This window comes from Nicotiana tabacum, chromosome 14, assembly GCF_000715075.1.
Source record: "Nicotiana tabacum cultivar K326 chromosome 14, ASM71507v2, whole genome shotgun sequence".
Lineage (NCBI taxonomy): Eukaryota > Viridiplantae > Streptophyta > Magnoliopsida > Solanales > Solanaceae > Nicotiana > Nicotiana tabacum.
The window spans coordinates 84,238,048-84,310,136 of NC_134093.1; the positions used below are offsets into that span (position 1 = coordinate 84,238,048).

General features: G+C 36.5%; 3 protein-coding genes, 1 non-coding gene and 1 pseudogene across 5 annotated transcripts; 3 read left to right on the forward strand and 2 right to left on the reverse strand.

Annotated features, from left to right (window-relative positions):
- The first annotated feature begins 5,873 nt into the window (after positions 1-5,873).
- LOC142169233 (small nucleolar RNA R71) lies at positions 5,874-5,980 on the forward strand. Its single transcript, XR_012698945.1, has one exon. It is a non-coding gene; the product is annotated as a small nucleolar RNA R71 (small nucleolar RNA).
- A 10,241-nt stretch (positions 5,981-16,221) lies between these two features.
- On the forward strand, positions 16,222-21,207 carry LOC107816136 (putative methylesterase 11, chloroplastic). Its single transcript, XM_016641821.2, has 5 exons — positions 16,222-16,708; positions 17,648-17,884; positions 18,418-18,561; positions 19,668-19,799; positions 20,643-21,207. The coding sequence occupies exons 1-5, from the start codon at positions 16,364-16,366 to the stop codon at positions 20,919-20,921; spliced, it is 1,137 nt and encodes a 378-aa protein (XP_016497307.2). The 5' UTR covers positions 16,222-16,363; the 3' UTR covers positions 20,922-21,207.
- A 2,725-nt stretch (positions 21,208-23,932) lies between these two features.
- Positions 23,933-28,970, forward strand: LOC107816135 (protein COBRA-like; annotated as a pseudogene).
- A 147-nt stretch (positions 28,971-29,117) lies between these two features.
- On the reverse strand, positions 29,118-33,384 carry LOC107773615 (COBRA-like protein 4). Its single transcript, XM_016593017.2, has 7 exons — positions 33,191-33,384; positions 33,016-33,095; positions 32,108-32,348; positions 31,355-31,570; positions 30,546-30,693; positions 30,039-30,316; positions 29,118-29,615 (listed from the first exon to the last, which is right to left on the reverse strand). The coding sequence occupies exons 1-7, from the start codon at positions 33,246-33,248 to the stop codon at positions 29,332-29,334; spliced, it is 1,305 nt and encodes a 434-aa protein (XP_016448503.2). The 5' UTR covers positions 33,249-33,384; the 3' UTR covers positions 29,118-29,331.
- Positions 33,385-44,884: 11,500 nt separating this feature from the next.
- LOC107797730 (agamous-like MADS-box protein MADS2) lies at positions 44,885-52,167 on the reverse strand. Of its 2 annotated transcripts, XM_016620650.2 has the most exons (8): positions 51,851-52,167; positions 47,776-47,857; positions 47,596-47,660; positions 46,882-46,981; positions 46,350-46,391; positions 46,234-46,275; positions 45,675-45,811; positions 44,885-45,200 (listed from the first exon to the last, which is right to left on the reverse strand). In XM_016620650.2, the coding sequence occupies exons 1-8, from the start codon at positions 52,033-52,035 to the stop codon at positions 45,116-45,118; spliced, it is 738 nt and encodes a 245-aa protein (XP_016476136.1). In that variant the 5' UTR covers positions 52,036-52,167; the 3' UTR covers positions 44,885-45,115. The 2 variants fall into 2 exon arrangements, with proteins under 2 accessions (XP_016476136.1, XP_075085815.1); XM_075229714.1 differs by lacking the exon at positions 46,234-46,275.
- Positions 52,168-72,089: the final 19,922 nt, after the last annotated feature.

The window sequence follows — 72,089 nt, forward strand, 5'->3', positions numbered from 1 at the left end:
CCTCACCATGTAATAATATGAATGAAATGGCACGATATCACCCTTCGTGCTATTACTCTCGTCCTCGCCATGTAATTATAATACGAAAGAAATAGCACGGCATCACCCTTCATGCGTTTACTCTCATTTTCACCATAAATTAATATGAATGAAATAATAAGCAACACGTGGAAATAATTTAACTTCAAAGGTAGTGTCATGATATCAAACTTCAACCTCCAAAATATTCAACATCTTTAAAATAAGCAATAAATACAAAACGAGTAATTAAAGAAGTAATAATATTTCTTAAGCTTGGATAACATAATTAATGAAACATTATAATACAACGAAACAAGTTCCACCCGCATGCTTTAACCCAATGACAATGCATAAGTACTTGTCACCTCACATATACGTTGTCCACACACATAAAATACGTAGAAAATAGACCAACAAGTCCTAATCCCTCAAGTCAAGGTTAACCAGGATACTTACCTCGCTCAGCAATCAAAGAAATCAACCAACCAGGGCTTTTCCTTTTGAACAAGCCTCCAAACTAATCAAATCTAGCAAATTAATGATCAAATAGTTCAAAATAAGCTTTAGAAACTACTCTTCAATGAAAAAGGTCCAATTTTGATTATTTTTGAAAAAGTCAACAAAAGTCAACCCCAAGCTCGCTTGGTCAAAACCCGAGGTTATTCGGACTAAAATCCGATTACCCATTCACCCCCGAGCCCAGTTATGTGATTTGTTTCGAAATCCGACCTCTATTTGAGGTCTAAATCTCAATTTTACAAAATTCTCAATTTCTACCCAAATCTCTAATTTCTACCATGTAAATCCTAGATTTTATGTTGAAATCACATGAAAAGTAATGGGTAATTAAAAAGAAATGGATTAAAGTTGCTTAAATATTTGGAAGAAAATTCTCTTGAAAAATTGCCTCTAGAGTATTTAAGGTTGAGAAATGGTGTAAAATGAGCTACGTCCTATTTTTCCCCTCTTTTAACCAACTGCAGATGTCGCAATTGCGAACATCGCAAATGCGAGACAAGGATCGCAAATGCGAACCCTGCCTCAGAACACCAGAAGTTGCAAATGCGACATTTAGCTCGCAAATGCGAACAACACACCTTCGCAAATGCAGAAAGATTCTTCACAAATGTGAAGATTTCCCCTCAGAGCACTGAGTCGCAAGTGTGACTCTGAGATAGCAAATACGATGTCTGACCGTTCGCAAATGCGAACCTATTACTCGCAATTGCAAGATCACCCAGTCCAGGGCCCTACTCGCAAATGCAATGCCTTGATCGCAAAATATTTCTTCGCAAAAGCGAGGCTCGCAATTGCGAGATCTGCAAGAGAGCACTAGAACTGGTATTGCTCCAGCAGATTTTTCATTAGCTAACCTCATCTAAAACACATCTGAAACTCACCCGAGCCCCTCGGGCTCCAAACCAAACATACACACAAGTGTAATAACATCATACGAACTTGCTCGCGTGATCAAAACATCAAAATAACACTTAGAACTACGAATCGAACATCAAAATGAATGAAATTTTTAAAAAAGTTCAAGAACTTTCAAATTCATAATCGAGCCTCCGAATCCTATCAAATCAACTCCATTTTGCATCAAATTTTGCATAAAAGTGTTAAATAGTAAAATGAACATATGCCAAGTTCCAAAATTGATATTCGAATCTGGTAGCAATAAAGTCAACCTACGGTCAGACTTCGAAAATCTTTAAACCTTCAAATTACTAGTTTTCAACAATTCACGTCAAATCAAGTTAGGAACTTTCGAATTCAATTTCGGGCATACGCCCTATTGTAAAATCACAATACGGACCTACCAGAATCATCAAAATACCGATCCAGTTCTATTTACACAAAATATTGACCGTAGTCAACTCAAATTATTTTTAAAGCTAAAATTCATGTTTTCTTTAATTTTTCATAAAACTCTCCGAAAAAAAAACACGGATTGTGCACACAAATTAGGAATCACTAAATGGAGCTAATTGTGGTCTCATAACACTGAAGTAAGGTCTAGAACTCAAAATGACCTATCGGGTCATCACACCTCCATTCCCTCTTCGAAACGGCGACTACTAGAGGGTTGTTCCCGCGTCGTCAATCTTCCTGAAGTGGCAGCACTGGAGTTCAAAGGAAAACAGGTCGAAAATGGGTGGGTCACATCAGAGCTACTCAAAATTTGTATTAAAGTGATTCCAGTACGTGGAATTGAGGAAGCAACTGAAGCTAAGTAGCCTTATATTTAGGAAGTAGTTATCTCTATTTAAGATAGTGGAGTTAGTTGTAGATATCCACTTAGTTTGTTTGTGTTTCCATTATCACCACGTTTATTCACTTCCTAGAGATTAGGTAGAAGTTATTGAAACTTTATTCTATTTAAACTATCAGTAATATCATTTGTAAGCAGACTTTTAAACTCCAAAAAGTTCTTTGTTTTAGACTTTGCAAGTTTTACTGTTTTAATTTTATCAGCGGTATTAGAGCCAGGTTGACTACCACGATTTGTTTCCTCATCTCAATTCGAGAAATTCCAAAATGGATGACCTACCAACAACCATTCCAGTTCTTAAATGAGACAACTATATTTTTTGGTCTATCAAGATGAAGACAATGCTTGGATCCTACGACTTGTGGGAGGTAGTTAAAAATAGTTACACCACTTACGAAGAGACAGATAGACTAACTGCAGCTCAACGTATAGAGCTGGAGGAGAAGATAAAAAAGGATGCAAAAGCCTTGTCAATGATTCAACAAGGCGTAGATGACAGCGTGTTCCCTCAAATCATGGGTGCAGAGACATCCAAGGAAGCATGGAATGTGTTGCAAAAGGAGTTCCAAGGATCGAACCAAGCCATTGCTGTCAAAGTTCAAGCCTTGAGAAGAGATTTTGAGAATCTCACAATGAAGAACACATAGAAGGTTGTTGATTTTTCCAGTCATGCCCAGACCATTGTGAACCAACTAAGGGCATATGGATAAGAAGTGAAGGAGCAACAAGTTGTCAAAATAATCTTAAGAGGTCTACCGGCAAAATTTGACTCAGTTGTGAATGCAATTGAATAGTCAAAAGATCTAAGTGACTATTTAATTTATGACTTAATGGGATCACTTTTATCCCATGAGCATAGATTGAAAAGGTCTGAAGGCCAAAGCAGTGTGGAGCAAGTATTTCAAATGAGGTTGAAAGCTAATGGACGAGAAAAAGGTGTTGCAAGCAATCGAGGAAGGGGAAGAGGAGCTCGTGCTAGAGGAAGAGGACGTGAATAATTCTATCGGAAGTAAAGTGAACAGAAAGTAGAGTATCTTGAATGCAAATTCTGCAAAAAGAAGAATCACGCAGAAGAAGATTGTTGGTTCAAAGAAAAGCGCCAATGTTACAAATGTCATAAGTATGGACATTTGGCAAAAAATTGCAGAGAGAAGGGAGATGAAGCAAACTTCCAAGAAGAAACAAGTGAAATAAAAGAAGAAAATATCTTTTATTCTTGCTTCATGGGAACTATAGAAGTAGCACAATATGTGTGGTATCTTGACAGTGGATGCAGCAACCACATGACTAGAAACAAGCAGTTGTTTTATGAGCTAGATGAATGAAAGAAGACGGTAATTATGCGGGGAGATAACAGCACAATCACTGTGACTAGAATCAGCAGTATCAAAGTGGAGATTCTTGAAGGAAGAAAAATAATTTCGGGTGTCCTCTATGTACCTAAGATACGACAAAATCTACTAAGCTTGGGAAAAATTATGCAATCTGGTTATAACATACTTTTTGAAGTAGGAGTTTGTCAAATTTTTGACAAATTTGGCAGCAGAATGTTTAGTTGCTCGATGACGGCGAACAAGACATTTCTAGTGAGTTTTATGTCTTCAAGTTCCTGTTTTTATATTTCTGATGCAGAAAAATCAGCATTATGGCATAAGAGATTTTGTCATTTAAACTACGATGAGTTGAAGCATATCAGTGATATCAAAGTTGTTGGAGGATTGCCTAGTCTCACACCAAGAACCAGATTGTGTGAAGCCTGCATTGCTGGAAAGCAACATCGGGAGAAGTTTGAGAAAGGAAAATAATTTAGAGCAACAAGAGCTCTCGCTTTGGTTCACGCAGATTTATGTGGACCAATGCACATAGAGTCTCTTAATGGAAGCAGGTATTTTCTTTTACTCGTTGATGATTTCTCAAGGATGCAATAGGCATATTTTCTTAAGAAAAAGAGTGAAGTGTATGAGATGTTCAGAAAGTTCAAGTTAGAAATAGAAAATCAGATGTGGTTGAACAACAGTTGAGAATTATGTGATTAAAAACTAAAATTAACTAAGACTCTAGATCTAATTGACTAATGACAATTGAAAAAAATTAAGGAAAGAAGATATCAATAGGAGAAAATAAGGGTTGATTGGATAGGTACGAGATAATTATATGGGATTTAACTCTCGTTAATTCACTTCTAATGTTCAAGTGAGTCTCTCGAATTCACTCAATTATTAGTTCAAGAGTTTAGTAGAAACTCCTCTCTCGATTAAGTCTTAACCTCACAATATGAACCAATTTATGCTCGGTGAAGATATGAACGAATTCGTAGTGGACTGGTCTTTAGGAGAACCTCTTTCGATTATCCTCCTAACTAGGTCTAAACAATAGTTCAACTAGCTTCTTTCGATTACTAAGAAGAATCAATGAATTCAACCAACAAGATGATGCAAAAACATCATAAGTTATGCCTCTCTCGATTACATGAACATGTGAATATAGATGAAATAATTAAATCACCCAAAATAATTCAATACATAAAAACTAGAGTTAATATCCACAAACAATCATCAAAACACCAAATCCATCAATCCCTAAAGAGAACTACTCCATACATATGGAGTAATTCATCACAAATATAAAGAAAAGCATTAAACGATCCAAACTCTTGTCTTGACTGAGGATTGAATGATGAATTCCTTATGCTTTGGCTTCTCCACCTTCTCTCTAGCATCCTTCTTTCCTGTCTTCTTTTTATCAACTTCATTTTTCAGCTTCTCCCCAATTTCTTTTTCAGTCACACTCTCTTTTTTGGACCGGAGTGGGCTCTACCAACACTTGCCCGCTTCTCAAAGTTACAACATTTACAGTTTCTTTGGGGTTCCTTTCAGTGTCAGCTGCCAAAGTACCTGGGATCCTCTCAGATAATATGGTGGCAATTTGTCCCACTTGCTTCTCCAAATTTCGCAACCCTGTGCCAAGTTCTTTGATAGCTGAACCATGAGCATCTAATCTCTCATCTATCTTGACAATGAAGGACTTGATTAGATCTTCTAACCCAAACTGAATTGGTTGTTGAGGCTAAAACTGCTGCCTTTGCTGATTTTGGAAAACAGGCGCCCCTTGTCCCTGAGGTCTGGCGTTATTTTGTTTCCATGCATTTGTTGTACCTCCTGGTGAACTCCATGAAAAATCGGGGTGCCTCTGGCCCATTGCATTAAAGTTATAATTTCCAACAGCATTCCTCAGTTGAGGCTTAACACTCATGAGTAGGGTGTCCTCTTCCACAAATATCACATGATGCATGCGTCTCACTCTGTATTGAGGCTAAGGTCAGCTCCTTATCTCTTTCGCCATGGCATCAAGCTGTACCTGCACAGATGTGTTAGCATCAACTGGGTGAACACCATTCGCCCGTCTTCTTTCAGCACTTTCAGAGGGCCACTGATTTGCATCTTTAGATAATTCATCGAGAATAATGACTATCTCCTCCGGTGTCTTCTTCATTAACGGACCTCCAGCTGCATTGCTCAACGTTCTGCGTGAGGTCGGTGTCAACCCATCCCAAAAATCCTGGAGTTGCATCCAGAGTTCAATACCATGGTGTTACCACTTTGTGGCTATCTCCTTAAACCTCTCCCAAGCTTCAAAATCGGTTTCATTATCTTTCTGGCAGAAGTTATGGATCTCTCTTCTAAACTTGCCCGTTTTAGCTGAGGAGAAATATTTGTCAAGAAATTTTCTGGTCGTCTCCTCCCATGTTTGAATGGATCCTTGAGGCAAGCTCCAAAGCCAATGCTTCCGCATCATCTTTCAGTGTGAAGGGGAATGCCCTTAGATAAATTGCATCATGTGAAACACCATTATATTGAAAGGTGTTTATGATCTCCTAGAAGTCCATTAGATGATTGTTTGGATCTTCGTTCATCTTTCCTCTGAAGACACACCAGTTTTGCAGAGTTTGAAGCAACCCTTTCTTCAATTCAAAATTGTTTGCTGCAACTAGAGGTGGTCGAATGCTTGACAAACCTTGGTTGTATACCGGTCTAGAGTAATCACCAAGTGGTCTCCCAGCACCGGGAGCTATGTTTCTAAACTGGCCTTTACCTACGGGTTGATTTTGATTAAGTCTATGACCCCTCTCTTCTTCATAAATACGTTGTGCATCTCTAAAACCTGCTTCTTCAGCATCTCGTGCCACTTTTTCTCTTTGTTGGGCTGCCTCTCTCGCAGCCAGGTCCACATTATCTTCATCATTTCAGGCCATATCTTTTGTTGAGGATTATCCAACCTTTTCTAACGTCTCAGTGAGATTTCTTTCTTTCTTCAACTGTTGTAGTTGTTTATCTATTTCTGGATTGTATGGTAGCAATTCTTTCCCAGAAGATCGAGTCATGCACCAATCTAATCTGTGACCTGTGCACATTCAAAGAACACCAACCGTAAAAAGGGAAAAACAAAATAAAACAAAAAGAAAAAATTCTTGAATTAGCACTACAAACTATTTCAAACACTATTGATTGTCAATCCCCGGCAATGGCGCCAAAATTTGACGAGCGCAAAACCAATGTATAAAACTTAGGCTCGCTAGTCGAATATAGTATAGAAAATATCGTATCCACAGGGATTGGATTTAAATAGTGTTTTTATAGCTTCTAGTTTAATTGCTATCCAAGATAATCAACAGTTGAGAATTATGTGATTAAAAACTAAAATTAATTAAGAATCTAGAGCTAATTGACTATGACAATCGCAACAAAAGTAAGCAAGGAAGATATCAATGGGAAAAAATAGGGGTTGATTGTATAGGTGTAAGATAATTGTCTGGGATTTAACTCTAGTTAATTCACTCCTAATGTTCAAGTGAGTCTCTCGAATTCACTCAATTATTAGTTCAAATATTTCATAGAAACTCCTCTCTCGATTTAAGTCTCAACCTCACAATATGAACCAATTTAAGTTCGGTGAAGATATGTAAGAATTCGTAATGGATTGGTCTTTAGGAGAACCTCTTTTCAGAGACTGGATTTTTGGGGTTTGTCAGGAAAAAACACTAACGCTATGCACCCTGCTACGCACAGTGCGACGCATGAAAAGCAATAAGTTTGCAGTTTTCCTATTTCGGCTAGGAAAGGGTGATTTCGTTTGGGCCGGACCCTACTTGGTATAAATACATGGAGAAACGGTATTTTCTGGACTTTTGACACATATAAGACCTAAGGAGGCTAAGGAGAAGTTGGAGATGCAAAAGCACAAGGAATTCATCATTCAATCCTCACTCAAGACAAGAGTTTGGATCGTTTTATATTTTTATTTATATTTTTGATGAATTACTCCATATCTATGGAGTAGTTCTCTTTAGGGATTGATGGATTTGGTGTATTGATATTTGTTTGTAGATATTAACTCTAGTTTTTATGTATTGAATCATTTTGGGTGATTTAATTATTTCATCTATGTTCACATGTTCATGTAATCGAGAGAGGCATAACTTGTGATATTTTTGCATTATCTTGTTGGTTGAGTTCATTAATTCTTCTTAGTAATCGAAAGAGGCTAGTTGAATCATTGATTAAACCTAGTTAGGAGGATGGTTGTGGAACTTCGGAGCGAGGTAAGTCTCTTACCTAACCTTGTGAGGGCGAAACTACCCCATAGGTGATATTATTGTTATGTGCACTAGTTGTGAGCTCTACTTACGCACGAGGTGACGAGAGTACGTACGTAGCTAAAGCATGTTTATGTCCGGGTAGACTTAGGATTTTATCATGAAATATTTGAACTACTTGAACTTGTTCTGCTGGCTTAATTAATTGAAATTATAATTGAACTTGATTTAGAAATTACATATATCTTAGGCCAAGCCTTGTCACCTTGAGTTATTGGCTAGTTATTTTGAGAAAACGGTAAGATTATATTCATATTAAGTTCATGTGCTATAATGTAAAACACGCATTTCGAAAATCTGGGAGCTTCCTTCCCTTTCTTGTGGAGCGGGCCGAATGCCTCGGCAGTATAGATGCATCTATGTTTCATGCTGCTCGACCCTTGGCAGTGTACACATTATTCTGGATCGGACCGAACGACCTCGGCAGTATCGTGCGTTATACCACTAGTAGCCAAATATTCACGAGCTAGTCTTTCCACTGATGCCCGACATTTTATGGTATTTCTTATTTATTTGGTATTGACACTTGGCATGTTCTGAGATATTAATAAAATAATACAAGACTGAGAAATTATACTCAAAAGGGAATAATTGGAAAAATATTTTGAGATTACAGAATTTCTTCACTACAGTTGTATACTTCATATATGTTACGAATTACCTTATTATTTATTTAGACCTCTAGTAAGTATCGATGTCGACCCCTCGTCAATACTTCTCCGGGGTTAGGCTAGATACTTACTGGGTATACGTTGATTTACGTACTCATGCTGCACTTCTGCACTAAATGTGCAGGAATTGACAGGTCCATTTGGTGATCACCTTGGCGTGTAGGCGCACCAGTTGAGGAAACTTATGTGAGCTGTATTCTAGGATACGCATCGCAGTCCTCCGATTCTCCATTGTACAGTTTACTTTATTCTGTCTTATTACAATTGGGACAGAAGTTGTATTTATTATTGCACTCCTTAGAAATGCTCATGCACTTGTGACACTGGGTTTTGGGGGTTACTACAGGTGGTTCGTCATTGTGGCTCGTGTTCATATTATCATTCACTATGTAAATTATATTTCACTTTAATTGATTAACGAAAAATGTTGATTTCAGATATCTAAATGGGTTGAAAATGATAAATTATTGTTGGCTTGCCTGACGGTGGCATTAGGCGCCATCACGACCTATAGTGGATTTTGGGTCGTGACAACATGGTATCAGAGCACTAGGTTCACGTAGGTCTCACAAGTCATGAACAAGTTTAGTAGAGTCTTGCGGATCGGTACGGAGACGTCAGTACTTATCTTCGTGAGGATATAGTGCTGTTAGGATCATTTCTCTTCTTGATTTCCTCATCGTGTTGTTTAATTCCTTTGAGGCTTATGTCTTTATTTTCTTCCTACTCAATCTTACGTGACACAAAGCGCTCGTGTCAATTGGGCATCGAGGAGTTTCAGTGGTACTACAGACGTGGAGCAGGATGTTTCTCCCTGCACATTCAAACAAGTTATTATCGCCTTCTTGCGGAAGGAGGTTCTGTCATTTCAGCTCAGTATCGATATTTCTTATGGTTTTGAGGCTATGCACAGTGTTGGTCTAATGGTAGGGTTCCTGTCTACGTGTCAAACTAGTGAATGACTCGAAAGAATAATTTCTCAGTGCATGATTTAGAGGTTCAGTATTTAATTCTAGCAAAGAAAAGGCGATTGGACTATGAATGTTTAGGTTTAGGTTGATGGAATAACGAGACTTGTTATTTTCGAGCGTGGTAGAATTTTCATTGTGAAGCGGTGTCATAATCCTTGTTTTAACCCATCACGGTTTGCCGGTGTACGGTCTTCTTTGATTATCTTCGGGGCAGGGTGTGTGAAGTGGTGCCTAAGGGGCGGTTGTCAGAGATAGCAGTGTGTTACGGTTCAGAATCGAATTGGTATTTCGAATGCTTATGGCTCGAGAGAGATGATCTTCGAAGAGGTTTAGGGTTGATAGCAATTCGTTAGCTCAGGTGCTACAGAGATGAAGTTTAATTCGATGCAACAATTGGGTAACGATGAATGAGGAACGACAAGTGGGAGGTGTCTTGCAGTGGTTAATTTACTAGCAGGTCAAGTATGAGAAGTGGAAGTCGAGAAGTTGCTTAAGGCAGATGGTTTGACCAAAGTGGAAGAGGCAGAGTAGCATATGGATTTTTGTGGTAGGATTCCACGTACCTTCAGAAAGTGTAGAACGGTTTGGGAATCATGATGGAAGGTGACTTGGTATATGTATTTTACTTGGAATGGTAGTTACCATACGGAGAAAGAGTAAATATGGCAGAAAGGAGTTTGATTGGAATGAAGAGGGGTGTGAAGACTTGACTATCGTTTCAGATGCGATATGACTTGAGTTTGGATGATATTGTTGAACTCTTAGTTGATGTAAATGAGAAAGGAACAGATTTTTACAACGTCGTGGAAAGAGGTCGGATATGAAATCGTGGCAGGTTAATGGTGCGAGATCATGGTAATTGAGAAGGAGGAATCATTGCGGGCTCTACATTATGTGATAGTAGCTTAAAGCTAAGTGGGGGAGCCCCACCGTCTACGATTTGATCGCGTGGTTGTCTGCTTGTGCGGGTTCTGGCTATCGGTGCATTGGTGAACTATTCATGACCAAGAAAAGAAAACATCAGGAGCAATTCGAGCACAGAACTTAATGAATGTGTGCCAAACTTCGTCTTGTTGATTCGGGTGCAGGTTTTGGGAAGACTGAGAGTTTATGCTTCTTGTGGGTGTAATGTACAAGGAAAAGAATTCAGCCGATTTCTTCTTTGAGAGGGTATTCATGTGCTAGCAGAGCAATGAAGTTTGGTTATATTCGAGACCGGGTCAGAGTGGATGACTCTTAACAATGGTCCAGTGAGTTCAAGAATTTAAGTCTAGTACCTAAGGATTTCGGGTCCGTTGTATGGTTAAGGATCAAGTTTCTATAGGGGATTGTGAACGAGACCTAGAGTGTTTTATGTTATCATCGGGTATGCGGTGCGGTATTGGAGGAAAAGAAGAAATAGCTTCGGACTTGCGGGAGCTCTTGCGGAATATGTATACCAGTTGGAAATGCCATTGTGCGCATGAGGAAAGTATGAGATGAGTTATGAGTATTGAGACGATGTGGTCTCGTGATGCGGGTCACTCGATATGAGCGCAGATTTAGTTTGTTATGTTTGAATAGAGCTACTATTTCTAAGGCAAGTCAAGAGTGAATTTGAAGAAGTTGGGTCGATTAGTTGTGGTTAAATCAGCATGATTGTGGCAGTGATCAGTTCCTTCACTATGAAGTTATACATATGATTTGTGGCTGTACTCGTGGGTTTGACATCCACCATAACTTGATTGATTCGGGAGGTAGTTAATTCAAACGGTTTTGTTGTGTAAACGAATTCCGAAAGAGTCATAGTGGTTTAGATCACGACTTGAGGTTTGTATTTTTCTGCGGTTTGGGAATTCAGTTGCGTGTTGCATTGGTTCTTCTAAAATTAGCTAAGTGAAAGGTATCTAACCAATTAAGTGTTCATTCTACTAGTAGTTCAGGGGTTATGATGAATTCTTGTACTTTCGTATAGCGGCATGATGGGTGCAGTAAGCAGTATGGAATTTGAAGTTGAGGATCAAGGTTGCGGTTCAGTATTGATAAGAATGTCACGAGATCGGATGAGCAGGGAATAATTCAGATGTTTAGAGCAAGCTGGAGTTATCTTAGTGTCGCCTGAAAATGGTGTTTTGTTGAAGAGGCATTGTGTTTGGATTTGCGGATTGCGGTTTACAGAATTAGTACGGTTGGTGGTAGGGATGTGCAGACTTTATCACCTGGACACTGAATTGTTAAAGATTGAAATCAAGTATGGAGATTTTAGGGTACTATCGTTAATGTGGGAGTTTTTTTCGGATCGGGACGACTGCTCATGTGTGTCATGAATAAGGCCATTGTGGATCCTTAAAAGGTTATTATCCCAGTATAGTATGATCCGAATCAGTGTGAGGTCCCATGTAGTTTGTAGTGTTATGTGGGTAGGATGGCTCTCGAGATGTAGGTCATTTATCACACGTTAGTTGTGCTTTCGTTTCACAGCGTGTGGCGCTATTCATCTCCCCAGGATTTGTATTATGCACTGGGTGTGCTTATGGTCGATATTTGGGTATTTTGTAAGTATAAGAGCTACGGCTTGATGGGTGTGTTTTCTTCTTGATTATTATGTGCGAATCGGGTGGCACGTCACCATGGGTATGTTGTTTGGATCGGGTTACATGCCGCAACAGTATCATGTGTGGATCGGGTTGCACGCCGCAACAGCGAGATGTTGGGTACGGTTCCATATATTTGTTTCTGTGTATTTTGTTTCTCATTCACTGAGGAGAGTTCATAGCGTCTGTTCGACCATTTTATTTGTTACGCGGGCTGGGAAGTCCCATTCCAGAGTTCACTTTTCCTTATGTATCGCATTCAAGTTTTTAGTATGTTGGCGCATGGTTGGCGTCATACGAGATCTTAGTCAGTGTTTAAGGTTGCTTATTGCCTGTGTAGCTTATACTGGGTGAGACGAGACTATTGGACCTGAAATCAGTGCAAATAGATTTATATAAGGTATATTAAAGAGAGAATATCGTTATTCGGTTCAGAATGAGGTGACAGACCTTGTTAGGAGGAGAGACTCCATGATTTGATTGATTCAGCAAGTGGTTAGGAGTTTCTATACATCTTCTCTGTCACGGAAATATTGTGAGGATGGAAACCAGGCTTATATGTGTTATGAGGTATATTGCGGACATCAGCTCCGTGATATTTCAGCTATTGTGGTTGGGGGATGTTACTATGGGTAACCGACTTATGTGATGCGTGGTGTGATTTCAGCACAGATGCACAATCATGTTTTAATACAGTGTGTAGTGATTGATACGGTGTTCGTATGTTAGAATAAGGTATTGTAAAGAAAATTCGAAGATTGGAATTTGGTTCTAAGGCTTATTGATTGAATAAAAGGGAGGACCTTCAGTCCGGCTCGAGACGAGGTGCCAAACTGGGATTGTGATGGCACGGGCAGGTGCACGAGGTGTTAAACAATGATTTTGGTCAACTCCAAAGTAGTTCTTAGCATGTTCGAGGAAGAACGTATGTTTAAGTGGGAGAGAATGTAACGACCCGACCGGTCATTTGGAGCTCTAGCACGTCGTTCGGCGGTTTGAGGCCTTGAGTAGCTTCACTTCAGGTGTTATGACTTGTGCGTGTGGTCGGAATCAAATTTCGAGAAGTTCGGAGTTGATTTGGAAAGAAAATTCTAAATTCAGAAGCTTTAAGTTGAAAAAATTGACTAAGGTTTGGATTTTTGATAAATGACCTCGGAATCAGGATTTGAAGGTTCCAATAGGTTTGTATGATGATTTCGGACTTGGGCGTATATCCGAATCGAGTGTCGGGTAGCCCGGGAATATTTCGGCGCTTATTATGGAAGGTTGGAGTTTTAAAGGTTTAAGAATTTCCTAAGTTTGGTTTGCAATGGATTTAGATGTTATCGGTGTCCGTTTGGGATTCCGAACCTGGGAATAGTTCCGTATGGTGATTTTCGTCTTAGGAGCGTGTCCAGATATTGATTTGGAAGTTCGTACGCCGTTTCGGCGTCAATTGGTGAAAGTTGGAAATTTAATGATTTTTGGGAAGTTTGACCGGGAGTGGACTTTTTGATATCGAGTTCGGATTTCGATTCCGGAAGTGGGAGTAGGTCCGTAATGTCAATTAAGACTTGTGTGCAAAATTTGAGATCAATCGAACTTGATTTGATACGTTTCGGCATAAGATATAGAATGTGGAAATTTGAAAGTTTATAAGTTTGATTCGAGCCGCGATTCATGTTTTAATGTTATTTGACGTGATTTGAAGGTTCGACTAAGTTCGTGTGATATTTTGGGACGTATTGGTATATTTGGTTAAGGCCCCGAGTGCCTCGGGTGAGTTTCGGATGGGGTTCAGATCGATTGGAGCCTTGTTGAAGCTGCTGGAATTTCTATTGTTAGTGTAACCGCTTATGCAGAAGATTCATCGCAGAAGCGGCCTCGCAGAAGCGACTAGAGGGGAGCTGGGTTGGAGGCGCAGGTGCGAGGTTTTGGCAGCACCTGCGAGACCGCAGAAGCGGATTTCTGATCGCAGGTGCGAATCCGCAGAAGCGAAGCCTGGTCCGCAGATGCAAAGGCATGAGGCCTTAGTGGGGAAACCACAGAAGCGGAATTTTTGGCCGCACCTATGGAACCACAGAAGCGGCCAAGTGACCGCAGGTGCGGTGATCGCTGGGCAGAAGGTTTGCTTAACTACGGGATTTTGGCCCATTTTCTCTCATTTTTAATTGGTTGGGACGATTTTTGGAGAGCTTCAAGGAGGGATTTTCATAAAGTAATACGAGATAAGTGATTCACACCTATTACAAGTTAAATACATGATTTGTATATGGTTTAGGCATGAAAATTAGTAAAAATTGAGATTTTGAAGAAAAACCTAGAAATTGGTATATTTTGGATTTTGGCCATAAAATTGGACATGAAATTCAGAATAAATGATATATTTGAGTTTGTAGTGTTATGGATAAAGTTCATCTTCGAAATTTTTCGAAATCCGGGCACATGGGCCCGAGGGTGGATTTTATCGATTTTTCAAGCAGAGTTGGAAATTATTTAAATTGATTAATTATGGGTATTAAAATACATTTTGATTGGTTTGCATATTGTATGCATAGTTTTGGATCAACAATCATTGGTTTGAGGTGTTAGAGTGGCGTTGGAGCCGGCTGTGGAACTTCGGAGCGAGGTAAGTCTCTTGCCTAACCCTGTGAGGGGAAAACTACCCCATTGGTGATATTATTATTATGTGCACTAGTTGTGGGCTCTACTTACGCACGAGGTGACGAGAGTACGTACGTAGCTAAAGCATGTTTATGTCCGGGTAGACTTAGGATTTTATCATGAAATATTTGAACTACTTGAACTTGTTCTGCTGGCTTAATTAATTGAAATTATAATTGAACTTGATTTAGAAATTACATATATCTTAGGCCAAGCCTTGTCACCTTGAGTTATTGGCTAGTTATTTTGAGAAAACGGTAAGATTATATTCATATTAAGTTCATGTGCTATAATGTAAAACATGCGTTTCGAAAATCTGGGAGCTTCCTTCCCTTTCTTGTGGAGCGGGCCGAACGCCTCGGCAGTATAGATGCATCTATGTTTCGTGCTGCTCGACCCTTGGCAGTGTACACATTATTCTGGATCGGACCGAACGACCTCGGCAGTATCGTGCGTTATACCACTAGTAGCCAAATATTCACGAGCTAGTCTTTCCACTGATGCCCGACATTTTATGATATTTCTTATTTATTTGGTATTAACACTTGACATGTTCTGAGATATTAATAAAATAATACAAGACTGAGAAATTATACTCAAAGGGGAATAATTGGATAAACATTTTGAGATTACAGAATTTCTTCACTATAGCTGTATACTTTATATATGTTATGAATTACCTTATTATTTATTTAGACCTCCAGTAAATATCGATGTCGATCCCTCGTCACTACTCCTCCGGGGTTAGGCTAGATACTTAATGGATACACGTTGATTTACATACTCATGCTACACTTCTGCACTAAATGTGCAGGAATTAACAGGTCCATTTGGTGATCACCTTGGCGTGTAGGCGCACCTGTTGAGGAAACTTATGTGAGCTGCATTCCAGGCTACGCATCGTAGTCCTCCGATTTTCCATTGTATAGTTTACTTTATTCTGTCTTATTACATTCGGGGCAGATGTTGTATTTATTATTGCACTCATTAGAAATACTCATGCACTTGTGACACCGAGTTTTGGGGTTACTACGGGTGGTTCGTCATTGTAGCTCGTGTTCATATTATCATTCACCATGTAAATTATATTTCACATTAATTGATTAACGAAAAATGTTGATTTCAAATTTCTAAATAGGTTGAAATTGGTAAATTATTATTGGCTTGCCTGACGGCAGCGTTAGACGCCATCATGACCTATATTAGATTTTGGGTCGTGACACAAATACCTGATTCGAGCCAAAACTTCTTGGACCTGCTGAACCCATAGTCGAAGAGAGAGTGCTTGAAAAAATAAATAGTTAAAAGTACGTTTTCACCTATATTGCAAAAATTTGCTATCTTGGTAGAATACACGTGGAAAAACTAGTTTTAGTAATAATGGCAAACAATACGTCCGTTTTCATATCTCCATTACAGTCTGTAACCACCTTCAGTCTCCTTTTAAACTCAGCGCTAACTCCATTTCTCATCATCTACTCGACACATACGTCTTTTTTCTTCGTATGCCGTATAAATACTTTCAGTGAAGCTTTTCCATGTGAAAAAGATCGCCGAGAATGGGGTTATGTTTCTCCAGGAAGTCCGCCGTGAAGAAGCGGCCGTCGAAGCGTTTAACGAATCAATCCACGGCCGTAGGAGGCGGCGGAACCGGAAATAACCGGTGGTCTAGGTTTCGGTCGTCGAAGAAGGACGATTCGTTCGCTCAGGACCGAGCGTTGGCGGCAGCGATTTTGTTACAGCAACAGTTGCAAAATGGCGGCCGTGTACTGTTTGATCGTTCGACGTCGATGCGGTATTCGAACTGTAAGTCTAAGAAGAATCAAGCATTGCCACGTAGCTCGAGTTCTAGGTCTCGCTCTCTTACTGATCCTCTGCTTCAGCCTCACCAGCTTGTTAACAAGGTACTTAATTAACTTAGGAGAATTCAAGTTAATCAAATTATTCAAATTTTAAGTTTGATGTGATGTTTTCTCTATTAAACTAACTATTCAACCATTACATCATCATTTTCATCCTCCACCAATTTTAAAATGAATTTTTACTCTTTACCCAATCAAATCAAACACTGTTATATAAATTGAAAGGGAGAGTACCTTTATTTTTTTGGGGGGGAGGGAGGGGGGAGGTGTGTTAGCTTGCGGCATTTGGTTAATTTGCTTTGTTGTGTTCGTTGTGCTCCATCGATTGATTCGTGGTTTTGTAAGGCTTGCTTGTCTTCATTAACTAATTCAGAATTGAGATACTTGCTCAAAACTGGAAGCTGTAAAGAATATGAGAATTTAACCCAAACCTCAAGATAATAGGTAGAGTACATATATAAACCTCTTTTTGATAAGTCATTTTTTATAAACCTCTTCGGATTCCCTTTTATAGCCAAGATGGAACACTTATAACCTGTCAATCCGCATGTTTTCAATTTTTGATGCACATCTGCCTGATGAACTGCAAATCCTAGTAGAGAAGTTCCATTTGAGGTAAATTGATAGAATTCGATTAATGTATTGAGGGTTTGAAATTGTTGAGACCTTGAGAATTCCACACCAGAAGGCAAGGTGCGGAGAATCAAACCTGCAGAACTGGACAGTGTAGCTAACTTTTCTGCTTGAGTATAGTACAGTAGATTGCCCTCATTTGGCTATTAATGGAACGTATAGACTGATACTTCCTTGGTATTTATGAAATGTAGCTTCTTTTCGTTTGCTTATTCGGAATTTTGACAGATAAGTAAAGAGGTCTCAGTTCTGCTCTAATAGTATTGAAACAATGCGTTTTGCTTGTGGCTGTGTCTATATTTGATCTTCCACTTTCATGCTAAATGGATGGCTGTATATAATGGGCAGGAATTAACCATTGATGATTTAGAGACAAACCATTTTGTCCTTGTCCATGGTGGTGGATTTGGAGCCTGGTGTTGGTATAAAACCATTGCACTTTTAGAGGAGGCTGGATTTAAGGTGACTGCAGTGGATTTAACTGGTTCAGGCATTCATTCTTTTGACACAAATAGCATCACCAGCCTATCGCAATATGCAAAGCCACTCACTGATTTTCTTGAAACTCTCGCCGATGGAGAGACGGTTAGTACTTCGGTATTTCTGGTTCTCTGCTTCTGATGTTTCTATCATATTGTCTTCCATTCTTACGAGAGTATAATACTCGTAAGACTACTCGGCGCTGAAGATCTGAAAAAAGATATTCTTCCAGGTTAAAGTGTTCGTAAGAACTTTAGCATCTTCGATGAGTATCTTCCTCTGCATTTCAAAGTTTTGCCTGTGACACCTGATATGAAGGGTTACATTTTTCTTTATCATTGATCAGTATTGAAATAAAACAATGAAAAACTAATAGTGAACAAAGAATTTTTAAAGAAGACAGAAGAGAATGCTAGTTCTTACATTAGACTAATGGCTTGCTTTATGTGGAATGGCAAAGTTGATAAAAAAAAAGTGGTGCTTGGATCTGTAGATGTGTCATACTTGGAGATTAAATGCTGAAATCTGCCAATTCTTCAGAACCCCAAATTTACTACCAGGACAAATTCCAGAATTTCTGATATCTGTTTTCCTTAACTAGTCTATTACAATATTGTGAATCTTTTTTCACACTGTAGGTGATTTTGGTGGGACATGATTTTGGTGGTGCATGCATATCATTCGCAATGGAGCTCTATCCCTCTAAAGTTTCAAAAGCGATATTTGTTGCTGCCACCATGCTCATTAGTGGACAAAGTGCCCTTGATATTTTCTCAGATAAGGTATATTTTCATACTTTTATTTACTGCTTTCATTTGATTCTTACAAAATCTACATCATCTGTCTTCTTCTTGTAAGGTTATATAAAATCTATTTTGCTTATTTAAGCACATTGTCCGTATATGGTTTAGAAACACTCAGCCCTAATCATAGTTTTTATGCATGGACTGCATATGCAAAGCGACTCTTAAGCCCTGCTCATAGTTTGTTTTGTGCGGAATCCTTGTAAGAAGTTTAGTTTGGTTTTATTTTGTGAATTGGGGCATGTATTTCTAAAGTATATGGGCGTAGATTATCGAAACTACTTTATAGAATACTGATTTCACTAATCCTCTGGATGATAAGTTGCAATCAGTTGAGTGTTGGTGCTCCTACTTATGAAGTAAATTTCACCTTCTCTAGGTTACAACCTTGTTTTGAAATGGTGTTAGATATCAGCAGTTCTCTAGTGATGAAGAAATCGAATTTCGTTTTTTGTCAGGATTTTATGTCATCCATCTGTTTTTAGGCTTTGCAGTTTTTGTCTTGTGAAATCTTTAATGTATTTTCTGTTCATCATGAGAACCCTTGATATACATTATCCGCTTATAGTGAACGCGTGAGGTTCATCTACTTGCAATTCAGTTCCCCAGGAACCAGCTGTAGCTTGTTTAGTAAACTTGTGAGTAACCTTTGTGTTCATCTCTTGGAGAAAAAGTATTTTTGACCTGGGGAGAAGGATTTGGATTAACCACTGAAAGTAAACTGCCTAGGGCTCTTCTTTGGAGAGGGAAGGAATAAGAGAGAGGGTGATATTGAAGGGGTCTCTCCTCCACCAACTTTTCCAGTCTTTCATGAGTTAAAGGGATTGGGTTGAGGATGAGGTGACTCAGCAAATGCCTGAAACTTTGATTATAATCTGGAGGATCTCTTACCTTTCCAATCCTACTTATTGTACCTTCCATGTACCAATAACACTGGATAGCATAATGTCATTCCACCCAATAGGACTACAATTCTCTAGTTCTGTTTCCTCCCTTGAATGTGTGGGTCAGATGCTTTTAGCTAGTTGTTTCATTACAGAATTGAAGTTTATTTATTGTTAATAAGAAGCTCAAAATTATTGCAGACGATATCAAATGATCTTATGAGACAGTCTCAAGTATTTATCTATGCCAGTGGGAATGATAAACCACCAACTGCTATTGATCTGGACAAATCAGTCCTGAGGGACTTACTATTCAACCATAGTCCCGCTAAGGTATGTTGTCCTGTATGAAACTGTTGATCACAAATTAAATGTTACTTCCATAAAGTGGCAAATTTTAATGTTTATTTTGGATGTAGTGAAGAGTAGAGAAAAAAGCAAAAATGGGAAAAAAGAAAAGAAAAAAGAAGAAAAGGAAATGGTGAAATAAGACTCCCTTTATGTACTTTTCCTTTTTACCTTCTTGTTGTATAGTTTTCATTCTTGGATCTTAATCATTTCTAATTATGCACATAAAGTATTTCTCTTATTCAAGTACAATGCTTCTTTCAAACTTTTTTTCCTTTTAATCTCGATTGTGGTCAAGCTAGACTTTTGTACATTGGGATTTGGGAGGATGAGTGTTGACAAAAAGTTTTATATATGGATTAGTAACACATCGATTTTGAGGCGAATTTCGATGGCCTTGAAATGGTGAATCTATAGGCTGCAGACACTGGGGTGTGCCATTGTACTTGAGTAGGTTTCCTAGTCATCCATAGACAATGTAAACATCCTGAGAGGAAATTACATAGACAATGTAAACATCCTGAGAGGAAATTATATATCTCATCTGATTCTTGTATAAATGGTTCTTACATACCTTGATATAAATTGCTAAAAACCCAGCAGATGTTTTCAAGTTATCCGTTAATGTCTAACCTCAGTGCTAATGATACTAGTTTATTAGGAGGAGGATAGAGAAATTCAGTTATTTGTTCCTGGAACTAGCTGATAACATTCATCGTGTTCTAGTAGCTTTGTGTTAAATAACAAAATCAATTTCAGATACCTGTGTGGAATCTTCCTTTTTGTGCATATTCAAAGCTTTTTATACTATCTTCTTGAATTTTTCAGGATGTTGCTTTGGCTTCTGTCTCAATGAGGCCAATTCCATTTTCCCCAGTTCTTGAGAAGCTTCCCCTGTCAAACATCAAGTATGGTTCCATTAGACGGTTTTACGTAGAAACAACAGAAGATAATGCTATACCAATAGCTTTACAACAGAGCATGATTAACCAAAATCCTCCAGAACGAGTTTTTCATCTCAAGGGTGCTGATCACTCACCTTTCTTCTCCAAGCCTCAAGCCCTACACAAGATATTGGTAGAAATTTCAAGGATTCCATCAACCTGAAGTTATTTGTCAGAATCCTTTTATGAAGCCATACTAACATGTTCCAAAACGGATGCTCTCTCACTGATCCAAGGAAAAAGGAAGAAAGATTCAGGTGCTGTCGACACTTCAACTGTATCAGAGATGTGCAGAGTAATCCCTCGTGTATATGTGTAACTTAGCTGTTTAGATTATTTATGATGGAGAGAAATGAGAATTGCCCACTGGAGCGCAAATCAAGAATCGAAGAGTTTTTAAAATTTTAAAGAAGAAGAAATAATAGAAATAAACCGTTTTTGTTTTCACATTTTGACTTCTCATATGGTAAGATATCCATGGCACCATATTTTACTTGATGCTGTAGCCTTTTAGATCAAAACCAATTAGGAATTGGTTGCTAGAGACTCTTTAAGTTTGTTGTGCTGTATGCCATTATTTTGAGTTAGGCTGAATATTGTTAGATTGTCCAACTTGCTTTATTTCGTAAACTGAGTTTTTGGTGTTGATAAAACGTAGTTTCACCAAGTCTTAGGCCTCATTTGTTTTTTTTCAAGATTAAGACGTCTGAACCTCTATGCACGTCTGAATATCAAGATATGTATTAAGATTAACACATCTGAATCTGAATACACATCTGAATGTTAAGATGTGTATTAAGATCTGAATACTAAATGATTAAGACTGTTTGATTTTTAACATTTGAATGTATAAAATTTACGTTTATTTGAAAATTAATAAACATAAAATTCAAATAAAATACGAATTATTCTAATATTCCATCACTAAAATATATAGCTTTTTAAAATATGATAGTTGCCTTGCTGGTGGTGATGACTAACGGTAGTGTTTGTGAATGCCGACTAAAAGCGATGGTTGGTGGTAGATTTGGTTGATGGTGGTAGTTTAGGGTAGTAGCTAATGGTGATTGGTAGTGATAGATATTATGATTGAGGATGGTGGTGGTGGGCGGTGATATTTAATAATGGCGGGTAGTGATGGTGGTAGTTGTGATTGAGGAAGATGGTGGTGGGTGGTAGTAGTTTATAATGATGGACAGTGCCAGCTATGATTGTTGATGGTGATTGGGTGGTTAGTTGTGGTAGTTGAGGTGGATGATGGTTGGTTGTCGTTGATAATGATGGTGGTGGGAGTGGTGGGGATGGTGGGTGATGGTAGTCGACAATGGTGGCGGCTATGATTGAGGATGATGGTGGTGGTAGTGGGTGGCATGGTGGTAATTGATAATGGTAGGCGGTGATGTCAGTTAATAATGAATATGGATGATAACATCTTAATGAAACTAAGTCTCTATTATATATCTTAATGATACAGACCTATTCAGACCCATTAAGTGGTTATGAAGTAAAACTTAACGATTAAGATCTGAATAATTAAGATTCAGATTTTAAAAACAAACGCACTTAATGTATAAGATCTGAATGAATAAGATTCAGACTTGCATTAAGTGCAAACGAACGACGCCTTAGTATACCAAAATTTTCAGAGTAAAACGTAATGGATGTAAGAAAGAATAATGAGCGCAAATGGGTGCTCTGCACATGCTATTTCAATATAACTTTACCACGACGATGACATTATCGCGATGACAACGAAGAAGTACGATGTTAAATTAGTGCTCAAGTAATAAATTAATGAGTAACGCATTATTTGCTAGACATTAAAAGATATGTCCTTTGACTTCTCCCGACCCCATTGTTCACTAACGACACAAGTAATGAGATCCATGAGCTGGGGAAAATCTCTTATTAACAATGCTAATGCTAATACTTAGAACAAGGATAGTTATTTATGGTAGATTCAATCATTGACCATCCTTTTTCATTAGTTCCCTTAAAACCACGTTCGAAACAAAACTTACATTCAAAAAGAAAAACATCGATTACAAGTAAATCTACTTATTAAGCATTGATTAGGTAATTCTACTTGGCAAATATTGATTAATAACCCAGAATAAATGGTAAGTAACGGTCAGCTTTAAATCACGGGAATGGTGTGAAATTCATCATGTAAGTTTTTTTCAGGTCAATCAATGGTGAAAAAATTTATATACCGTTAGCATACACAATTTAAAGTCAAACACCACTACTTAACCTCCGAGTTGGTTCAAATGAGTAACATGGCATGTGCCTATGTCAACTATCTCCTCTTTAATTGATCTCTCCCTCTTCAAATAGCCTACTTTAATTTGAGCAGAGTTTGACTCAGTAAAGCATAAGAAATTCTTCAGCCACAAATCTTCAAGGAATGAAGTTCTTCAGATCTCTTTCAAACTTCAATGCCACTGTACTATTGATTTTCTTGCTGTCATTTCTTTGCTTTTTCTCAACAGGTTTGCACACAAACTCCCAAAATCCGAATCCACTTCGTAATTTTCTAATCAGCGTTTTACTTAGTTCTTGATATACTACTTAATTGTATTCAAACTTAGAAAAATGTGCTTTTTGTACGAAGGAAGTCATTTTTGAAGAAATATTTTGCCACGAGGAAGTAATTTTGTGGTGTTTGGTTTACCAAGAAATGTTTTCGAAGAAAAATCATCAAAAAGGAAGAAAATGACTCACTTAACAAAAGTCATTTTCCTTGTGACTATTTTAACTTTTAACTTTATATTACTTGCTCCAACTAACACTTTCACATTATTATTATTATTATTATTATTACTACTCAAATTGTATGAGAACATTTTCCAACTAATTTTCTTTTATATAACTAGTATATTTTTTGAAAAATATTCTCGACTCACTAACCAAACACCGAAAAGCATATTTCAGCAAAATATATTCCAAGGAAAATGACTTCCCTCATACCAAAAACAAGTAGTTTATGCTGAAAGCTGGCTATTTTGAGAGAGATCAAGGAGTTGACCTATAATTTTGAACATCAAGAAATTGGCTTTCCCTTTTTCTGGAAAATGATTATGTCTCTTTTTTATGGTTAGATGCATATCATGTAACTTGTATTTTTACTATATTTGACTATTTGTGCGTATTATTTGTCATTCTCTTACATTTTTATTTCTGCGTTTCTTCCAGATGCGTATGATGCACTTGATCCGAACGGGAACATCACAATAAATTGGGATGTCATCAGCTGGACACCAGATGGATATGTTGTAAGAAATAATTTATTTCGTTCTGGAGCATTTTCTCATTCTAACATTAGAATAAATTTGATCTATATTGCTATGTGATTAAGAATGGCGTTTGCAGTTAATAGTTCTTTCAAGCATTAGTTATCGCTTGTCCATATTATCCGTTAAGAAAGACATCTAATAGTACAGCCTTTGGACCTCAGTCTTATGTTCAGTCTATCTTATAGTGCATTAACTTGTAGTTCTTTTACTTCTCCTTATTAACATTTGTGGAATGGAAAGTGTCATCTTAGTTGTTTAGCATTTGTACAGGCTGTGGTGACTATGTACAACTTCCAGCAATATAGGCATATCCAACCACCAGGCTGGACTTTGAGATGGACATGGGCTAAGAATGAGGTGATATGGAACATGATCGGAAGTCGGACTACAGAGCAAGGTAATTGCTCAAAATTCAAAGGAGATATTCCTCATTGCTGCAAGAAAAATCCAACAGTTGTTGATTTGCTGCAAGGGAGGAGTGGTCAACTCATGGGGGCAAGATCCTTCAACTGCTGTTACTTCATTCCAACTCAGTGTTGGTTCTGCCGGAACAAACAACAAAACAGTTAGAGTACCTAAGAACTTCACGTTACAAGCGCCAAGGCTTGGTTATACTTGTGGACCTGCTAAAATTGTTAAACCGACTAAATTTATTACTCCAGATGGAAGAAGAGTGACACAGGCTATGAGTAAGTTAATTGCTTTAACTTTATTATCATGCTAGTTAAAATGCATGTAGTTGCAGTTTTATAATAAAGGCTAACTTCTAACACTCTGTACTGTCAATGACAGTGACTTGGAATGTCACATGCACATACTCACAGTTCTTGGCTGAGAAAAATCCTAAATGTTGTGTCTCCCTATCGTCGTTCTACAATGACACAATTGTACCTTGCCCTACATGTGCTTGTGGATGCCAGAATAATGGCAACTAAGCTGGGAACTTGTGTGAAGTATGTCTTACAAAATATTTTCTACAATTTCTCTCTCACGGCTTAAATCTCTGAATTCTTTTGTTATTTACTGTCAGGGTATTTCACCTTTGTTTTCTTGCAGTTCAGAAACGCCGCACCTATCTTCAATTGTTTCGGACCATGGAAAGAAAAACTTTACTCCTTTGGTCCAGTGCACAGATCATATGTGCCCAGTTGGAATTCAGTGGCATGTGAAGCTCAACTACAAGGATTATTGGAGGGTTAAGATCACTATAACAAACTTCAATTACCATATGAATTATACACAATGGAACTTAGTTGTCCAACATCCGAACCTTGATAACATCACTCAGCTTTTCAGCATCAATTACAAGTCATTAACTCCCAATGGAGTGATAAGTAAGTTATCCATCTAATTAAAAATGATATTATTTCATTTGTGCTACCTAAACAGCAGCTACTACTTAGATATTTAAATGGATTTCCACAACTATACGTATTCCGTACTTTAATCTAGAATCTGTGTAATCAAAGGCTCGCTTAAGGCGCTCTTAAGCCCTGAAGATAGTAGCAAAATAGGCCGAGCACTTCTCTTCGCTTAGCCAGCGATTCATAGTAGTCACCGAGGGGCTATGGCATATGTCTCATCATCAATGTGCAATGTCCCGAAAAGACAACACTAAACAATAAATATTTCACTTAATTACAAATTTGTTAAATTCCTTTGTCCATATAATTGTCCTTTATGCTTATAATTTCTTTGAGTTAAGTATGTGTTTTGTTTTCTTTATTTGTTCCTTTTCTTCATAAAACCCGAGCCTTATTTTGCATTTGCGCTTAAAGTGCCAATAGACAAGCTGCACTTATTTGCGCCTTTTGCCTATGATAACATTGTCTAGAATCGCAGTCCATTCTTTTGGTTGAAAATATTACTCTATTGAAGATATTACTACTTAAGTTTCCTTAAATATGATTAATCTTCTGGGCCTTTTCGCAGATGATACTGCTATGTTATGGGGTGTTAAATCCGACAATGATCTGCTCATGCAACCTGGTCCATTTGGAAATGTCCAGTTCGAACTTCTACTCCGAAAAGATACATTAAATTTCACTTTTGATAAGGGGTGGGCTTTTCCAAACAGAGTTTATTTCAATGGTGATAACTGTGTTATGCCACCTCCCAATGCATATACACATTTGTCGAATGATGTTTCTGTCATGCCACCTGCTGATGCAGATCCACAGTTTCCAAATGCTGTTTCCCAGTGGAAGGTCTCTTTGCTTAAATTAGCAGTGACACTTCTGTCCTCTATGGCACTCTTCTTTGCATATATATAGAAGTATATCACTTTCCAATTGGTCAGTAGATTTCATCTAGTTGTTGCATTACATGTTCTGCTTACCTGCTTTTTTGTATATTTCTCAAGCTCACGGTGTTAGTGTTACTTGAGTTTTCCACGAATAAAGAATAGATAGAGCATCAAATTCTTTATATACTCATGTTTTTTCAGTATCACCTTGTAACCTCTTCATACATTGTAAAGAGTTTCTTTGCAAATGAAGTTGAACACCTCTACCATTTTTTTCCTTTTGCATTTTTGACAGTTCAGTGAATTCATCTTGTTTGTTGCATTTTTCTTTGTACTAGTTACTTCGCACATACGTTGCACGTGAATACTGAGTTGTACGATTTTGTAAAAATAAAATAAATAATATTTAAGAAACTCTTTGGATAAATAATTATACATGAACGAATAAATACAAATAATTCGACATCAGTGAGTATTTTAAAATTATATACCTTTGTAACCATTACCTTCTACGGCGTGACTATAACATTGCCTTGATTTTTTAAGATAAAGTATTTCTCACAAATATCATTATCAAAATATTTTACGTATAATTTTTTTAATAAGATGAAATATAGATGATTCAAAAACACAAAAGGCTATATTGGAGAGGAAAGAGTGATAAGGAGTTAATCCGCACATGCGTTCACTTAAGAACAATGCATCAAATTAATAACATAAATTCATAACAAAAAAAGATTAAATTTGACCTTTTATAAAAAAAAAAAGTTACTATATCATTTACATCAAACCGACGACAATAGAAATTATACCCGATCCAGAAGATGAAGGTAAAAATAAATCAAAAAAATCATCCTCAATATATCCATTATCTAAAATATTACCACTTCAAAAGCACCTGAGTAATATCTTCAGTCAATTACAAACAAATAAAGTGCCAACTCAACCAACTGACCTAAGAAACTCAAATGGAAACCTTATTATTTAGAGTTATTCAATCTCCTTTTTCTGAACCCTAACTCTTAATGAAAAGACATGATGACAAATTGACAAAGAATTTGTTATATGATTATTCCTGATATTAATGTCATTTCATCTTGAGGGCATTTCAAGTTATGTTAGAAAATCTTCTTTCTTGGCTATTTTATTGGTAGATTTGTTTAGGTATTATCACAGAAATAAAGAAGGGTTGCTATTGCATTGTATTTGTGAAGTTGTTTACGAATTCAAGGAGGAAGCATAACTTACGTAAGTTTTTGAAATTATACAGATCCATTCAGAATATATATCGACAATTACCATGCGATTTAAGAAGGCAACGGGATATCAAAAATCAATAATGAAAAGAGTAGAATAGAGAAACATATCTTGAGAAATTTACATCAACTTTATTCTAAATGAAAGAGAAAGAACAAGCAATAAAACGAAGAAGAAAAATAGAAAATCGACCTCTTTTTAGTAAGAATTAATCCAAATGATGACAGTTTAAAAAGTAGCAATAATTGATAATAGATGAACAAAAAAAGTGAAGAAGTAAAGTTATTTAAAGGAGAAAGTTTTCTTTCAAGAGTTGGAGATATAAATCCAATATATGAAACTTTTTTGAAAGAGCACATTCCTTTGGTTATTCTCACTTAATACTACTTCGGGAAGAAAAATGTCACACGTTTCTTGGGAAAATTAAAAAAAAATAATACACACTTGAATCCTAATTACTAGTCAGATTCTTCATCCAGTAAGTATTTGCTTATCTTAATATTATTTATTGCATTTCTAACTCCTGCCAGATAATGAAGATATGGACGAAACCTGTATCTATTTTATGGCCTGAATTAGATAAACTCGTAGGAAGGCAAGAAGATGATATGCATTAGTTTCTCATTTAACAATTTTCTTTTTATCGTTTTCAATACATTTTGCTTTCACATTCTGTTTCTAAGCATTATAAATTTTTTCCCCTAAAATAACTAAAACACATTGAATTGAATATATAGTTGTAATATACATTTCATACTATCCCATAAATTGAAAGTAAAGTAACACATGATCTTATTCGTGTAACCGTAAGATATGCCAATTAATTATTTTTGGTTTAGCAATGAAATAATAAAGTTAATTACTTATAACATTACTAATCAATATTATTATAAAAGTATAAAGACCATAAATTAGAAGTTAAATTACATTTATCCTAATATTTATGAAAATAAGTTTCACAAAAATCACAAGGAATAAATATATAAAGATTGTAGATTATAAGTATTGAAGTTATAAGAGAGTAAAACCTGATTTTGTTGCTATTTTCTTTTTGAATTCATTGTGATTTGATGTTGTGTCTGACCATCTTTACAGTGGAAGGTCTTTTGATCTCATAAGAAAAACATTTCACACCTTTTTGTTCTTCAGATTTTCACAAAATTTTAACCAAGAATCCAAGGTTTTGCATGGCCTTTCACTCCACAAGATTGAAGCGGCAGCATCACTTAAAGTTTCACAAAAAAAAAAAGAGCCGTTTTGAATTTAAGTTCCTTTCAGGGAAAAGAGCCGTTTTGAATTCCATCCTTAATTTTCAACGTTGTCTTAAGGCAATATTCTTCAGACTTGTGATTCTAAAAAAAATCAAAGTCTTATTATTTGATGTATGTGTGATTGATTTTTCTAGTGAATGAATAAGTTATTTACTAATCAATGAAACAAAACGGTGGCTTCGAAACAGATGTGTCTCTTGGTAGTTAGTTTCTCTTAAATTAAAAAAAATATTTAGGTTAATTAAAAGGGCATTTAAGTAATTTAACTTTTAAGTTATGCTCTTCTCATAGATTATGAAACGTTTAGTTTAAGAAATTTCAAGCATTCCGGGCACGTTACACTGACATTCACAGAGTTCTCGACATATTAGGACTGCTTGTCATGAACCAACATGCTCAAATTCCCTATGGTGCAGTAACACATGTTCATGACACGCGTTACATCGACATGCAATAGTTGCATGGCTTCAAAAATTTTTAGTTATTCACAAACTAGAGAAATGATTAAAACAGAACAAGTAAAAGCAAAAGCAGAGAAGAAAACAATGTAGAAAAGGCAACCAAGTTCTGGTGGGCAAAGTTGGGTAAGTAGGGATAAGTATCTGGTGGTGGTAACATGCATTCATCACCATTGAAGTATACTTTTCTTGGAAATGCCCATCCTTGCTTAAATGTGAAAGTATCTTTGTCCTTCTGGAGAAGCACTTCTGATTGAACATTTCCAGATGGCCCTGCTTCCATAAGTAGGTCATTATAGAATTTCATACCATAGAACATTCCTGTGTCATCTGCATTGTGAAGTTTTACACAGGATTAATGTACATGTTTCTAATTTCACAACTTTATCCACTACAGTAATGTCACAAATCTATATCTTGTTAGTTACTGAATTCTTATGCAATATAACAGTAAGATTATGAAACTTTACTCACAAAGTCACAAACTTTCTGTGTCACATTAAAGCAACTTAACTTTATCCACTGTATCAGTAAAGTCACTAAATTTTACCTGCTATATCGGCAAAACCTACGGATCAAGGTGTTAAAAGTGGTAAAAGTTTTGTGACTTTAATGTGACAAAATAATATTGTGGTTATACTATTATAGAGGGTGAATTTCATGGCCTTACTGTTATAGCGGGTAAAGTCCAGTGGCCATATGTAATATCAACACTTGCATCTATAGAGTATTTCAGGGAGTTCACGGACTTACTTATCGATTGATATGGAACGAGAGGCTTGTAATCGAAGCTAAAAACTTGTGTTACATTGTTAAGATTTGGATGTTGAGCAACAAGAGTCCACTGTGTGTGATTGACCCTGTAATTGAAGTTGGTAATAGTAATCTTGACTCTCCAGTAGTCCTTGTAGTTGAGCTTTACATGCCAATGCACTCTAACAGGGCACATATGATGTGTGCACTGTAGTAGTGGTGAATTGTCTTTCCTTGGAGTGTTTATTCCCACCACACTCAGTAGTTTAGAGTCACTCCTGTGTGTCACAAGAAGATTAGTAATGTTAGCTTATATACATTATGTATTTTAACATGTTGTATCAGTTTATATGCCTCATTTTTCAGGCTACTAATCTCGCTTATTACGAACAATTACCTATAGTTTAGGTGATCTGATAGTGTAATTAGTGTACATAAGTTAAACTCAATCAAATATAAATGTTCCTTACATGCATGTGCAATTGATGTACAAAAAGATACACTTACTTGATGCATTTGTGTTTGTTCTCACAACCACAAGCACAAGAAGGACAAGGGGTGATGGTTTCATTGTAGAAAGTTGAGAGGGAGACGCAGCAACTTGGGTGTTTTTGGGCTATAAACTGAGAGTATGTGCATGTTACATTCCATGTCACTGCGAAGAATAAGAGTACAAGTTGATTACAAGAACATCATCTTCGACATACTTTCCTCAAAGTCATTATTTCGAATTCAAAATATTTAGTAGTAAAAGAACGGCAGTTCAGTGCATGAAGCATCCCGTGTTCACCAAGGACCGGAAAAGGGCCGTACGTGATAGTGAATTTCAAATTACTTTTTGATAGGGAGTGTTTCATACGACGAAAATCATTTTTCAAAAAATATTTTCAAGAAAAATGACTTATTATCTGAAAAAATATTTTTTTATGTTTGGTTGGAGAGTATAATTTTTTTAAAAATAATTTGATAAAGATTGGTAGTAACAGGATTAACATATAGAATATTGTTTTGAAAATTTTGAGTATTAAATATTGATATAATATCTAAGTAGTGGTTAAAGCAATGATATGAAGTTAAGAGTGGAGATAATTGTGAGAAATTGACTTCTCTCAAAAGTGAGGAAAGTCATTTTTCACTTTTGGTGGAATTCTTTTTTCATGAAAAGTATTCCAGGCGATCAAACAACAGAAAATGACTTACTTTCAAGAAAACATTTTCCTAAATAATATTTTTCATTATATACAAACACACTGACTGTGTAAAAGAACCAGAAAGCAGAATATGATAACCAGGACCAAGTGATGAACCAAACTTACTCAGTGCCTGAGTTTTCCTTCTAAGATCAGGTGTGAAAAATTTGGTAGAAGGGACAATTTTTGCAGGTCCACAAGTGTAGCCAGGTCCAGGGCCCAGCAAAGTGAAATTCTTGGGAAGTTTAACTGTCTTGTTTGAAGTACCAGCTTGGCCAACACTAACTTGAAAAGCTGAGACAGAAGCTTGAGGATCTTGGCCCCAAGAAGCCAAAACTCCACCTAAAAAAAACACAAGAGGAGTATAGTACTGGTTCGTTAAGTCTACATCCAGTTCTCTTGGATTACAAGGGAGTTATACTTGGAGGTTCTTGAATTTCGTATTTAGTACAACATTTGACGATTTTATAGTTTTGAAGAATTACCTTGATTTTATATTTTATATTTTTGAAGAATTACCTTGAGTCGAGGGTATATTGGAAACAACTTCTCTGACTTCACAAGGTAGGGGTAAGGCCTGCATACACATTACCCTCCACAGACCTCACCTGTGGAATTATACTTGGTTTGTTGTTGTTGTTGTTGTTGTTGTTGTTGTTGTTGTATATTTTTGAAAAATTAACTTAAATAACCGTCCATCCAATCGCTTAAACAGAAATAGCCAATGATTGTATAATATATATATATTATGTGTATAATTATGTATATTCAATGTATAATTTATGCATACCTACTAGAAAAAGTAAACAATGAATCAGACTGATATATTTGGTGTTAAATTTCTTGTTGTCAATCATCAAAATCTTGAGGCTAACATACCTTTGCAGCAATTGGTGAATTGTTGGTTGTAAGGCACCCCTGGGAGCATATCTACAATAGTGGGAGTCTTCTTGCAACAATGTGGAACATTTCCTTTGAACTTGGAGCAGTCACCTTGTTCTGTGGCTTGTGCACCAACCATAGTCCAAATCACTTCTTTTTTTGCCCATGTCCATCCCAATGTCCAGCCAGGGGTCATGATGTGCCGGTACATTTGGAAATTGTTCATCGTTACAACAGCCTAGGAACAAAAGACGGATTCAGAATTTAAATTTAATACATCGAATCTTTAAATTCTAATCAGTGAATTCGTTGTACTTTTGTAAAAATATGATTTCAGAATTTATAGTTACCACGGATCTTCCCATGCACATAAACGTGCAGTAATAAAGAACTTAATTTTTATATAGTGGTAGCTAGTATAAAAGGTCAACAGAAAGATAACGATTTTAAGTTATATGCATAGCTATGTAAAACATATTTACAATCAAATCATTTATAAGGTAATTTGCAAGTAAATTTCTATGATAATCAATAATTGGTATTCTCGTAGAAATGATAACTACACTAATAGTTGTGAAAAATGTTTACATAGTCAGAGAATATAATTTAGATCCAAATATAACTATAGGTAACTTCCCAAAAATTGAGATTAGTAACTTGGAAAATGAGCACCGATAATGTAAAAAAATATTTACACTGTCAGTATATGTAAGTTAAATATCATAAGCTAGGCACTCACATGCAAGAATAAATGACCATGAGAATCATAAAAATGTCCTTTTTTTCCAATGCAGAACTTAATATTTAGGGAACATGAATGGGAAGAGATTATAATTTACTATTGTCACAATGTTAATAAGGTGGTGAAAGAAACAAGAGAGAATAAGGGAAGGAAATTAACTTACAACATAGCCATCAGGAGTCCAAGACATTACATCCCATTTAATGGTGATATTCCCATTGGGATCCAATGGATCATAAGCAGCTGCAAGATTACACATGCTAGTTTGAGAATACACAACAACAACAACAACAACAAAAGATGTATACAAATTGAGTATGTGAAAACTGCATCTTTACCTCCATAAGAAAATATCACAAACAAGAAGCCAACTAGAGTGATCAAATAAGTCCCCATATTTTTCTTTAAAGAATTGATCTCAAAGATCTTCAATAAAACTTGGAATTACGAGTCTATGAGAAATTAATATGGAGTTGTTATTTACCAACTGGTTGTTGCTACCAAAAAAAGAAATAATCCTATATAGAGTTTGTTGTTCTTCTTCATATGACTCTCTTTTATATTGCTGTTGGCCTTTCTGAATCTTGAAGCAAGGATTTGGTGAGTTTTCATTGAAACTTGAGTTTAACATTTCAACGGTCTAAAGAAGATGACACTTGACAAATGACATAGCAACGTAAAGCCTGCTTAAGTTTTCAGCTGCAATCAGTAAATTTTAGACTTTCCCATTCCAAGAAAATAATTGGGTTATCATCCTAAGCAATTGTTAAAGTTATTCTTACAACACCTATACTAGGACGTTTGCTTTCTCAATAATTGTTTCTTTTGTTTCTTGTTCTTTTTTAATTACTGTGATGCCTACTTGCCTAGGTCAAGATCTATGTAAGCGATGCCAACTATATTAGTTATGATTATATATTACTTACTTAGTAGTACTTCAAGTTCAGGTTCGATATAATTTACAATAATCTTTTATATAATAGTAATAGAATGGGATGAGCTTAAATGGACCAACACTACTATTGAGAATTCATATAGTCGACGTACCCGCTTTGCTTGGGACCTAGCTGTAGTTTTATTTGTTGTTGTTGGTTATTATTCGGGCTAGTATGCATACACAACAATTATCCTATTTGATACTTGCTAACTTCTATCAATATAAATATTATATAATACTATGATCTAACACTGCCTAGGTAAATAAGAAGAGATCTCCTAATATCTTTTTGTCTCTACTGAAATCTAATTTTCTATAATTTTCACTCACTTCGTTAAGTTTTAGATCACACCCTTTTCTCTTTTGTTAGAGCGAAATTCTTTTGGTTTGTTTGGATATAAATCTATAGGAGTAACTTTCAAGTATACGCATGAAGTTGGTGATGATGAGTGATACTCTTTATATCAACGACAACTACCATGTAAGATTTTCTGTATTTATATGTCCACGTGTTAAATATGAAATAAGAAGTAAGAAATTAAAGTCAGAGAACTTTCACATTAAGGAAAGGAAAGAACGTAATAGTGTATAGGTTTGGTGGGGACAGTGGGGATGTCCTTGTCTAAAACAAAGACACTCCAACTATGTACTTTGTTGAATGCTTCATCAATTAACTATATCCAACCACCCCTCTAAACTCTAAAAGAGAAGCCAAAAACTGGTCTTGAGATGCAATATTTCTCCCTACTAATATTGTCAAATTTTAAAGAACAAAAAATTACAAACGGAGTTCTTTTTATAATTAAAAGTCCTCTATGATCGGGGGAAAACAAATTGGGGAGAAAACCACTTTTATAGTTGCTATTTAAAAGATAATGTCGTATTTAAGAAAAGGCCACTACTTAAAAAGGCAGCAGATAATTTTTCTCTTCTTCTTCTCTATTTCCTCTTTGCACGGACAACAAGCAACTCCAGTTAATTGAGCAGTAAATTAGGGAACAAGGACATAAACTATAATGAGACTTTTGCTCCAGTTGTAAGATTAGAAGCCAATAGACTCTTTATAACCTTTGCTGCTTACATGGAATTTACTCTCCATCAGATGGATGTCAAGTGTACCTTCCTCAATGGCTATCTAAAGGAAGAAGTGTTTGTCAAGCAACTTCCTGGCTTTGAAAGCAAGGAATATCTGGATCATGTGTACAAGCTTGAAAAGACACTTTATGAGCTCAAGTAGGCACCAAGAACATGGTATGAAAGATTGTCTAAATTCTTGCTTGAGCATGGCTAAAAAGAGGTAAAATTGACAATACTTTATTCTTGAAAGAGAAAGGTAAAGATCTCTTGGTAGTTCAGATATATGTTGATAATCTAATCTTTGGAGTAACAACTGATAGGTTAAGTAAAGAATTTGCTAAGCTAATGGGGAGTGAATTTGAAATGAGTATGATGGGTGAGCTTAATTTCTTTTTAGGCTTACAAATTAAACAAAATTCAAATGAAACTATGATCCAACAATAAAAGTATGTGAAAGAGTTTCTTAAAAGGTTTAAGATAGAAGATTCCAAAGAAATTGACACTTCGATAGCAGCAACCACGAAATTGGATTTGGATGAACTTGGTTCATCTGTTGATCACAAAATTTATAGGAAAATGATTGGATCTTTGTTATATCTCACTGCTAGTAGACCTAACATTGGGTTCAGTGTAGGCCTCTACTAGATTTCAGGCAAATCCAAAGGAGTCTCACTTGAAGGCTATCAAAAGGATCTCGAGATACTTAATGGGCGCAACTAATCTTTGCCTATGGTATCCAAAAGGTAGTAATTTTGACTTAATAGGATATACTGATATTGATTATGCAGATTTTCTTGTGGATAGAAAGAGTATTTCAGGTATGTCACACTTTCTTGACTAATGTCTTGTGTCTTGGGCCACTAAAAACCAAAACTCTGTGGCTTTGTCTACTACTGAAGCTGAGTGTCTGAATGCTGCCTCATGTTGCTGAAAATCTTGAAAAAAGATTCATTTTGTTGGTACAATTGCTAGTGTGGAGACTTCCGAGTCTCGCAAAATTGGACGTAAAAAGGAAAAGGAAAAAGAAAAGGAGAGTAAGGGTGTTGAGGTTGTGAGGGGAAAGGGAAAAGAAAGAGTGGCTGAAATTGTCTTACCCACTTCTACTGGTTTAAATAAAGAAACTGGGGCAATGATGTTATGGAGTCAGGAGGTTGTTGAGCAAGAAGAGAGTATTAGAGAATAAGGAGGCAGTGGGTTTGGGGATGTTACTGCAATAGAGGGGTTGGTTAGGCTAAGGAAAAAGTTCCAAAATCATGTTCGATCTAGGAAGGAACCCCTCCATGACCTATTGAAGAAAGTGTCTGATAGTTATAATCAAAAGAAGAAGAAAAGTTCAGGAGTTAAAATCCCTAGAACAAATTTGGGTGGCAAGAAGAGAAATGTTATCTCTTTTATCCCTGTAGAGACTCCTTCCACAAAAGGAAAAACTACAAGGAGTCAGAGGAAGCAGAGTGGGGCCGACCTAGAAAAGGCAGTATCTGAAAGTGCAATGAAAGATGCCGCCAAAGAAAAGAAGAAAGTTGGTGAAACAAGTGAAGCTATTGAAATAGAAGAGATGGACCTAGTATTTTATGATGAGGATGAGGCAAAGGAAATGGAGGTTGTGACTCCTAGTGCTAAAAAGAGAGAGACTTCTAAGAAGAAGAAGTCTCCAGAAAAGTTTGTTGAGACAGAGAGCTCTGCCTTGGCAACAAGAAACAGGCCTGCCAGGAAATCAAGAAAAGTTCAATTGTGGAGGAAGAAAGTGAAGAAGAAGAGACTGGTGAAGAAAAGGATAATGTAGTGAAGTTCCAGAAGAGAACAATCCTAAAATGGAGGTCTTAGTGATTTATAAGAAGAAGGGATGGTTCTGTTGCTGGAAAAATTGGAGATACAAGGCTGGAAGGACATGGTCCTTCAGTTGGAAGGGAGGTTAGACAGGGATGAGATCATTGAGATCTTTGCTAATTGTGAGATTGTAAATGGTAGAGTCAATAGTGAAGTGAAAGGAGTGAAGGTGAGCTTTGATGACAAAGAGCTAGGGGATATTCTGGGGATATCTACTGAGGGCTATAATGACTACAAAAGGTTGATGTGGCCTAGTCTAGAGAATCTACCTACCTCACTGGCCATCACTAGAAAATTTGCTGATAGGGACTTAGAGCAAGAACCCAGGGCTGTTTATAAGAGTGAAATGAAACCTGCGCAGAAAGTGCTCTTTGAATTTGTCAACAGAGTGGTTCTGCCGAGGCAAAAAAGAAGGCACATTGCTACCTTCATGGACCTGGTCTTTATGGATTGCTTGGATAGTAAAAAGTAGATCAATTGGCCGGGGTTCATAATCCAGATCTTTCATAGGGTGGTTTGTGGCACTAGAACTCATGTCATCCCCTATGGATTTATCCTCACTATTGTGCTTGATCACTTTAAGGTTCCCCTTAAGAAATGGGATGTTTGGACGAGTAAAGACTACTTTGGGTCTGCACTTTGACTGGCTATGACTATGAAGTCCATACTGCCCCCAAAGAATCTGGTTCATCCAAGAGGGTGTCCAAGGATAACAAAGTGACAGCATTGGAGCAGGAGAGTGGGACTAAGAATGCTGAGATTGAAAGGCTGAAGAAGAGGCTGACTGAAGTGGAAATTGAGAGGGACTCTCTCAAGAATGAGCTTGCAAAGGAGAAAGAGAAGAATGGGGACATTCTTCAAAACATGTTAAAGCTGCTTCAGGACAGAAACCAAGTACCTGGTCCTTCCCAGTCCTAAACCCTTCCTAAACCTAGTTTGTAACCAGTGACCCAAGTAGGATATTTTTTTTCTTTTTTGCTCATGGTTAGTGATTTTATTTCTTTTTATGCTTTGTGGAATAATCTTATCAATAATATTCACTGCCTTTGCTCTAATTATTTGTTGATATTTCTTAGATGGCTAATATCCTTAGATTGATAAGAGAATATTAAATCTATGATTGCATTTGAAGTAGTCTCAAGGGTCATGAGTAAGATCTGCTAAAATCTGGTTACTTAACTAAATAATGCAACTTTTTGATGATGACAAAAAGGGAAAGATAGGTTGTGCTTTTGCTTTGGACTGTGATATTTATAATCTAATGAACCTGGTCCTTGATGATTTGAGACTTTAAATAGAAAGTGTGCTGACATTGTGTTTGATGTTGAGCTGAGTTGAAACATGTTTCATGTTTCTGAAAAGCACACATTTGTCATCATCAAAAAGGGGAAATTTATTGGCCTGAGTGATTTTGGTTTTGATGATTGACAAAGGAACACATGCATGAACTAGGTCCATGGACAGTGTACACAAGGCACAGTCAAATTCAAGCAAAAGGCATGCACGTGCAAGGGATAAGTATAAGTGGCTATATCTGAGAATCCCTGAACGAAAAGCTTGCATAATTGATAAGGAGAAGGACTCCTTACTTAAAGAGAACTCTATCCTAGATAAGGAAAGAGTTAGAGATTGAAGTTGTCACGACCCCAATTTTCCTCCGTAGGATGTCGTGACGGCACCTAGTCTCTACGACTAGGTAAGCCTAACACTTACTGAAAAAAATTGACAAAAATTAACCAACAAAACTATTAAGCAAAACCCGGATATTTCTAAATGAACTCAATATTTACAACATGAAATAATATCCCAAAACCGGTAGTACAAGTCATAAGCTCTACTTGGTTTGCTAGAAAGTCTCTAAATACAACAGTTCAGAATAGAATTAAATTGTACAAGTACAATAATAGAAGGTGACTCTGAGGCCTGCGAACGCGATGACAGGTTTACCTTGAGTCTCCACAGCAGTGCTCGAACAGCTAGCTAATAATCAACAATAACCGAGACACCTGGATATGCACAAAAATATGCAGAAGCGTAGTATGAGTACACCACAGCGGTACCCAGTAAGTATCAAGACTAACCTCGGTAGAATAGTGATGAGTGACAGATCAAGACACCTACCGTACTAAACAACCTGAACAAGCGTGAAGGTGAACTAACAGAGAAACAATATTAATATAAAGCTAAGCAAGATAAGGAATACAAAATAATACTTGCAAAGACACACTAGTAACAACAATGTTCAACAGGAAGCAGTCAGGTAATAATGCTGTAGAGTAAGCTGATCACAGTCTAAGTCCAGTGAAACTAAATAAAGGAAAACCAACAACAACTCAATAAGAAGACCCGTTTTCACACCAGATCTGTTCAGGCATTTCCACGAGGTATTGAACCTCATAATCACAGCTCACGGGTCCCAATTCATGAACCCTAATCACTTGACATCTTGTACCCACATTACAACTCATAACCGCACGGACGACTCACGTGCCAATAAAACAATCCTCACACAGAAGGCAAGTAGACAAGAGTACGTATAATGGTCAATAACGTCATGATTCATCTTTTAAAACTGATATGGGTGATTTAATTAGGTGTATGCTTGTGCAAATGTTTTACCACAATTCAAGTCAACAAATAAGAGTAGAGACAATGAATGACACATAAGAAATGATCACCACGAAATGTACATATAAAGGCAGCAATGAAGTTGAAGCAACGACTAGCACAACAAGATTAGCTACATAGAACTAAGCAAATAGTGCACCACGGAGTAAGACAATTAATAGTATGATAAGAAGACAACAATCAAAGACAAGTACAAAAGAATGGGGAAATAACAAAAAGAGCCCTACCGAGGTATCACCTCATAGTCTCAAATCATAAAATGAATCACAAACTTTCCTTATATCACCGCGAGAGCCTTTACATTTAGTTTTTTGAAAATCATTCTTTTCGAAATAGCATCCCGCGTTTTAGCCATCTTATCACACCGCATGGCTTCTAGTAGTTCCCCTACTAGCCACGTATTTAAAGCACACCTTATCTCACCGCATGCGTTTCAACACCCAGACCTTATACCACCTCATGCGTATCAATAATAACAACAACACGGCAGAAACCTCGTGCAACACAATAACAACAGCACGACAGAAACCTCGTGCAAACACAATAACAACAGTACTGCAGTAACTTCGTGCAAGCAACATAACAATTATCTCAACAATAACACGTATGCCAAAATATAACAAACTCAACAAAATGACTTTCACAATATGTGCCCATATGCCACAACATTTCCTCAAAATAATTTTAATATCATAACCACGCATAGACCTCGGCTCAACAACACTGAATACAATAGCAACAATGACAATAATACGAGAATATGGCAAGTAAATCAACTCAGGAACTTCAAAACACAAAGAAACGGAAGAACGAGCTCAAAAGAAAGACACAACATAGAATAATGGTCTAAACAAGAATAGCTCAATAAGGAAGAGATAATGTGTAGCAATGATTCCACAGAAGTATAATTCAACGATAAGAGGGATAACATGAATCAATGATTCCAAATAAGGATAAGTCAACAATGATAAGAGATAACAAAACTTCATTTAGGGTTGAGCAATTGCGGAAAAGATACAACAAATTCAATTAAGGATAAGCAAATTATGGGTGAGATAATAATAACTTCAATTAATAATAGGCAATTACGAAAAAGATAATGATAACTTCAATCAAGGATACACAATTACGGAAAGGATAATATGGCAATAAAAGAGGCAACAACTTCAGTTAAGGCACATAAGAGTTTAATCGGCAATAAGGGTAGAACATGAAGCAATTAATTCCAAATAAGACACGTAAGGGTGAATTCAGTAAATGGGGAATTCATTACAAAAAAAAACTGGAATTAGCTACGAACATTGTCGCTAATCTGTCGCTAAAACGCTCGTAGCTAGCAGAATTTCTTGATAATCCATCGCTAAATGAGATTAGCGACAAATTTTTCTATTTAGCCACAAAGTGCAGTTCCCCCACACAAAGTTAGGCAAGATACTTACCTCAAAGAAATTAGACCGATACTCTAAAATAACTTTCTCGAGTGAAACAACATCCGGACTGCGCAAATCTAGCCAAAATAAATTCAATTCATAAATAAAACTCATAGAAAATAATTTCGGATAATAAAGCTTCAATTTTTAACAAAAACTAAAACATCAACCCAAAAGTCAACCCCCGGGCTCGCATTTCGGAACCCGACCAAAATTATAAAATTCGAACACCCATTCGATAACGAGTCCAACCATACAAGAATTACCAAATTTCGATATCAATTCGTCCTCCAAATCATCATTTTACATTATGAAAGAGTTTTACAAAATTTTCCATTTTCCTCAACTCAAACCACTAATTTAATATTAAAAATAAAGATGGAATCATGAAATATGATAAATTATAGGTGAAGAACACTTACCCCAATGATTTGCTTGAAAAACCCACGAAATATCGCTCAAATCTGAGGTCTCTAGCTCAAAAAGATGAAAAATGGACAAAATCCACGATTTTGAAAATTATATTTTGCTGCCCAGGTAACATGCAGCGCGATCGCGAAAATTCATATGCGATCGCGAAGAAAGAATCATCAGCTGCCAAGAGAAACACTATGCAATCGCGAAAAAAGGAATGCGATCGCGAAGGTGAAATATCACTGCCCAAAGAAAAGTACTATGCGATCGTAGAAAGAAGAGTGCGAATGCGGTTCACCATAGCCTCAACGTACACGATCGCGGTCCTATCCATGCAAACGCGAAGAAGAAAGTGTGGCAAGTCAACAAATACAATACGCGATCGCGGCTAACTCTACGCGATCGCGAAGGAGGTTATCAAACACTAGTTATCAGTAACTCTAAACAAGGGAAATTTGACCCATAACCCATCCGAAACACACTCGGGACCCCATCGAAACATACCAACAAGTTCCATAATATAATGTACCCGCTTGAGGTCTCAAATCACATCAAACAACGTCGAAACTACAAATCGCACCACGAATCGAACTTATGAACTTTCAAATCTTCCAACTTTCAAAACTCGTGCCGAAACATATTCAATCAACCCGAAATGACATAACGGAGCTAATCCAACTCTCAGAATCGCAATCTGAGTCCGATATCAACAAAGTTAACTCCCGGTCAAACCTCTTATCCTTCCAAAACTTCAACTTTCCAATTTTTGCCAAAATGCTTCAAATTATCCTACGGACCTCAAAATCCAAATCCGGACGTATGCCTAAGTCCAAAATCACCATACGGAGCTATTGGAATCATCAAAACTCCATTTCGGAGTCGCCTACAGAAAAGTCAAATTCCTATCAACTCTTACCGCTTAAACTTCAAAAACAAGAATTCTTCCTCCAAATTGACCCCGAATCATCCGATAACCGAAATTGGCCACACACGGAAGCTATGACACATAATACAAAGCTTCTCAAGACCTAAAGCCGCCGAACGCGATGCTAATTCTCAAAATGACTGCTCGGGTCGTTACAGAAGTTAACTAGAACTCTTCCACCAAGGAAGAGTAAAGTATTAGACTTCTAGTTAATCCTAATCCTACTAACTATATATATATCAATTGTGTTCTCTTTTATAGGTGACATACAAACGCTGAAGTTAAGCAAGAATTGAGAGCAAAATGCTTTGTATTTTGCAAGCAATTCCTATGTGTTTCAAGAGTGTGAACCTGGAGCTACATGAACCAGATAGAAGAACCAGTTCCATGTGTCTGTCTTTTATTCTAATTCAAGTGCAGTAGAGCTTTTGAGTTGTACCTTTCAGCTTTATTAGAAGCAAATTGTATTAGATACTTGAGTTGTATTGTTCAAGTTAGAGTTAACTTGAAGCAGTCGCAACAACCTGTGGCTGGTTGCTACAAGGGTTATAGGTAATCCTTACATTTACAAGAGTTTTTAAACATTGTTGTTTTGGCTCAAAGTTGTAGTGAAGTTTTGGAAAATATTCTACTAGGAAGTATGTCGTGGTTTGTTCACCTTTTGAGCCGATTATTTTTCACGTAAAAATACTTGTGTTCTTTACTTTCTGTATTATTTATTCCGCAACAATATATTAAAAAAGCATAGAAGAACCAGGTCCTTCTATAATCAGTGCACGCGAAAACTTGGATACCACACAAATCACCTCCCTCCCCCTCTTGTCTGGTAAGTATAAAACATCAATTGGTATCAGAGGGGGTTATCCTTGAAGAGGCTAACACCTTAGGAAAAGATCAAGATGAGTGCACCACCTGAAAATTGGGAAGGGTAATTCATTGCTAGGCCACCACTCTTCAATGGCCAGTACTACTCTCGGTGGAAAACAAGGATGAGAGATCACATGGTGGCAGAAGATTACGAGCTATGGGACATAATTACTGATGATCCACTGCCTACTTTGAAGAAAAATGCTGAAGGAGAAGATGTACCAAAGACAAGAGTTGATTGCAATGTCGAGGACTTGAAGAAGTGGGAGAAGAACGACAAAGCCAAGAAATGGATTGTCTGTGGACTTGGTCCAGATGAGTATAGCCGAAAAGTAAAATTAATTATGATAAATATTTTATTTTCCTTCAAGTAACAGGTAAAATTCAAATATGATAAAAAAATCAAGACAAACTCTAACATAGGCTAATAGGCACATTAAAGTTATTAAACACTACTCTTATATATTGAACATTTCTCAAATATAATGGTACTATATATATTCACCACCTACATCTCTCAAATATAATCTAGCAAATAGTATATGGTATAAATGGCAAAGTCACCTTTTAAGTGGGTTTCTAGCCATGTTACTTTCTAGGGTATATGTATAAACTAGAGTGACTTTATTGGGACAAAAGAAAGATAAATGACTTTACTAGATAATTTTATTAAGTCGAGTGGTCGTTTGAAAAATTAACTTAAATAATTGGGAGGGCTATTACTACTCCTATAAACCAACTTTTAGGGTCAGCGGCGATTGTAAACTCTAATGGACTAGCCATTCGCGTGGCATTATAGTGAAAATAGCACAAACTAGTTAATTTTCGGACTGATAATTGAAAAATAGCCAGCGTTTGCAAAGTCATTGAAAAATAGCTACTATTTTGCTGCAACACGGAAAGTTCCAACATAATATACTAGAAATTGGTGCACCAGTGTATGAACTTCCAGCATATTATGCTGGAACTCCAACACACGGAAAGTTCCAGCATAATATACCGGAGATTGGAGCACTTGTGCATGAACTTCCAGCATATTATGCTGGAATTCCAGTATATTATAGTGGAACTCCAGTATATATGTTGAAATATTTTCCGGATTTTGAACAGTGTTTTCGTTCAAATTTATCTTTATATGAAAAATGGCTAAATTTTGATTACTTTTGAAACGGTGATTATTTTTCAATTACCACTTGTAAATCTAGCTATTTTTGAATTTCACCCCGCCTTATCCATAGAAGAATTTATTGGGCGAAAGGTCCAAGAATCTTACACCATTGACTCTACTGTCCTCTCTGTAGATGTGACTACTGGAGTGAGGCCCAGTAATACAGTACTAGTCTTATAGTCCTATGTTAACTGTGCTATTAATAGCCACCGAGAATCTTTTTTTTTTTTTTTTTTTTTTTAAAGAAAAGCTGAAAAAAATAATTTCTTCTTAGGAGCAGAAGCATTATATTAGTACTAACTACTAAGGGGAAGAAAACAATTCTCCTATATGTTTTTTTGAAGCTTGTCATTTTTTATCCTGGAAAATACCCATTCAACTAATAAAATGAACTTGCAAAATTCATAATTCATCAGTTGTTTGTTTCTGAGAAATTTATAAATAATTCCGCTTCTTTCTTGTTCTCGTGATTTGTTTCTGATCAAGATTAAAACTTTCTATGTATATCCGCCGTAATTAGTATTTGGGTATTTTTAATTGAGTTGTACGAGATGAAAGCCTTACAAATAGAGGAATATTTGAATGGTAATTGCACGGATTTGTTATCTTTTTAATTCTACTTCCAATTATTTACCTGCCAATTACATCCAACTTTTTTGTTTTAAGTCGTTAAAGCACATTTTGTGCCTAGCATATACAAATGCTCCATACATCTTTCTTCCTTAAACTATCAGTAAAAAATAAACTAAAACAATGATATTATCTTAAAGTTGAAGCTTTGTAATTGTCACATTATAAAAATTGTAGTAAAATGTTTTAAATGTGTCATAGAATTATTCTACAAACATCTCAAAGCAACTGTATAAGGATATCCACAGCGCTTTGCACAAAATCAGAAAGTAAGAGAAAGGAGGTTACAGTCCTTAGATAGCTGAATAACTGCATTTTATTTGCTTATGATATGACATGAAGATTTCTTTTAAGGAACATTCACAGCATCCAACCTGGGACTATGCCATTGATGTTCTGGCCACTGGTTACAGCTGTTATTTGGCTTGAACTTGCTGGATCATACCTATCATCAAAGGAAAATAATCCTTTAGTCTATCCCCATTCTGAGTCGGGAATATATGATATAGATGGATCCAGAATTTTAAGTTAATGAATATAAAGTACTATTTCGCGCATTATTTTATTGATCTTTTCTCAACAAAATAATTCAGAGTGGAAGACAGTGAATGTGCTTTGCAGATCTATTTCCCATATACATCCATCCCAACATATAGTTGAATATACTTCTTCCTCTGTTCCATTTTATGTGACTCAACTTTTTTCAGCCAGTTCAGAAAACAATGACATATTTTTATATTTAAAAATAATTTACTCTAAACTGCTCAATGACATGATTTTATAGCTATAGAAATATCATGTTTATGACTAGAAGTTCAAAAAATATTTCTTTATTGAAATTCATATCTGGTTAAACACCTTCACCTAAAATGAAAGGGAGTACAATTAGGAGTAATAATTAATCAAATAAGAACCTTACCCTATTTGCAAAGTGGAGTTGCATTCTAGAGGTTGGAAAAAACCCTGAGTTTGAGGATGCTGCTGGCTGTAAGCGCCACTTTGCTCACCACCTCCCCATGATTGTTGAAGGTTGTTCTCAGCATAAATTTCTTCCAGCTATATATAAAAGTTTAATCATTGCAGCATGATTTGTAGGATTCATCCATAAGATATAAAATTAGATCTAAGAAATAATTAATGAAGTATTTAGAACATGGATATAATATATATACAAGGACATCGTATAAAAAAAAAAAATACACAAACAACATTTATATTCTTTTACATTACTAGTGCAATTTAACCTATTATAGTAGAGATTGCATACCTTAATTTTAAGGTTACAAAATTCACTTATTATGGGCAGTGACCCTGTAGTAGTGTAGTTATCTTTTATTGTAATAGTGAAATATTCTTTTATACTATCAGTATCAGTGTGAAAGTTAATTTCATATATGGAATGAAACAAGGAAAATAAAACACAATCAGGGGAAGTTTTACAATATATAAAGTCCAAGAATGAGCTAAGTCTACCCTACCTTTCTTTCAAGACCCTTGTTTGCTTCAATCCACAACTTCTCCTGTAATTGACATATAAATAGAGGAACAATATGTGAAATTTATCCAAGAATATTAGGAACCAAATGTAGATTACCTTAGTTTGAAGATCAGTAAGCTGGTCAAGCATCAACTGTGTCTGGAAAGCCACCAAAAGAGATGGATACTTAAATTAAACAAGTTATCTCCCTAGAGTAATATAACACTTCAAACATTTCGAGTTATTCTTTTGGTTTATTCTATGGCACAAATCTAGATTAGTTGGCAGCCAGTAGATTTTGGACAAAAAAAATGTAAACTTGGTCATTTATGTGTTATACATGGCATAACACAATATCAAAAACATTAATTTTTCTTGAACCCAATTAAAAAAGTAACTTAGTGGTCAATGAACTGGGTAAAAATATGGCAGATCATGGTTCAAATGTCAACATATATGTTAGAAGAAAAAAGGTTAGATAGTTTTTTTCTATCTATGAAAAATTACCCAAAACTTGTACTGATGGGGGCAACAAATATTCGTTGAAATAATTGAGGTGCGCACAAGCTGATTCGGGCACACCATTTAATTAAAAAAAAAGGAATTGCTTTTTTTAATGATGGAATATATGCATCTACAGTTTGCTTACCCTGGTGGATTTTATATGTTTGAGGGAAGTATCCAGCTGAAGTTCAAGGTGCTCAAGCTCATCTATGTTTAGAGGGCCCAGTTCATCCCCAAGAAGGTGTCTGCCAAAGAAAATGTCAAATATGTTAGCTATATGGACTAGAGAATCTAGTCCAGTGTAAGAGATCTAATACAGGATTACCTTATCAGTTACATGATTAAAGGGAGCATTTGCACAATTGGCCTTTTCTGAAAACCACTATTTCAATTGGTGCGAAAAAGAAAAACTTTGTTATGCCGGAAATTAACAGGGAAAGATTGTAAACAGTCTCCAGAAAACGTGCTACAAGAAATCGGCCTTTTAAAGTCGCTACAAGATTTTTTTAGTGACGATCACAGGATTATAGGAATTACTTCCATTACCAATCTTATTGAAAAGACACATTTTGTGGCGACAAAAATGCCAGAAAATTAAATTAAACAAATACGTCACAAAATAGAATTTGAGCAAGTCGCTGCTGAATAAAGACTTTTATGGCGAATCATTAAACCATCAATGGTAACTCTCATGTCACTATTCGAGAATGACTTTTCTGTTACCGCCACAAAAACTATTAAACCATCCGTGAAACAATTAATGACGTTTAGTAGGAGTCTGTAGTTGCAACAAAATCCGTTCAAACATCTGGTGCAAATAAGTCTGATTTTAAAGTAGCATTAAAGAAAGGCGAGTTACCGTTGATATCGCTGCAGGGACTCATATTTGGCTTTAAGCTTTAAGTACTCCCTATAGAACTTTTCCTGTAAATGGAAGATGAATTTCATAGCAAATTTATATATATTTCCGTTCAAACGAGCAACAAGAAAACAACAAATCTGAGAAAGTCTAGTAGCAAGATTTCTGGATTTAATTTACCTCATTTGAATCTCTGCCAGATTGTTTGACTTCTAACGTCCCGTAGCTGCATTTTTGGTACCTTTCAAGGGTTTTGAGGGTGCTGATACATTTGAAAGAAGAAGAACAAAAACTTAAAATTTTAAGAATGTAGGGTTGACACCAAGAATATTCACATGTTCACTTTCCAACGATTATCCAAGTAACATAAACTATCATTATACAACAAAGTAAAGGAAAAAAAACTTTTATTGGAATAATGACCTTAACAGATATGTACACACTTTAAAACATCTTATAATCAGTGTTTTTAAAGTGAAAAGTACAAAAAAAGTGACAAGATCCTTATAGTGCATGAAGAGAAAAGCGACAATTATAGAAAATTTAAAAGATACCTAACATATGAATTAGTATTATAACAATCAAATTTAAATTAAAACAAATAATAACATCCAAAATATAATATTATAAATGCTAATCCAAATCCTTAAAGTTGAGAATCAAAGAATACGCTTTCTATTTGGATCACTTTGTGAATCTTTGTTTAAAGGGCATGGCATCACCTATGAAATGATAACTCCTCTTTTCACATCGCTTCATTGCTTTTATGCAACAAAACCATGGTGTTTAGTAACACTGCATGTAAGAATAAGAAACAAGACGTGGAAGAGAGACTTGACTACAATTGAAAACCAAATTCTAGGACAACTACTTGTTGAAGTGTTTGACCCTCTATCTAAAAATTTAACATGTTAGTTGAAATGGTCACACACTTTAACATGGTTCCAGAGCAGGCACCTAGGTTCGAGTCTCATAGCCCACCCAATATCAAAAAGAATTTTTATATGTTTGACAATAAAAATAATCAAGTCCGCACGTGAGGGGACGTATTGAAGACATAATTAAACAAATTAAAATGTGCTCTTTCTTACAACTTAATTTTTTAGATAAGATAATTACACAGTTGAACGCTACCGAAGTTTTTCTCCACGTGAGAAGAGTAATACCGAAAAGAATGAAAGATGAGATTCTTGTCTTGTTTTCACGGCTACTTAATTAGAATGTAGTTTAAATGGTTAAAAGTAAACACTAGACTTCTATGATCCTTTGGTATGATCTATAAGGAAAATAATCATAGTATATAATTTGGTATAGGCTTATCCAATAGCGTATTTAGTTTGTAATAAGAAAGTATGTATAACTTAATACACCAATTAATCCATTAAGTTATACCACCAACAATATGAAATAACTTATCCATATATAACTTATACGTGGATAAAGCACCAAAGGAACAAAATTAGCCTTGTATTTTTCCTAGAAGCCAATGAAGGTCAAGCATCCAAGAGTATAATTGTAAACTCATTGTTTTTTAGTGTACAAAATAAGCAAATATTTTAAATGATAACTTGTATATCCAATAAAAGTGCAATGAACCAAACATCTAATAAAAAATAATTCATGTATTACTAATTCCTATATTACTAATCCTTATATTATAATTCTCGTATAACTTATCTTCGAACAAAACGAACCGTATCTCTCTTTCAAAATGGTCTTCCTTCACAGCTAATAAGTACAATATGTTCCCGATTATATCCATGCAGTTAGTAGAGAAAGGGCAGTTCATGGTACATGAAGAAGTTCATTATTTCGTAGGTATTAATATTGCTTTCTTCATCTTTTTCTAATGTAATGCATAGGTCATATAACATTTCACTAGGACTATAAATCGATTCAAATACCTATATAAATCATTGATTGCAAGATAGTATTACTAAAATATTAAGGTTCTCGCAGCCAAAGGCATGGACTAGTAAAACTTCTTATTTTTCATCTTCTCGTTGAAGATTGATACCAAAAAAGATGTAGGCGCTAGCTTCATAAACAAACAGCAACACACTTTTTGAGCACTCGCAAGTGAGCTATCGAGATTTATAACTTTTTTGTAAGATCCAACAAGAAAAAAGGAAAATAAAACACCCATTTTGAAGATTAATTTTGACTAACAGAAAGAAAAATATTTTATTTAAAATTATGTTATACTTGAAAAGATTTTGTCATGGTCCTCATATACAAGAAAATATTGAAAAAACTGAGGAACAATGTTTTATCTGGTTATTCCAAGGAATTTGGGGAGGTACACAATATCATGAAAATAAAACTCTTCTTGCAGATCTGCATGTACGGCCCTTTATTCCTTTTGTCTCGAAAGGATCAAAACACAGAGATTATGTTATGACACTCTTTCTGTTCCATTTTGTATGATACCGTTCATTTTTAGAGTGTTTTAAGAAAATACGTAACACATTTTATATTTAAGAATATTTTTATTCTAGACTTCTCATTTTACAATCAATAACATGTTTTTATAATTACATAAATATCATTATATGCTTAAGACCACAAGTTCTAAAGAAATATAGTTTTTAAGTCCCTTAGCTCTTTTATCATGAGCGAGTGGTAAGAGTGCTACTCGTTTTAAATCATGTTTCAGATAAATGCCTAGAATTTAAATGGAGAAAGATAAAGAAAAGAGCACATTATTATCTACGCACGAGTTTTGAACCATGTGTCAACTAGCTCTCAGGAATTTCTCGATTATAAGAAGAAAAAAGAGACCTCAAATTCGAGGCATACATTTAATGTGTCAAACTCTTTCTTTTTTTCTTCTTTAATTTCGTACTCATAGTTTCTTTTAAAAGAATTCTTTTTTCATTTTCTTTATAATTGAGAAATTCCGAGGGTTAGTTGATGAGCGTTTTGAAATTCATTATGTTCGAACTCGTGAGGTGGGTCTATATTGCATCATGCTCTTACCATTATATCAAAGTTCTCAAACTAATCCGTGAAAGACATCTGAAGTGAGAAAAATATGCAATGGGATTGCAGTTTAAAAGACAACCATCTTTTAGTTTGAAGTTTGTTTGTTTTTGGAATAGTTTTTGGTTAGAAACCAGTAGATGACCTGTGAAAACCTAATTTTGCATTGAGATAAATCCAAGAAAATCCTTGTCACACCATGTAAAAGAACAGAAAAAGTAAACTTAAACTAGAAAATTGATATTCTTTGGAGTGGCCTCAAGCCATTGAACAGAAAGTCAAGACTGTTGAAAGAAAAAAAGAAAATTCACAGTGACACAAAAATAAATACATTTAAGAGGATATTCTTATCTAAAGTTCTGTCATCTTTGAAAAGATTTCAGATGGACATCAAGGGATGTGTAAAAACAGAGGAACAATGTTTTATCTGGTTTTTCCAATGTATTTGGAGAAACACAAAAAGTTATGAAAAATAAAGCTCATCTCCAGATCTGGAGGTACCCTTTATTCCTTTTATTTCGAAGAAAATAAGAATACACAAAGACTGTGTGCATATATATATCTGATTAAAGAACACAGGCAATATTTTTTTAAAAAACTATACTATTCGTTCATAAAAAGTGGGATTAGTATCTTAGAAAACAAAACATATCAACTGCTAAAATAGATTAAAATACACTGCTAGGGTAAAAATTCTTTACACTTTTTTTTAGTTCAATACATTGTCAGCCAGTGTTTACAAATTAAACATTTGTGTCTCCTACTCACTATTCTTTTTCTTCCCTTTTTAAAATATATTTCGGTAGAAACAGTTAGATGACCAGCTGAAAACCTAATTTTGTATTGGCAAAAGATCCAAAAAATATCCTTCCCATATATATATGTGTGTGTGTATATATATATATATATTTATTTATTTATTAGAATGTTTAAGATCCAAAAAAATCCTTTCCATACAAACAAAAAAAATCAGACAGTTGAAAGAGCAAAAGTGACATAGCTCAAAATATTCAGATCTCACAAAACATTTTTGGATCAAAACAGTTAGATGAACAGCTGAAAACCTAAATTTGCATTAAGAAAGATCTAAGAAAATGCTTTCCATATATACATGTAAAAATAGAAGGAAAAAAAACTATACTAGAAAGTTGGTTGCTTTAAACTGATTTAAGCCATTAAAAAAAATCAGAGAAATAATATATCAGATCCACAAAAACACAAAAGTAAACATTTATATATATAAAAAAAATTAAAGAGGGATGAAGATTAGTACTTGGAGGTGCTAGAGAACTCATAAAGCTTTCCACGGGTAGAGAAAATGATGAGAGCAACTTCAGCTTCACAAAGGACAGAGAGTTCATATGCTTTCTTGAGAAGTCCATTTCTCCTCTTAGCAAAAGTGACTTGCCTATTAATCTTGTTTTCTATCTTCTTCAGTTCCACTCTTCCCCTACCCATTTTAACCCCTTATTTTTTTTATTTGATTTTCTTATATGGGTAATAGTTGATCCTCTTTCTCTTCTAACTGGTCAACCAAAACTGTGAAAGAAATGTAGAAGGAAACTGCAAACCCTAGCTAGAGAGAGAGAAAAAGGTGGAGTCTTTCTTATTTATATCCAGTGAAAAAGTGGAGTCTCGATTAATTTTACCGAGTATTTGCTACTTCCCACCAGCATAGGTACCGGATCAAAAGTAACATAGTGTTTTACATGGAGTGTTTCTTGTTTACATCTAGAGCATAATCTAGGATTTGAACATTAAGAGTTGAGTTTGAAATTCTATCACAACTCATGATTTAATGTATTAGGTTCAAACTTTGATGTTTTACTTATTTAGCGGATCTTTTAACACATACATATAGTTTAAACCAAAAGTATTGAATTCGGATGGATCCGTACATAAGTCCTTAACTACATTCATCCATGTTTAATATTAGATGGTTGATGTAATATGAAGCGATATGGTTAAGTATTTATGTAGCTGGCGTAAACTTGTTTTGGGATTGAGATATAAATTTTTTTCTTATTATGATACTTGTGCTCAGATCAGCTTGCGCGCAACTCCACTATTTCGCTAGGTACCTGCTACTTCTCACCAACAAACTCCACTATTTCGCTAGGTACCTGCTACTTCTCACCAATACATGTACCAAGTAATTCAGCCGACAAAGTTTAGGAAGATAGGAAGAAATCACATACTCTTTCCCTTGTAACTTAAGTGGCGGGATTTGACTCAGCGAAAACCTTTTAAAACTTATGGTCTAAAATAAGCCATAGAGATTACTATATCTCATTAAAAATATAGTAGGAAGTTTTAAGTTAAATTATTTCTGAATAAAAAATTATGACATTCTTTTTGTTCAGACTAAAAAGGAAAATATTATATATAAATTGGGATATAGGGAGTAATAATTTGTCTCCGTTGGACTTTAAACTTGACGCTTAATGGTTCTCCTCTCATTTTATTGAGCAATAGGCCACACCCTTGGGTACTAGTTATTTATTTTTTTTCCTTTTAAATTACGCTACAAATTATCTAAAGGATACATGTACTCTTTAAAATGTGTGATTTATAATCTTGAAAGTTAAATAGATTGGCTGCTACAACAAGTAAAAGTGACTTGATGGTGTGAAAATTATTACATTCTCATCTTTTAAGTGACGTTTAAAAAAAATTAAATATGCTTGTTTATAAAAAGTAGAATTAGTAACAAGAAAATAAAATGGGTTACGTGCTGTAACATCGGAGTACGAGTTGATCAAATCCTCATTTATAGAGACTACTGAAAAAGGAAATATGAGTTGTGTGTTAGGTTTCCTACTTTCCTTTTCCGGTATCTCCTTTTCTCAGCTGCAATCTTTAGTAACCTTAGGATTAGCTTCTGTACTCATAATAAGATACCTCAGAACTTGGGTTGGTGTTTGTTCCCAGATTTTATACGTGTCAATATATTAGTCGCTTAAGAAAAGATATCATGCACACTAAATTTTAGTGCTGGCCCAAAATTTTTACAATATAAATTTAAATGCTGTACGGTAATCTTCTTAGAATTCAATGAATAGACGTAAACCCCCACAGGTATATTGATTAATTACATCCTCCGTTTAATTTTATATTATATTGAAATTTGATTGATACGGAATTTAAACGAAAAGAAAAGTATATTTTTCATATATGCTAAAAATACTTTAGAATCTAGGATCTTGAATATGTCTTGAAATTTCTATGAAAAGAGTATGTCATTAAGAAGAAGATGATAGATAGGTATATCCTACTTTTTAAAACAAATTAAAAACAAACGATTATGTCATCTAAAATAACAAACAAGTTAAAAGGATATATTCTAATTTGATTCTTTACATACACAAGTTTATAAGAGAATATTCATTAACAATAAGTTATTAAACTTTCCGGAAATATTAAATTGAGTTGAAATATAAGTTATTTTATTACAAAAAAGATGGAAGTGATATATTGTGTCACGACCCAAATCTCACCAAGTCGTGATGGCACCTAAGCCAACTCGTTAGACAAACCAACCAACACAAATACAACTCAAGCTAAAGATCATCATATAAATAATTAAATAATAAAGATAAAACGCAAAATTTAATACAAACTACCCCAAGAACTGATGTCACAAGTCATGAGCTACTAAAAGTGGGAACAAAATATTGGTATGAAAAATACGTCATCTGTTTGAAATATAAAAAATAGAAGTACAAGACGCTAAGCTACCATGAACAAGTTGACATCTCACAATCGAAATGCTAATATATCTTCAATGCTCGCTCTCGACCCCGCAATAGGTCAACTCCATTATCTACACACAAGGTGTAGAAGTATAGTATGCGTATATGTCATGATCCAAAATCCCACCTCAGGCCGTGATGGTGCCTAGCCGTACTTGCTAAGCAAGCCAACTCCCAACCAACAGAATATAGTCCAGATTCCTTTAATTAACAGAGTCATGTCATAAATAAAGACATGAATGATCTCGTAACAGTATTATATATGATACAATCATAACAACATCTGAATATGACCAAAGCAGTACAACCCCCAAGAACTTGGTGACAAAAATGCACGAGCAACTACTGGATAAGTACAAGTCTGAATGCATAATGGAAACTGTCTGAGAGAAAGAAAGTAGACATGAGAGAAATAAGGAGAGGGACACGGGCATTACAATACGAATCTATGAGGTGCAGCTCGCCCTAAGTCTCTGACTGAACGCCTAGGCTCAACAAGAGGCTCCACTAGTCCTACCTAAGGATCTGCACAAAAAGATGTACAAAAGCGCAGTATGAGTACACCACAGTCCTACCTAGTAAATATAAAGTATAACCTCGAAGAAGTAGTGACGAGGATATAGGCATCAAGATACTTACAACACAAATATAAATAACAGAGCCTGTAACTAAAACAATAAATATCCTCATGAACAACAGGTATTAAAAGTGTAACACTGTTGAAAGATATAAAGCATATTTTTCCAGTTCAAGGGATAATCATAACGCTCCTCAAATATGGTATTTGAAGATGACATTCTTCAATCAACGGAGTCTAGGCTCCCAACTAGCATATATAGGCGACATTCAATATTTAGCATTTAAATTAATGCTTCTAAATGAATCAAGAATGTCTATGCATGCGTAAGACTCTATCTTTTAACATGATCGGTACAAGATCCATGTACCCCGTTACAAAATCCATGTACCCCGTTACAAAATCCATGTACCCCGTTACAAAATCCAATATAAAATCCATGTATCGACCACACTCATAGGGCCTAATGTAACATGGGTAATCACCTGAATCTAGAGAGACAGATCCTTATCCAAGCGCAAAAAGGAGCTTGATAGCTCACTTATAGTCAAATATTCACTCATCATATCTTGTGTCATAACTGTATTTCAACCGCACCGACCTTACCTTTAGTGCTATAATCTCAGTCCAAATGAAGTATCCAAGTATAATTCATGTGCATATGCCCAAGAATTAACAAATAAAAGATGCACAAAGACTTAGTAAATATCATGCAGATATGTGCTTATTAATCTATATGACTATGCATGATTCAAGTAGTTCAACATATCAAGAATAAGCTCTCATGCCTTCATAAATAATCAAAAACCTAGGCATGATATCTAGCATCAATAAGAGAGCGAGTACAGTCATATAAGCCAAATAAATCATGAATCAAGATGATCACATAATCAAAACAAGGTGTAAAACATCTCAATTCTACCTCGGACATGATACAAACTTGGTACGTGTATATACTCTCTCCACCCCTCATATAAATTACATAAACACATAGCAATCAAGTCATATTCTAGGGGGTTTCTTCTTAACAAGATTAGCAAAGAGACTTACCTCTTTTCGGGCTAGGTTCAACCTCAAATCGCATCAAAACCTAGCTCTAGTCCTCCAATCACGTATATACAAGCCCAACATCATCCAAGAAAGTCAAACAATTCTATGGGAAGTGATCACAAACCATAAAGCTTCGATCTTTGATGAAGTCGCAAAAAGTCAACAAAAGTCAACCCGGGCCCACGTGCCTCAAATCTAAAATTAATATCAAAATCCAATGACCCATATCTTGTCGAGTCCAAATATATAATTAGTTTTCAAATTCGGGTCCAAATTGATGGTAAAAATCCCAAAATACACTTAAAGTGTAGACAACCCCGAAATTGTCTTTCACAATTCCATGTTTTAGGTATAGAAATCCATGTAAATTCTTGAAATATCATCACAAATAGGTAGAAATCACTTACCCTCTTGCTTTGTATGAAAATCTCCATGAAAAATCACCTCTCTCCAAGTCTAGGGCTCAAAATATGGAAGAATAAATAAAAATCCCAAAATATAACGCTTATGTTTTTGCCCAGCAATATCCTTTGCGAACGCGGCACAAGCCTCGCGTTCGCGAAGCACAAGTCTGCAACCAGCCCAAATCCTCTTTGGCGATAGCGAAGCTCAACCAAATCCAACTCTATGCAAATTCGATTGAAGCCACGTGAACACGATGGCCAAGCAACTCCACTCCTACGTGAACACATACAAACTCTGTGAACGTGTAGATCACAGCTCCCAGCTTCCCAAACACACATCGGGAATGCGACCCTAAATCGCGAACGCGAAGTACAATTACCAGCTGACCAAGATCCTTCTATGAGATCGTGAGCCTAGCTTCGCGATCGTGATGCACATCAACACGCCAGCATCTCAACTGTTCCGAAAAAATAAATATGGTCTGAAACCACCCCGAATCACACCCAAGTTCCTCGGGACCCTGTTCAATCATATCACAAGTCAAAATACAATATACAAACTTATCCAAAGTCTTCAAATACCGCAAATAAAATCAAAACCACGAAAATCGAAGATCAAAATCATTTTCTTAAGTTTCAAACATTCCAACTTCGTCGAACGCATCCAAATCACACTTGGACGGTCCGGATCACAACCAAATTTTGCATAGAAATTCCAACCAAATAAATGAACATATTCAAGGTCTCAAAACCACAATCCGAGTCTGATAACAACAAAGTTAACTTCCAGTCAAAGTTATGAACTCTCCAATTCTTCAAATTACCAACTCTCGATAAATAGAGCCAAACCTTCTAGGAACATCCAAATTCAAAGCCAAACATACGCCCAAGTCCAAAAGCACCATACGAACCCATTGAAACCATCAAATCTTGATTCCAAGGTCGTTTACTCAAAAGTCAAACCTTGGTCAACTCTTTCAACTTAAGGCTTCCAAATTGAGAATCATTCTATTAAATCAATATCGAACCTTCCGAACACCTATGCCAACCATATATGCAAGTCAAAATATATTATATGAAGTTATTCAAGGTCTCAAACTGCTGAACGAAATACTAAAGTTAAAAATGACTTGTCGGATCGTTACATTCTTCCCTACTTAAACATATATTCGCCCTTGAACGTGCCAAAAATCGTTCCAAATCTATCAAATAACTGTATAAACTCATCATACATACAACCTTGAGCGATCCCATGTCACCTCAATCTATAAAGGTCCATTAACCTAATCTGACTGAAGATTCTTGCTTCCACCTTAACTTTCAATCCATAGAATCAAATTCCAACATTCGAAACTCCCTCTTAGATCTGATTCTTGCATACATATACTGTATCAACCCCGATGAGTTGTATCAACCATAAACATACTCCCAATATATAACCACACAACGTTCCCCAAAGCTTAAGTACTATCTTTTGACCACAATAGCTGCTCATTACCAAACCCGACACCGATAATATATCTCATATCAAATAAAACCTTGTTCCAAACCTTCGCAACACTGTTAATGATGAAAGAAACATGTAGAAACTCATAACCACCCGTCAAATCAATAAGCCATGAAGTTCTTTCGCTCGACAAAAACTATTGCTAAATTCTGAGCTGACTAATGACATTCTTCTTCCAAATACACTTTATCCAAATCCAATTGCACTAATTCTAAGTCCAATAACTTTGTCTCAACCAGTACAAACTGCTTGACCGACATGCCACACCAAATGCCACCTAGAACCTCATACGATGCAATCCGCATACCAAGCAAGCAATAATTCAAATGTAGCCAATAATGGAAAGAGAATGAAATAAGAGAACTGTCTAACAAGCCTGACAAATACAATCACAAAAGCACAATTCTATGAATCTATCCCACAAGGTAGAAACAAAACACACGGAGCATGCACCAGAAATTGTATCCAAATATAACACCATTACAGTGTGCAACCTGATCCAATGATCATACCGCTCCACACATGAATACTCGTTGAGCCAAACTCCATATTCTTGTCAAACACATGTGTACCAACAACAAGCACATACCGTGAGTAAATATAACCACGGGAAGAAGAATATCATAGAGCACTATAAAAAGGCAAGCACAACTACGGTGAAATTAATAAATCAACATCTCAAGAGCCATCCCGTTCCTATATCACCACAAGGCCTAAAAAGGGCCACAACATGCACGTGAATAATCAAGTCATTTCACAACCCATCATAGCATAAGAGAGTAACACATGAAATAGATCAGTGTAGGAATAACTTCCATTTGGCCCGATTACTCACCCATAGAAAAATCTACACTGAGTAAGGAAATCCGATCCAGTATAGAATACTCATTCTCAGTAGTAGCTAGACTAGGTGGCAGTGCCATCTTGTAGGCCACCTCTCCAATCCTCTCAAGGATCTCAAAAGGTCCGATATACCTAGGGCTTAACTTGCCCTTCTTCCCGAACCTCATAACACCTTTCAAGGGCAAAATCTGAGCAAGACCCGGTCCCCAACCATGAATGCAACGCCATGAACCTTCTGATCCACATAACTCTTATGTCTAGATTGGGCTATGCGAAGCCGATCTTGAATCAATTTAACCTTTTCCAAAGCATCCTGAATCAAGTCTGTACCCAATAGTCTAGCCTCACCCGGCTCAAACCAACCCATCGGAGACCGACACCGCCTCCTTTACAAAGCCTCATACGGAGCCATCTGAATGCTCAAATGGTAGTTGTTGTTGTAGGCAAACTCCGCAAGTGGCAAGTACTGATCCCAAGAACCCCCAAACTCCACTACATATGCACAAAGCATATCCTCCAATATATGAATAGTGCACTTAGACTATCCATCCATATGATGGTGGAATGTTGTGCTCAACTCAACCTATGTTCCCAACTCACGCTGTACGGCCTTCCAGAATCGCGATGTAAACTACGTACCCCAATCGGAGATGATGGATACTGGCATGCCAGGAAGTCGGACAATCCCTCGAATATAGACCTGAGCCAGTTGCTCTGAAGAATAAGTAGTCACTACTGGAATGAAATGAGCTAACTTGGTCAACCTATCCACAATCACCCATACTGCATCAAACTTCTTTTGAGTTCGTGGGAGCCCAATAACAAAATCCATAATAACCGCTGCCATTTCCACTCTTGAATCTCTAGCCTCTGAAGCAACCACCTGGCAGCTAATACTCATACTTGACCCGCTAACAATTTAGGCACCGAGCCACATACTCCACTATGTCCTTCTTCATCATCCTCCACCAATAGTGTTGCCTCAAGTCCTGATACATCTCAGCGGAACTCGGATGAATGGAGTACCATGAACTGTGGGCCTTATGAATAATCAACTCACACAAAACCATCTACATTGGGAACACAAAGCCTTCCTTGCATCCGTAACACACTATCATCCCAAATAGTAACCTCTTTGGCATCGCCATGCTGAACTGTGTCCTTAAGGACAAGCAAATGGAGGTCGTCATACTGGCGCTCTCTGATACGATCATAAAGATAAGACCAAGAAACAACACATGCCAAAACTCGACTCGGCTCCGAAACATCCAATCTAACAAACTGGTTGGCCAAGGCATGAACATCCAATGCTAATGGCCTCTCCGCTACCGGTAGATATGCTAAACTCCCCAAGCTCTTCGCCTTTCGACTCAAGGCATCAGCCACCATATTGGCCTTCCCATGATGATATAAGATGGAGATGTTATAGGCCGTAAGCAACTTTAACCATCTTTGTTTCCGCAAGTTAAGATCCTTCTGTTTGAACAAATGTTGTAGACTCCGATGGTCAGTATAGACCTCACAAAGGACGCCTTACAAATAGTGCCGCCAAATTTCAAGGCATGAACAATAGCTGCTAACTCAAGGTCATGGACAAGATAATTCTTCTCATGTACCTTCAGCTGTCTAGACGCGTAGGCAATTACCCTACCGTCTTACATCAACACCGTGCCGAGGCTAACACGTGACGCATCACAGTACACAGTATAAGACCCCTAACCCGTAGGCAAAACTAACACTGAGGCTGTAGTCAAAACAGTCTTGAGCTTTTGAAATCTCTCCTCACAATCCTCGGTCCACCTGAACGCAACACCTTTCTGGGTCAATCTGGTCATAGGTGTAGCAATAGATGAGAAACCCTCTATGAATCGACGGAAATACCCTACCAAACCAAGAAACTATGGATCTCAGTAGCTGAAGATGGCCTGGGCCAACTCTGCACTACTTCAATCTTCTGCGGATCTACCTTGATCCCCTCACTCGACACTACATGACCCAAAAATGCCACCGAATCAAGCCAGAATTTACACTTAGAAATTTTTGCATACAATTTCTTTTCTCTCAAGGTTTGGAGCACGGTCCTCAGGTGCTGCTCATGATCCTCTCGGCTCTGGGAGTATACCGGGATGTTGTCAATAAACACAATGATGAATGAGTTAAGATAGGGTTGAAATACACTGTTCATCAAGTACATGAATGTTGCTGGGGTGTTGGTAAACCCAAATGACATCACAAGGAACTCATAATGACCATACCGAGTCCTTAAGTCAGTCTTCGGAATATCCGGATCCCGAATCTTCAACTGATGATAGCCTGACCGTAAATCAATCTTTGAGAACATTCTGGCACCCTGTAGCTGATCAAATACGTCATTAATGCATGGTAATGGACACCTATTCTTTACTGTAACCTTGTTCAATTATCCATAATCAATACACATGCGCATAGAACCATCCTTCTTCTTTACAAACAAGATCGGAGCACCCCAAGGTGACATACTGGGCCGAATGAAACCCTTATCAAGCAACTCTTGCAACTGCTCATTTTAACTCCTTCAACTCTGTTGGGGCCATACGATATAGTGGAATAGAAATAGGCTGGTAAATTTCCACATTTGACCCGTGTACACACTCGTCACCTTGCGTACATGGCTTCCACTTAAAAAATAACACCAATCCTAAGAGGAAATTCCCCTACCCAAAGTTAGGCAAGACACTTATCTCAAAACATGCTAACTCAATCCACTAATAGGCATTTTCCTCGATTATCCAAATCTGAACGGATCTAATCTAACAAAAATAACTTCATACCATAAATATAGACTATAGAAAATTATTTCAAACAATAAAGTTACGATCTTTATAAAGAAACAAAAAGTCAACTCAAAAAGTCAACCAACGCCCACGTCTCGGAACCCGACCAAAATTATAAAATTCGAACACCCATTCGATAACGAGTCCAACCATACAAGAATTACTTGAATCCGACCTCAAATCGCCTTTCAAAACCCCAAAATTTAGTCTAAGAAGTATGTACAAATTTTCCCCAAATTTCCAACTCAAATCACTAATTTAATAATGAAAATAACAATAGATTCATGAAATATAGTCAAATCCAGTTTAGAATCGCTTACCCCAATGATTTTCTTGAAAACATCTCGAATAATCGCCATAAAACGAGCTCTCTAGGTCCAAAAATGAAAATGATATCAAAAACCCTCGAAATTAGGCCTTTTCTCCCCAGGGAATTTGCATCTGTGAAACCACAGTCGCATCTGCGGCTCTGCATCTGTGAAAATCCCATCGTAGGTGCGGTTCTCACTAAGCCCAGCATCCTCCGCTTTTGTGAGAAAAAAAACTGCATTTGTGCATGTGCGCCTGCGGAGGAAATGTCGCACCTGCGACCAATGCCCGCTCTTGCGCTTCCTTCCATTGCAGAAGCGACTTCGCTTCTGCGGAGACCTTCCCTCTTCTGCGATCCCAACATCCCCCACTCACTTCTACATCTTCTCTCCTAAGGCCACACCTTCAGCATCACACATGTGGCCACACCCATCGCAGGTGCGATCATACCAAAAGTAATAGTGATTCAGCAATGCTCAAGGTTCAAAATTGTTCCGGATTCAATCCGAATCACACCCGGGGTCCCCCAGGACCCCGTTCAAATATACCAACAAGTTCCAAAACACATAACGGACCTACTTGAGGCCAAAGGCACATCAAACAACATCGATTCTATAAATTGCAACCCAATTCAAGCCTATTGAAACTATGAACTTCCGAATTCCAAAACTAACGCCGAACCATACCAATCAACTCTGATTGATCTCAAATTTTGCAGACAATTCATAAATGACATGACTGACCTATCCCAACTTCCAAAATCAAAAATCCAACCCCGATATAAATAAAGTCAACTCTCGATTAAACTTTCCAACATTCCAAACCTTCAACTTCCTAACTTTCGCCAATTTAAGTGGAAGATTAGTTGGTAATGTAGGCGAGCAGTGGAAGGAGGTGAGGGACAATCGTATCAAGAACACTAGAAAGCATGATGATTTGCAAAATAAAACTGGGAAAGAAATTATCCCAGTTAATGGTGGTGCCTAGAAGGTCCAAACAACAAATAAATTTACAGCTTTAGAGGTGGAAGAAAGGGAGAAGGAAGATAATAATCAATTGGCTTTGGTGGAGACAACTGCTACTCAAAGAAGCCCTAGAACTAAACCTATTTAAACTAAGAGATTGAACCCAACGACTGCTATCTTTATGCCTGCTCTAAGTGGGAATAACAAGCTGGATAAAGGAAAGAATGCTAGTCCTAAGAAGAATGTGAATGGATATACTGAAGGAGTACAAAAAGAATCAACATCTCAATGGGTGAATAGGACATTTGTACCTACAAAAGCAGTTCAAGGTAATGAAGACAATGCTAATAGTGATAAAAATGATCAAAATGGAGCATATTTGCCTCAACTAATCAAAACTATCGTGCCAAGAGGTTCCTTCACAGACTGTAGTTATTGGCAATTTGCAACTAGGACGATTATGGAGTGAACATGTGGAAGAAGAATCTGAGGAAGAAGGTGAATTTCATTCTGAAAATGAGTAGGTAGATGTAGAAAATACTATTCAATCATGTGGAAAAGATTTAGAAGATTGGTGCAATTTGTTGATGTAGATAATCATGCTGAGAAAGTAGTACATACAAATGAACAACTTGCAGATGATATGGGTGGCACAGTCATGGAATCAGGTGTTAAGAGAGATGTTGAGCTAAGTCCTAAACCTATAGATAATCCCAAAAGATCAAATTTACCAGAACAAACTCAAGTATATAACCCTAGCCCTACACAACCTGAAGCAACCCTAGCTATAGTAAACCCTAGGCCTCATTTGATGCCTAAGGACACTACATAGATGGAAAGAAGGTAACATAAGTTATCCCAGCTCCTATGGATCAAAAGGGAGGTAAGGCTATAGTCCCTAAACCTTGGAAGAATCAAATAACAAAGCAGCAACAAGGGAGTCCAGAAGACGAGAATGATGCAAGAAGTGGAAAGGACTATGGACGAGGAATCAATTGTCCAGAACTTCATGAATGTGGCAAGCCAAGGTGATATATCCCCCAGGAAAATAGAGAAGGTGAAGTCAGTTGGCAAAGGCAAGAAAAGGTAACAAAAAGAAAACACTAGTGTCCCTGGCACTAGAGTGCAAACAAGAAGGACAGTCTCTAAATCCAATGTTTAGATATGAATGCTATCATTTGGAATATTAGGTCTGTAAAAACCAAGAAAGCCTTTGAAAGGCTTATTGTAATCCATAGACAATATCAATTTAGATTTGTGGGGCTGATGGAACTAATGCAACAAGCGAGGAAACTGGAAAGATATAGAAGAAGGATTGATTTTTCTCAGGCCATTCTGAATGTTTCTACCAAAATATGGACCTTTATGGATGATGGTTATGAAGTTAATATTCTTATTGACATGGTTCAACAACTTACTCTTAAGTTGTTTGATTTAAATTCCCAATAAGAGATCATACTTACATTAGTGTGTGCCAACTGTGATGTCGTAGAAAGAATAGAATTATGGGATACACTATATGATTTGGCTAACAACATGAGAGTTCCATGGATTGTAGGTGGGGATTTCAACGTAATCTGAGATGAGGAGGAGAAATTTGGTGGACTGCCAGTAGCTTTGAATGAATTAGATGACTTTAGGCACTGTATCAATAGGTGCAACTTACATGATCTTGGTTTCAAAGAAAGTATTTTTACATGGTGGAATGGTAGAGTTGAGGATGATTGTATCTTTAAAAAGCTGGATAGAGTGTTGTCCAATGAAGAATTCCAACAGTTATTTCCAGGGGTGGAGATCAGGCATTTGTCCAAAATTGGATCTGACCACATCCCTTTGTTAATCAAGTGTGATCCTGATGTCATACCTGTTAAGAAGTAGTTCAAATTGCTAAACTTAAGGACAAATTATGTGACTTTTCAAGATGTAGTGAAGGAAAACTGGCTGTTTGATTTTAGTGCTAGTCCCTTTATCATATTCAATCACAAATTGAAAAAGTTAAAGAAGGCATTATTAGCATGGAACAAGGCTACTTATGGAGATATCTTCAAGAAAATTGCTAGATTAGAGGAGGTGGTGATGGTGCATGAAGCTCAATTTGAATTCTTTCTTACTCAGATTAATAGAGAAAGGCTTCATAAAGTACAAGCAAAACTTATTAGATTCTTATCACATGAGGAAGAATTTTGGAGGAAGAAATCAGGTATGACCTGGTTTAAAGAGGGTGATCGCAATACTAGATTCTTTCATGTTCAAGTGATGGGAGGAGAAGAAGATTACAGCTGAAGAGGATTCAAAATACAGAAGGAAACTGGATTGAAGGCAATGAACAAATAGCTGAAGTGGCAGTAAGATTCTTTATTGCTCAATTTCGTGAAGAAGTTTCCCCTACTGCATTTGGGATCATTGATCATGTTACCAGTAAGGTCACTATGGAGTAAAACTAAGAGCTGGTAAGACAACCTACAAAAGAGGAGGTCAAGTATGCTATGTTTGGGCTAAATGGGAAAGTACAGGAGGACATGATGGCTTCACTAGAAAGTTCTTTCATTGTTGCTGGGAGATCATAGGAGATGATGTGTATGCAATGGTGAGGGATTTTTTCAATGGTCAGGAACTACCTAAGTTCATCAATCACACAAACTTAGTACTGTTGCCTAAGAAAAATGAAGTGGTCACATATTCTGACATGATACCTATAAGTCTTAGCAACTTTATCAACAAGGTGTTATCAAGGGTTATCCATGAAAGACTAGTCAATTTGTTACCTGCACTTATATCAGATGAACATGTTGGATTTGTTAAAGGGAGAAGTATTGTGGAGAATGTGCTATTGACTCAAGAAATAATAATTGATATTCGATTAAGAACAAGGACAGGACCAAATATGGTGATCAAGTTAGACATGACTAAAGCATATGATAGACTATCTTAGCTATTCTTGACTAAAGCGTTGAGGAAAATGGGCTTCTGTGAGAGATTCATTGGGATTGTTTATGGCATTGTTGCAAACAATTAGTACTCAGTGTTGATTAATGGCCAGCCTTATGGATTCTTCAAATCCACCAGAGGAGTCAAACAAGGTGACCCTTTGTCACATACTCTATCCATTCTAGTTGCTGAGGCACTATCAAGGGGATTGAATGCACTTCACTTGAATCCTTACTTCCATGGGTTTGGGTTATCAAAATAGAGTACAAGGATCAATCATATTGCTTATGCAAATGATACCATAATCTTTTCATCCTCAGATGCAACTTCACTACAATTGAGCAAGGAGGTTTTAAGTGCTTATGAGGTGGCTTCTGAGCAGTTGATCAATAATGCTAAATAAACAGTACTCATGCATAATTCTGCAAGCATTTCAGTGGTGAATAGGTTCAAATAATCACAGGGATAGGTAGGCAGGAATTCCCCTTCACATATCTTGGTTTTCCTATATTTTATGCAATAAGGAGAATGGACTACTATCATGGTCTTATCAACAAAATTCTGTACAAACTACAATCGTGGAAAGGTAAACTTCTTTCTATTAGAGGTCGAGCAATTTTGATAATACATGTGTTGCAAAGCAAGCCAATACATTTGTTGTCAGCAGTGAACCCTCCCTCACGTGTCATTAATAAAATGCACAAGATGTTTGCACAATTTTTCTGGAGTAATGCATTAGGTGGTAAAGGAATGCATCGGGCTTCTAGGGATACATTGAGCTTACCATGTGAAGAAGTAGGGGTAGGGTTTAGATCATTACATGATGTATCCAAAGCTTTATTTTGTAAACTTTGGTGGGATTTTAAAACTAAACCTACATTATGGAGCTCTTTCATGTGTCAAAAATACTGCAAGAAGTTAAATGCTATGGTAGTACAATGGAGAAATGGATCACATGTTTGGAGAAAGATGTTAGAATGTAGAGATAACATTGAGCATCAAATACTATGGCAACCAAGAATGGGTTCCTCACTTTTCTGGTTTGACAATTGGATAGGAAGGGGCATTGCATTTCATTACTCCACATGATGTTTATTGTGATGCAGATATACATAATGTGTATGATGTAGTGGAGGAAAGAGAGTGGGATGAGGACATGATTATGAACATCTTACCCCATGATATTGCAATTCATATCATTGAGAATATTAAGCCTCCAGTAGTGCATGATAAATTAGATAGACCTTATTGGATGTTGGAGACCAGAGGTAACTTCACAGTCAAATCTACTTGGGAATACACTAGGAGGAGAAGAGAACCCAAAATTGCATTTAAAAGCATGTGGGTTAAAGGGCTGCCTTTTAAGATTGCTTTCTTCATGTGGAAGGTTTGGAAATCTAGGTTACCTCTTGATCATCACTTCAGAAGGTGGGGCTATTTCATGCCATCGAGGTATTGGTGCTGTCGAATTCCAGACGAGGAGACATTAGTGCATGTTTTTATGGATCATATGCATCTTGCAATGTTTGGTATTACTTTCTCTCAAATGCAGGAATAGCAATGGAAGGGCTCTCCTTGTAGCATGCAATAACTAAGTGTTGGACTGTCCAGGTAGTGCCAAGACTTAAACCTATATTTCATACACTGCCCTCCATCATTTTGTGGGAAATCTAGAAGAGGAGGAATATTTATAAGCATGGGGAATCAGTGTCAATTAGTAGAGTTATATACTAGATATCATCTACATTACAAGCTTTAGTCAAAGTGAGGAAGCCAAGCTTGCAGAATGTTCTACACAAATGGCTAGATTTATTGCATATGATGGAGAATTACACTCCACCTCTGAAGGTGACCAAAGTCTTGTGGGAAGTTCCTTCTCAAGGGTGGATAAAAGTCAATACAAATGGGGCATCAAGAGGTAACCCAGGCAGAAGTTCGATTGGTTTTGTACTAAGGGATGAAGAAGGAGATGTTAGGTTTTCTATGGGAAAGGAGATACAAGAGGTTACCAATACTGAGGCTGAAACACTTGCTATTCTTGAAGCTTTGAAATACTGTATACAACATGGCTACACGTAGATATGGGTGCAAAATGATTCAATGCTATTTAAAAATGTTGGTGAAGGCACATGGACTGCACCTTTGACAATAGTTGCATATGTGGAGGAAATCAAGGGCATCATGGAGAGTTCTAATGTCAGAATATCACACATCATGAGGGAGGGCAAAAAAATGGCTGACTACCTAGCTAATTATGCTCTTGATAGTGGCTACATTGAAATACATAGTTTTGATCAAATGGAGATACAAGGAAAATGGATTGTGAATAGTGATAAACTACAATGTACATACCTAAGAGTAAGAGTTGCGAGGAGCTAGAAGGTGAGGAGGAGAAGAATAGTAAGGGGCTGGAGAAGGCTGGAGTCATTAACTTGGTTCACCATGTTCAAGTCCTTAGGGAGGAGGACATGGTGATCATTTTTACTACTAACCTCGTGTTCGTTTTTGCAGGAGAAGTTGTTGTATTCATGCCTTGTCTTTCGATACAATTTCTAAGGGTGGTATTAGCAATATGTGCTCACTCCCTTGAAAGAGTATTAAAGGTGAGCACAAGCATGGAAGCAAGGAACCAAAGGAAGAAACTAGGGCTTGACAGTGTTCCTAAGGACTCCAATCTTGTGAGACAAATACACGGTCCTAGTAGGCGAGAATACCTAATGGAAAGGACAAACACCCAAGTTAGGGAGAGACTGTCATACACATCGGATCTCATGTACTTAACACTGCCCAGAATTAAGGTCTTGACGGGTGTCATATGGGTTGATTATATTGAGCTACTGAATACATTTGAAGCAGTGCGGAGTAGAAGCCCAATGAACTTCATTACTACAATATCTCAAGAGATTTTTCAGGATAAGGATGCGCTGGGATTCAACTGGAGAAAGCACGAGTGTTGGTTCAAATATTACATGCCCAATTTTGTGCTAAATTGTAGCACAATGGATATAATGGACAATGCGCGTGAATTGACTATACCCCATGATTTTTCAGGCATACACCTAGCTCAAAGCTGGAGAGGCTAGATTTGAACTTGGGAATCACAGGTACGTAGTCACAAGAAGAAAACATATGGGAATACACGATTGATATCAAGGAAAGCTGCGAAAAACTTTCAATGCATCTGGATAACTGTGGACTGCCTATTCTTTGAAGCATAACGTGACGAGCTCGAAACACCACTTTAATTATGCTCGCCAGTCAAATATAGTATAGTATAATATCGTATCCACAAGGATCGAAGTTAAACAGTATTCTTGTAGTTCTAGGTTGATTTCTATCCAAGATGATCAACAATGGAGATTTCTAAGATTTCTAACTAAAATTAACTAAGAATCTAAAGTTATTGACTAATGACAATCACAACAAAGGTACTAAAGGAAGTTATCTATGGGAGAAAATAGGGGTTTATTGGATAGGTGCAAGATAATTGTTTGGGATCTAACTCTAAATAATTCACTTCTAATATTTAAGTGAGTCTCTCGAATTCAATCAATTATCAGTTCAACCGTTCAGCAAAAACTCCTCTCTCGATTAAGTTTTAATCTCACAAAATGAATCAATTTAAGCACGTGAAGATAAGCAAGAATGTGTAATGGATTGGTCTTTTAGGAGACCCTCTCTCGATTATCCTCCTAACTAGGTTTAATCAACAATTCAACTAGCCTCTTTCGATTACTAAGAAGAATTAATGAACTCAACCGACAATATAATGCAAGGATATCACAAGTTATGCCTCTCTCGATTACATGAACAAGTGATTATAGATGCAACAATTAAATCATCCAAAATGCTTCAATACATAAAACTAGAGTTATAATCCACAAACAAATATCAATATACCAAATCCATCAAACCCTAAAGAGAACTACTCCATAGATATGAAGTAATTCATCACAAATATGTTTAAAGTAAAGGAAAACATAAAACGATCCAAACTCGGGCCTTGAGTGAGGATTGAATAATGAACTCCTTGTGCTTTTGCTTCTCCAACTCCTCCTTAGCCTCCCTAGGTCTCGAATGTGTCAAAAGTACCAAAAATAATGTTTTTCCATATATTTTTACCAAGTAGGGTCGGGCCCAAATGAAATCACCTTTCCTATGCGAAATAGGACAATTACTCTGTAAATTTTGCACAGGCGCGCCGCATGGGGCGACGCTCCATGCGGGGAATTAGTTGGGAAATCCAAAGAGTTAAAATCTGTCAGACATCAGTAAAATGGGCAGCCGCGGCGCCTCACGAGCCGCCCCACGCGCAGCACTAGTGAAGTTTTCCAGAGTACAAATATTTCTTGCATTTTGATGTCCAGACTTGGTCCTCGACCCCCGAAGACGATCCCAGCTTAATCTCTTGGGCTTTTACTCATACTTCAAAGCTTCAATTCATTCCATAACATCTACATAGCTCGGAATCACTCCTACAAGTCATAAAACACATAATAAGTTCAAAACACTATCAATTAAAGCTCAAAATGAATAAAGTGTAGTAATTTAGAGTGCAATAAGCGACTAAAATACGTAATTATAGCCTACAATCCACACCCCACACTTAAACCATTTCTCATCCTCGAGCAATCAAACTACACTTCACATAGACACGACCCTTTTAAACAACTCTCATAACTCATCACACGAAGAATAATTAAAACAGATTAAGCACTCTAACGTAACATCCTTGCCTCAAGATTTGACTCAAAAGCACCACACACTTTTTACAACTCACTCACTTTTTCTAACACAGAGGTCAATGACATTACCTTTCCTTCATGAATTAAGTGCCCTCACACAACAATTGAGAGTAGTTCCACACGTAATAGAATTTAAGAACAATTAGGAACTCAAGATAGAAAGAATTCACTCACTCTCAAAAAGAACTTTCATGTGCCACAAAAGACGTACCCTAAGCTTGCCCGTAGTGTACTACTCAACTAATCGAGCCCATTCAGTTAAGGATCAAGTAGGAATTTACTTGGTTGTAATGTAGGCCGCAGGATGGGTAGGATACATTTAGATATATGAGTGACTATACCTCCCTAAATACTTTAATACATACATTTCATTTTTCAAAATCCCACACTTATGTCAAACCAAAACTCCACCTTCACATCAATATACATTAACTCAGTACTTCTTTAAGCACAATTACATCAAAATTCACCACTATCAAAGAATATTTTGCACAATAATACAACATTTTTTTCTTTTCTTTTTCAATTCAAGCGGCTCTTACTTTTTTCAATACAGTGCACCTTTCTCCTTATTTCATTAGTTCCACTCAAAATCCAAACCAACCACCCCACACTTTAACTTTTACAAAGTTCATACCAAATTCAAGTGCTCACGAGAGGTACAAGGTTCAAATAGATGGTCAATTCAAAAATATGGATAAGGCTTGTAATGTGGTTGCCAAAGAAACAGGATTACATGCTCAAGGGAGTTAACTAAGATATATAACAATTAGGTGGGTAATAGCATATAACTGGCTCAACAAAGAAATGCCTAAATCACTTCTAAGACTGAATAAAACTACTATTTTGTTTTACAAACACACGGGGCAAGTTATAGATATCAAATGCAATGCACAGAATAACAAAAAACCTCTCACACACATGGACACATAACTCACTCAGGATTGGACTATCAAGACACTCTAGTCAAAGCAGTTAAGCAAAGTTAAGCTCATACAGTTTAAGGTACTTATACAAGAGTAAAAACCTGAGCCTAAGCGTCACGACTAAAGCATTTACTATTCTCAAGGCATACTAAAGTCAAGAGATATTGCTTTCAATTCAAATCATAGCACAAGGTTCCCTACTCCTGCAAAATAAAAAAATAAGTACACCCGGTTCAAACAAAACCCTTGGAAAAGAATCGCGACACAAAGAAAAACTAAGGGGGAATTATACACTACCTAACAAAAAAAAATCTTTTTGTCCTTTTCTTTCGACTTTAATCCTTCAAGAAACCCGTCAAATGATATCCATCGTCGGGAAAAATCAAAATATTTTCAATTTTTATGGTTTTCCACTACTACAACTAACAAAACTAACACATGTACAAACAATATACAACATATCCCTCACCCCATACTTTAAGTTGAGGCATGTCCCCATGACACGCAATTAAAAAGTATAAGGTAAAGGAAACTTCCCTGCACATCTAGTCGGGGTCTGAGTTGAAGTCAGGATCCATTCCTCGCCTTCGAACTAATGCGCACATCCATGCATACAACTTCTTCTCCGCCTTCTTGGGGTTCACCCCACATTTATCTTTCTCACTTGCTGCAACCTTCTCTTTTGAGCCCTTC

Coding starts and splice junctions, on each gene's coding strand:
- LOC107816136 (XM_016641821.2), top strand. CDS start 16,364: ATGGGGTTATGTTTCTCCAGGAAGTCCGCCGTGAAGAAGCGGCCGTCG. Junction 18,562..19,667: donor TTGATATTTTCTCAGATAAG/GTATATTTTCAT, acceptor AAATTATTGCAG/ACGATATCAAATGATCTTAT. Junction 19,800..20,642: donor TCAACCATAGTCCCGCTAAG/GTATGTTGTCCT, acceptor TGAATTTTTCAG/GATGTTGCTTTGGCTTCTGT.
- LOC107773615 (XM_016593017.2), bottom strand. CDS start 33,248: ATGGGGACTTATTTGATCACTCTAGTTGGCTTCTTGTTTGTGATATTT. Junction 32,349..33,015: donor GGACTCCTGATGGCTATGTT/GTAAGTTAATTT, acceptor TTTTGTTCCTAG/GCTGTTGTAACGATGAACAA. Junction 31,571..32,107: donor ATTCACCAATTGCTGCAAAG/GTATGTTAGCCT, acceptor TGTTTTTTTTAG/GTGGAGTTTTGGCTTCTTGG.
- LOC107797730 (XM_016620650.2), bottom strand. CDS start 52,035: ATGGGTAGGGGAAGAGTGGAACTGAAGAAGATAGAAAACAAGATTAAT. Junction 46,392..46,881: donor AACATATAAAATCCACCAGG/GTAAGCAAACTG, acceptor GTGGCTTTCCAG/ACACAGTTGATGCTTGACCA. Junction 46,276..46,349: donor TTACTGATCTTCAAACTAAG/GTAATCTACATT, acceptor TGTCAATTACAG/GAGAAGTTGTGGATTGAAGC.